The 72,089-nt window shown below is 41.4% G+C and overlaps 1 protein-coding gene across 1 annotated transcript; it reads right to left on the bottom strand.

The window, feature by feature from the left end:
- Positions 1-20,090: 20,090 nt before the first annotated feature.
- On the bottom strand, positions 20,091-54,919 carry LOC147529000 (uncharacterized). Its single transcript, XM_086608944.1, is given in 5 exon segments — positions 20,091-20,244; positions 43,468-46,166; positions 46,305-46,753; positions 47,736-47,878; positions 54,690-54,919. Coding segments are annotated over 5 exon segments (3,675 nt in total).
- Between the last annotated feature and the right edge of the window lie 17,170 nt (positions 54,920-72,089).

Below are 72,089 nucleotides of genomic sequence, written 5' to 3'. Positions count from 1 at the left end.
CTGGTCGGGAAAAAAGAGGCACGAGCCTTATTCTATCACTCTTTTGGTTACGTTATACAAACATCTTAATAGCTGATGTGATAAGGCTGATGGTCAAAATAAGCTTGACTTTGGGCAAAAAGATATTAGGTGGAAACCAAGAAAACATGGAGTTTTACCACTGAAGCGGCCGGCAGCTGACTTGTCGCGATCCCGTTTACTAATGATAGAGCTAGGTGTAGTGACCCGCCTGAGGATATTTTTCCAATCCTTCCACCTTCCCCCGGCTCCTACTCCCTCTTTCTGTTGAAAAAGATATTTTCTCACTGGATGCTGGTGCAAAACCTTTCCAGCAATCCTCAGAACTTTCTGGGCATGTTTTTTGTTAAGTGCCAGGTGGTGAAATAAAAAAAGACAAGCGCACAGAGACTTTTTGTTACTGTGATTAATTTTCACGTTCTTACAACTCCTGATCCTGGCTGCATCCTGATGTGGAAGATTCAGCATTTAAATAGCATTCACGGGTTACTATTGATCAGGGGGGCTGGGGGGAAGTGCATTTATTCCTCCTGGATTACTCTTTCTCCTGCTCTGTAATTATTTGTTTCCACTTGTAGCGGGTTTTGTTATTTAGTGTTTAAAACTAGTTTAATTAATCTCTTCTGTTGTTGTTGTTTTGAAAATGTGACAGACACTCATGAGATAGATAATGGATTGATAAAGAACACTTGAGGGGACCCTGGAGTGCTCATCATTTGCTAGGTAGGGTATGTTAAACATAATACTGGTAAGATCAAGCCCTCCAGGACAAAAAATGAAAGAGGCATTTAATTGGAACACTTAGCAATCACAAAACCAAGACAGAGGTTAAATTGTTTTGAGCAAGAGAAATTAATACATTAAAGGTTACATTTCCAACTGCGAGGCTGCAGAGCCAGGCTCTTATGCAGTGTCAGAATTACATAAGGCAGAAGAAATGGCTCTGAAATGATTGTGGAATCATTAACAAAAGCCAAGGCAGAGTAAGACATTTCCCAGCAGGAGGGTGTGAAGAAGAATAAAGACATGGAGAGAGCTCATTAAGAATGAATTGCAGACCATAAACATTTGAAACCACTAAGTGTGGAGTTCTATCTGTTATCTAATGACTCAGAAATTATAAAACTAGCAATGACTTTCAGAAAAGGAGTTGACTTTGCGGGAGGTTGTTTGCCATTATGAAAAAAAGGTAATTTTTTTTTTCTAGTTGGGGGAAAAAAATAAAAATCCTTCATCTTTGTAAATCAGCACAATTTAAGCAACTTCAGCTATACCCCAGAGAGATTTCCTTCTGTATAATTACACATTGTCTCAGATTTAGTAACAAGGATGTTGAAATGGAGGAACTGCATAGAGGATGAAGGAAGAGACAAGAGGTTCATCGCTTACCGTCTGACTGCAAATGATTAACCTCTTCATCTTTGAAAAGATCTAGCAAGTGCTGAGATCTCCCTAATTAGTGGGAATTTCATTTTCTTCATTTTGAGTAAGGTCTAGACCAGTCTTTGCCTGATAAACAAATGATAGTCAAAGAAACAAGGGTGAATTAAATGCACTGACCAAACATGTCTGTTTAGTTTATACGATGCAGCCTCAGCAGATCTACACAGAGCACAGCAGACGGCAGATTATCTGGCACAAGAAGCTTATTTTTAATGATGATACGTACGACACAACCATCGCACCAAGCTTCCAGGACATTCCTCCAGTCTCCCAAAATGATGTAGGGTGTTTTCCTATGTATTGAATTTATACAGACGGGGTTTCCAAACTAAGCGTCCTACGAGATGAGTTGAGGGAGGAATACCACAAGAAGCAAACAAGCAGATTTAAAGAGGGCATGAAAGAAATCTCCAGGGGGAAAAGGAGTAAGAGGTTTGGAGAGCAGAACTGTAAAGAAAATGGCCGTTACAAGTTGCTAACAGGTTACGGAAAACTTACAAAAGCAGATCGGTTTGGTCTACCCTAAATTTATTCAGTTTTCAATTTTTCTGCTGGTATGAAAATCTTTCATCATGAAATAAGATGGCCTGAGCTAAATAAAACATTTCATTATCATTATCTTTAACTTTTAATTGTTCTCTGTTTAAGATTTGGTTCATTCTGAAAGAAACGGTACCTTTGAGCGAAGCTTGTCATTCCTTAGCTGTTGAGATTCAAAAACGTCAAAGTAAAATTTTAACAAAGGACCCTTTTTTTTAAAAAAAAGAAAAATTGGTAAGAAGCACACATTCATCCACACATTCGTCATAAATTCATGAGTGTTGTGGTTTACCTAAATTTGCATCTTGAGGCAAATAAAACTGGCAACCCAAAATGCCATCCTGCTCTGGTGTGAAAATGGAGAGCAATAAGCTTTGGGATAAGGCAGGCGGGGAAGGTGGATTGACTGTAGAAAGGTCAACAGTAGAATTAGCTTCCATACCGTTGCCACAAGAATTTCTCATCTGTGGTGGATGCAGAGATAGCTAAGTGCATGCAAGGTCCATTTAATGGATCCAGTTTATAAAATTGTCTGCTACTTTCTGACCAGCATTTACTTTGAAGGTTGAATGACTTATGGTTCCAATTAAAAGCAGCTAGATGTCTAACTTGGAGACTATGGCTGTAGAAAATAGCTCGACTATGCACGGTTATCATTTGGTTTCGTATTTAAAAATGACATGTGTCTGAACTGGAGTAGGAGCTGTGAGTAATTGAGGTGAGTCGAATCTACCCACTTGTGGACTGGACAAGCTGGGCTTTGCTCTCTCCTCCGAGAGGGGATCTGACCCACCGCTGCCGGCACCCCCAACTGCTAACTGTCTCAAAGCTGGAGGTGACATTGGGGAGTCAACCACAGCCTGGCTGCATATTGCCTCGGACAGGAAATACCTTGTCTGCAGCAAGGACCTGGCACAGGGATTTTGCTGCTGGAAAGAGCCCTCCATGCCATCCCAAAGCCACTCATGTGGTGAGATGTCAGTAAACATTTTTCTGCTCCTAGTAATTTGCTCCCCTCGGCGAGTACCACATCTACCTGTGTCATTAGAGTGACAGGAGGAAAAGAAAGAAAAAGTCAGGGAGGGATCATATTAGTTTAAAATAGAGGGAAATGTTGTGGGATGAATTCAGTCCCCTCTGAAAGGAGTGCTCTCCTGTTGTTTCCAGGAGACGCAGCAAATTAAAATCAACGGTCCTGGAAATGACTGGGACATACTGGGGGAAGGTGTGCAAGTAAAAGGCAACAAAAGCATATGTCCTTTCTGGCATTGTCCGTCAGCATGAAATAATCCTGTGGAAGTATTAAAAAAAGCCATGTGTTGTAAGGATCTGTGTTAAGATCGCGAAGTTCAACTTGTCATTCAGACTTCAGAGGGGAGCTTGTTTGTGAACAGAGGAGGAAAAGGTCTGGAATTCATAAGAATGGGAGAGGAAAAAAAAAACAAAAACAACGCAACACGACCCTGAAATTTCTTTAATATATAGCCAGGATTGAAGTGACAGTCAAATGCAACGTATCACTCAGGACACCATCAGGCATTTCCCTCCTGCTGCTGTTTGAGGCTCTCTGGATGCTGCAGGAAGAGGTTTATTGTGGTGCGGATTTGCTGCAGAGTGTGCAGCGTGCTGCAATAACAGAGATATTTCCAACGGTCTTCGCTGCAATACCATGTACTGTATGTACTTAGCTGAAATCAATGGGACATGTAAATGAGAATAGGCAGAATCCCTTCTACGGCGAGGAACAAAGCATCTGTGCTATCCTAAGCAAATAAAAGGATCAGCTCATGCAGGATACATAAAGAGCTGTGACCGCACTGTACCATGAGGGGTCTGTTGTGAAGTTGAATATGTGTAATTTCCTAGTGGTTTGGGCAGGGCGAGGGTAACTTAATACAAAGCAAGCGAGATCTTTGCACGCTTCTAGCTGTGAACATTAGGGAAAAGGCATCAAACAGAGGTTCGATGAAAACCTCTGTGATAGGAAAGCAAAATTTTTAATGGAAAGGAAGAAAAAAAAAAGGTTGCATATATGCAACTACTGAATAAACAAATTATATGTCGAGTCTAAATGATTAATTGCCCTGAAGAAATATATGGAATAGGCCAAACAGGAGCGAAAAGAAAAAGCATATTTCAAGGACAAGACAAAACCAGACCCTAAAAGAACCACGTTTTTCAGAAATCCCTCCCTTAAAATAAATGTCCTCCTAAACACCCACATGCCCCTGACTAAACAAAATTAGAATAATAAAATAAAACAAAACCAGTGACTTAAGGGGGAGAAGAGGGTATGGAAGAGGGAGGGAGGGAAGAAATACACCAGATAAAGAGAAAATATACAGTGTAATATTTCATCTGCTGATATACCACAGTGAAACATAAACTAATCCTCATTCATATGGGAATATTCACTCAGAATTTACTTGTGGCTTTGGTACTTTTTCTTGACTGGTTTGATTCCAGGTCGTCTGGAAGACCTGGAAAATTTGAAAACACAAATGTAGATAAGAATTAAGTGTATCAATTCACTGCTGAGTTGCCAGTTTCTCCCTCTCCCATAAAAAAAATCCCACACCTTGCACACTGCATTCCTTTGTGCATGTATATAATAAAATAAATACGTTTAATGTGGTCTTACAGCTAGGGGTCATATGGATATACTTACATATATTCACACACAATACCCATTGCTCAGTTAAGTACAAGGGGAAAAAAAAAAAAAAGAAAAAAGATTTTCTTTGAAGACCAAAAGTCAGACCCAAGGTAACAAAAGTAAAGCGTAATTTACCCTGTAGTTAAAAACCAAAGGAGTCTTTTTACTAGGGGGCTGCTGGTTCTATTCATGCCATTCCAGAAGAATATAAAAGAGACGCTTTGGGATTTTGAAGTAAAAATTCACAACAGTATGTCTTTACTTTTTTTTCCCCTTCAACCAAGACATCTTTTGCTGGAGTCCTTTATCTAGAGCTTTGTATACATATTTTTAATCCTATACAAAAATGATAGGATGTCAAGAAGGATCTATAATAACACCATTTTTTTTATTTCACTTCAAAGACTTGGCAATTTCTGATCCATGTGACATTCACACTCCTTCAGGGTCAAACAACATCTTGCAGCCTTCATAAAATGATTAAATATTTTAAACAGCTCCTGCTTATACCTCCATCGCCCCTCGAGACTGATACTGTTATCGTTTTTGTCAAAGCCAGTTTCCATCCGCATTTGTCATTCCTGCTTGCATTTATGAGTTATCAATCGCCACGTCAAAATGCAAAATAACTGATGTTCTCTGGGCGGGATTGGATGGTCTATCTGGGGCTTTTAATCAATGCTGATTTTTATTTTCCATACCCATACATAAATCTTTACCATTCTGGGCCACATATAATGCGTTTGTACAAAACGCAGTGACAGAAGCAGTAGTTATATTATCAAACATCATACCTCGGGGCTAACTGAGTATCAAGGGCTTTCAAAAGGGAACATTGGGAATTACTGTGCAGGAGAGATGACTGCAGGAGAGAATATAAGGGATTGGTTGTTGCCGTTTATAAATCAACATCATGCAAGCTAATCCTTCTCACTTAAATGCAGCCCAAATACTTTTCCCGATACTCTGAAACTCAGCCCTATCTATTTTTTTTAAAGCTTGCATAATGCACACGAACAATGGTTATATGCATTTTCTTATTTCTTGAACTTTTCCCCAGGGATGTATATAGAAACTGTGCTGCCGTGTTGTTTTTTTCTCCCCAAGGCCCACAAGCCAGTAAATATCCTCTTTTTAATCATACCTGAATTATTAGAACTCTCTCCGCCCCCATTTTTTTGCCTGAGCCGCTATAATAAAAGGGAATGTGTTTCATTCATTAAAAGGGTATCTGCCTCGTTTATTCAATGAAGATTGCAGCCAGCTATAGAAATAGCTCATCGCCCATGCCAAGCAGGCTCCAAGGGACAGGTCAGGCATAGTTTGGAGTCAGGATTGCAGAGGAGCTGAGTTCTGGGCTCCTTGGGAACCGGTGCAACCGAGCACCATTGCAAGAAAGCAAAGGTGAGGGGAAACCTCCCACGTCCCTTGTAGGGCTGTCTGTGTGTGCTGCACGATGCAGGTCCAGTCACCGCTCTCCTTGCCACTTGGAACTTCCTTCTAGATGGAAAACTCTCCATATTGCTAATAACGGCAATAATTATTTTGCGTTGAACGCAACAGCTCGGGACTCCCCTGAGCAAGACAGGCTTTCAGGCTCAAGGGTGGAAAGTTGCAGGGTATAACTGTGCCTGTGAAGTTCTTCCTCCCTGCTTTCCGTGCTGGGAGAGCTGAACTGAAGTCTTGATAAGATCTGCAAGATAAGGGGCTGTAAGTGGTGAGCAGCTTCTTTTCCTCTTCTTTTGTAACTAAGCTTTCTGCCACGGGACTGAAACCTTTTTATCAAGTTTTGAGCAAAACATTTTTCTGAATAATCCACTTCTATTATGTGATTTCCCCTATTGTGTACACAGGCTTAGAAAAACCATGTTTATAAGCCTTTTTTACTGAACTGCTAAAGGACATTCACTCTGGGTGTCTCCTGAAGGAAGGTTACCAAAATTCTCTCCATTACAGGCTAATATGTTTTATTCCTCATTAACTAGGACAAACAGGACAGTCTTTGAATTGAAGCCCTACTATCTCAGGGTCACCTTATTTTACGTTTGTGACAAACTACAGTGTTTGCACTATGGCGAAGTAACCTTGATCACTCATTCCTGCTCTCCGCCAGGGTCAAAGTGGCAAGCGTAATGTAAAAATTAGGTTAAGGTGACTAGAAGAGAGGTCTCTGACGATCCTTTGGGAGCCCAGCATTACCAACCAGCCTTTTCCAAAGTCTGTGAAACTCTTCCAGAAAACAAAAAAAAAAGACAATACTGTACCATATTGAAGTGTAAGAAGAGGCACCAAAGTAAGAACATGGTTCAAAGTTTATTCTGTTTATGTTTCTGAATATTTATGCTAAACCCAAGCAGTATCCAGCTGCAATTTCCCTGATTCTGCTCTTCAAGTATAAGGGAAATATTATTGACCTTTACCACCCGCTGCAGATGCACATCTTGCATGGCCACCTCCTGAGGTTGGAGCAGAAGACCCCAAGTCAGGTGAGGAGAGCACTCTCGTCGTCTCCTGAGAGTCACGCTGGAAATGCTAAACTGGAAAGGTAGCAGCAGCCGAAAACCTTGGATTTGCAAAGTGGTCTGTAGTCACAAACATGTCTCCAAGTGTTTGGAGAGATGAAAGCTTAAAGGAAGATTAAAACATGGTTTGAGGACTAGCAGTTTATGCAGCTATGTGTTGAATAAAAATGAATTACGCGTGGATATTTTAATTAAGAGAAGAGAGGTTATCTTTTCTGTAAGCTTCAAGACAAATCCTTACTGGTAACATCTTTCAGTCTCAATGAATCAAACTACCTCTGATGATGATACAGCAACATTCACTACCTCAGTCAAGTTTTAGACCCCCATATAGCAAAGTGTTAAGATGTTGGCTTACGTATCTTTGAGAATGAACAAATAGCTGTCCTACAGCATCAATGGACGTTACGCCTCGTATCAGCCAGTCTGAAGGTGACTTCAGACATGGGAGTGCTCTTATTGGCTTAATTGAGGTGGGTGTTCATAAATACATGTTTGACTTCTTTTCCAAGGCAGGACTCACAGAGCTGCACACTGGCTAATAGGGTGAAAAGGCTAGTGTAAAACCAAATGGGGTTCAGCATGGGGGAAACAGCCTTGCTGATCTGGTGGTGTGTGTAGCACAAGAGTTATGACAGCCTCTTATCTTTGTATCTACTCTATATATTAGCATGCAGGTAGCTCCCAGTATGAGACCTAGGAGAATTTGTATGCAGCCCCAGCAAGCTTTCTGATGGTGGCTGTTCTTGGCAAAACCCCTGCCTGGTGAAGCTGGAGCACTTACAGGGTTTCCTGCAGCTGTACTGGTTGGAGGTGCCTGTCCAAAGCTCTTGGCCAGCCGAGAGGGAGGAGACCCCATATGCCAGGTCTTGGCTATTTCCTTCATCATTCCTATTTATGACTTTGCACGGCGGCAACACAGCTCTGCTAGATCATCAGGAGTGCCACATTAGCAGAAATCTCTTCTTTTTCAGATGATGAGGGAGAAGGCATCTTGCTCAGTGTGTGTCCAGTGGTTCATCTCAAACAGCTGTTCAGGGGAGGGGAAGCCCAGGAGATACCTCTTGCCACAAGAAGCGGTGAGGAGAGCTTTGTTTTGGGCCGGTCTTGAGCTCTTGGCTCAACGTCCACCCGTACCCATTATGTGGCCCTGTTTATGTCATCTGTCCTCTCTGCAGCTCTGTGTTCAGATGAAGAGCTTGAAAGGAAATTACACACTTAGGACACAAATCCAGTGCCTCAATTTATTCTGAATAGGACTTCATGACTCATGTAGCCTTGCTGAATTCAATGGGATAATTCGTATAATACAAACTGCTTGGTGTGAGTAAGAATACTGTAATTCAGCCTCTACTATTTTCCTTGGATTCCTGGTGACAATTTAGTATGCTTGTTTGACCTGAGTAGCCAGCCCTCATTTTTAATTCAGGTTTGGACTCTCTGCAGTTGTAGTTAAATTTTCTTGGTTCTCCTGTTCCTGCTGATGGTTGGGATCATCAATGTTTTGGATCTCGTTCGATTTGTAATGCATTTTATCTGGCAGCTGTGTCTCCTGCACGCTTCTCTGGCTTGCCCAGATGAGTGGGTGGTTCTCTGACTCCTGGCATGCAGCATGATTTTTTTTTTTTAACTTCTCCTTTTGGCTTCCCATCCTCTACAGCGGAAGTCACATTAAAGTCACTTTAAATAGCTTCTCTCAGTTTTGGCCTTCAAAAAAGATGGATTGTTTTGAATAGTTTTAGTAATAAAATGTATAGTCTTCCCCCTAGGATTCTAAGTAGCAAATTTCCATCTGTGTCAGAGACCAGTGATGCTGCTAGGCTTCTGGGACCCTTTGGAAAATACAGGTGATACCACTAATCACCTTGATATCTGTCTGTGGGACTTGCTTTTAAGTCAGTAATCAGCAGATGTTAACGAATGCTCAGATTTTGCTGGTTTAATAGTTAAAATTAGTGTCAAATGGAAAATAATATAGAGCTTCTCCACTATCCCTCTTTCTACCAGGTTCATCTACGAGAAAATTAGTAGGAACTAGACCTTAGAGTTTTGCATAAAGAGTCAACTTTATTTTTTCATGTACGTGGTTCATGAGTGCTGAAGACATGAATGGTTAAATGAAGACAGTTGTGTTTCGTTGTCACTGCTCAAATTAAATATGAACCTAAAAATTCCAGGTTTTGCCAGTTCAACCAGCTTGACAATATCTTGGCATCAAATTTGCATACAGGCTTCTACCAGGACAAAAATAAATTGACCTTCAAAAATGTTTTGAGCTGTGTCAAACCAGACTTTTCTTCCTCACCTTGCCCTCTCCTAAAAGGGTGAGGGTCAAAACTTTTAGGAAATATTTTCAGAAGGAACAGAGATTTCATAAAATTATGCTTTGTTCATGCTTCTGACTTAAATAGTAATAAGGATTCTCTATCTTAGGTCCTTAAGGCAGAGGAAATTTGTAAGCAGAATGAGAGAGGTTTACTGGTTTAAACCGAAGTCAGAAATCTCATTGCTAGATTACCAGCAATTTGCGATTTTGCTAAAATGCATAAAATGACAAGGTTTCTCTTTATCAAAGAAAATGCTCCATCTTGGGTCATTTAGCAGTAGCTATAAATATAGGCACGCTATCAATATCTAATCCAAATAGCTATTCTTGTCAGAGGACAAACTACTTAAAGTGCTTAGTTTTCAGATCCCACTCCCTCCTTCAGTTTAACACCTGTGGTGTGCAAATCTCACTGATTTTAGGGTCCGCTCTTTAAAGGCAAACCCTATCCCTCCACCCTGGGCGTGCCATCCTGCACTCCCAGTAATACACGCTTGTGGATTAGCGTGAGGGACGTTCATTGTGTTTTGCTGTTGCTTCTCTGGGAGAGAAATGAGACTTACACCAGGATCTCGTTCCTTCGTGCCGTAGCTGCCCGGACTGTGTGGTGTCCCCTCCACTTCCACACAAGCAGGGCTCTGCTAGTTGCAGGGTGTTTGACATTGTCAGGTTTGTGAAGAAAATTAGTAAACCTCACATGTCCTACCCATTTGAGAAGAAATAACAGGGTCTCCAGAGACTACACTGTGGCCAGAATTATGATTCTGTAGTCAGTCTTTTGGGATTTTCAGCTCCATAATGAGATAGAGGACAGTTAAATAGCCTCTGCAGTCCGAGGAAGGGCCTCTTGATTCCCTCTGCTATGTGATTGAAAGAAGTGGCATGAATAAGCTCTACACTACATGAGTCTTAGTGGGATAGGGAAACAGAAGACTGGTACTAACTTGGTTTTCTGAAGAGGTCTTGGCTCAGTTGCTTTATTCATTTGCACTTAAAATATCATACACTTTCAAAGTAAGCCCAGTAACACAGCCAGAAATATCTGCTGTACACCAGAATACAAAAGATATTTTCTGGATTGAGGGATACAGCTCTTAATTGAGGGGTAGATTTAGTTTTGGCTTTCCTTTTAATAATTATATAGTTCCCCCTACACCCCAAATCACTTCTTTAATCTAAAATTAGCTTTATTTGCTATCAAAATAACAGACTTGTAAGTAGAATGATTCAAATAAATTAAAAAACTGTAATTTTACTGAGTTTAATACATATAAGTAAGAATAGAGTTAAAGTGAAATTCAGGTCTGTGGCAAAATTCCTCTTCATTTCAGTGGGGTCAGGACTGCAGGTTTAGATTCATATCCTGCGATGAGATGAAATGTCATAGCACCATTAATTTTTGTTGATCTAAAAAATATCATCATCCGATGTTCTGATCCTAAGCGTCTGAAGGCAAACGCGCATAAGACTGGTCTGAGTGCAGGAGAGTCATAACATAGGTGATCATTTTGAACACACCTCTTTTGCAGGAGAAAGGGTTGCCAACATCACATTGCCAGGCAGAATTTACTGTGGAAATATTGGCTACATGTAATATGTGACAATTACAGTTAATTTTACTTGAAGGTGTCAAAATCGGCACGCAGAAAGGCACAAGGACCTTACCAAGATGTACCAATGTTTAAGTGAAGAAATACGTTACTGTTAAAAACCAAGGTCCAAACATCTTAAAACTTTAAATATGAAAAATGGAGAGTGTAAAAAAGTAATATGGGAGAACTGCAGAGAGGAGGAAGGGACTGTGGAAGACAGAAGGTCTAAGGTAAGGTAAAATAAGTCTGATAAATGTGGAAATATCAATAGGAAGTAAACAGAAGACAGCCTTGTATGTCTATATATATGTATGTGTTGGGGGATATTAAAAAACCCAAATGAATGCAGAAGTGTGGTGAATCCAATAACTTTTGGTCATATACTTTGAAACTCTGAATCTGAACTATACGCATATACTGTTATAGACCACTGAAAGCCTGGCAGCCAGGAAATACTGATGGCTCTGTCTCAGGCTCCTAAGGGTATCTCTTAATGGCGTGTGGTCAACAAGTGAAAACCAACAGAATCTGAACCGTTTGTGCTCCTAGAGCTTTCTAACCAAACGTATGCCTTTTTCTTCACCTATAGAAAGGACACCACCAAGTCCAACCCAAGGTTCCTCCACAACACGGCAGATAGAAACCTTTTTTCTTCTGAAATGAATGAAGAGGTAGTTAAGATTTTTAACACTATTATAATTAGAGGAGTTTGGTGTCTCCGTCAAGTCATGTCACCTTCCACCTTTAGGTAGGGGGAGAGAAAAACCAGCCAACTGCACTTGGGCACCAGAGCGATAGGAACAAAGAGGCATTTTAAATAAAATAAAAAAACCTTGTTATGACAAGCGACTAAAACCCATAAATGAATGCAGAAGTCTGCTATTTAATGTAGTGTATGCTGATATTTAAGCAGGTCTATATCTGTCAAACAAGCCTCTTTTCTAAAACTGGCACAGACTGTTCTGCGTTTGGTTTCCAGAATCAGCAAATTACATTGGCAGAACAAAGCTGTCATATTTGGTGGTATTTTGTTACATCCATTATCTCACTTAAGTTTAGACATCTCTTAGCAAAATCAGATCCCACTTAAAGACTGCGTTATTTTGCAACATTAAACAAAATGACAGGCTGCTTAAAAAAAAAAAAGTTCATTAGCAAGCAATGAGTTGGTGGAAAAACTGCACGGCTGCTTCAGATATGAAGAATGAAAGCATGAAATGCTGTAACCTTTTCACAGCGGGCCAAGAGCATACATCAGGACTGTATTTGACTAAACCAGGGTATTAAATGGTTTCAATAAACAGAATTAAATAGAATGAAAAAAATCAAAGATATTTCGGATTTGATTAAGGAGTTGTTACCTCAAGACCTGCTTGGAAGGGATGGTACCGTGCACCGCTTATGCCTCAATAGTGACATATATGGGGCAGTAATAAATATTGGAAAGTCTTTGCCAGCCAGAAGACAGTAGGTACACAGCAAGACTGTACGCAGGGCAACTTGCCTTTGAAAAGGAAAGTTATTGGCACGGTGTCTAGGTGTTTCTTTTTGATTTTATTTTTTCTGAGGACTATTGAGGGTTAATTTATCTTAAAAAGTGAAATTTAGTTTTAACTGTCTCTTCAGAAAGATAAAAAGACAGCTGCTGTCCTGAGGGTAGGGGTTGAGGGTAATGGTGGTAAGTTGCCACAATCTGTTTTTTGTATGGATCAGAGTGATAGAGCAGTTCTGTTTTTAAACAACTTCACATTTCCTTGTCATCCTCTTGGTTTTTTTTCCTTGGAAGGATGTACATGTCCTGGTGTGGTGATGAGGGATAATGCACCCATCACAGAGGTGAAGTGGTATCGCAGACCGTGCAGTCATGACCCAAGAATACCTTCTGAGCTGGAGACAGAGTATCACTGATGCCTTTCTTCTCAGTTGCACTGCAAACGACCAAGGTGTGACAAGCCTGTATTCTGTAGAGCATGGCCATATACGGGTAAGCTACAGAGCAGCTGAGGAAATGTGGGATTTACCATGGCAGTAAAAGACATGGTACACACCCAGGGGAATGTACTACCAAATTACGGTGGCCCTGCAAGGCAATCAGTACCCCAAGCACCACCAAGGGCCTTTGCTGGGGCATATTACATGCAGAAATTGGCTTCCACATTCACCTAATACCTACAGAAGCAGAAGTCTTAGTATAAATAGGTTATTTTGGTCACTTATTCATCAGTTTTTAACCTCTCAAGGGAAGAAGCATTCATTGAAAAATTACCGGATGCTCAAAATAGGTTAATTTCAACATTCTTTTATTCTCTGCACTTTAAATAGTACAAAGAGTTACAGCGATATTATGGACCCCTAATTACAGGGCTTGGGGGACAACTTGTCTTTTCTGGTGTTTTGAATTCACTTCTGCTGCAAGAACATAGAAGAGAAAAGAACTTGCTGGCCAACCCTATCATTTTAACAAAATTTACACTTCAGGGTGTACTCTGAAGAAATAAGACTCACGATTGCTTACAAGCATCCTATGACCCTCACTCTTGTTACATGCACATGCATGTGCACGTGCAGATGTACATGCACTTTAGAGGCTACTGAGTTTATAAACATGCAGACAGTATATGTCTACTGAGGACAGCAGATGATCTAGAGGTTACTAAAATGGTTAATAAAGATCATTCCAAGTTTTGGACTGAATGCATTTACAAAAGACAGTTAAAAACTCTGCTTGAGTGTGTACATGTTTATGCACACACATGTGTATTAAGGGAGAGCAGGAGAGAGAAGTTTTTCAGAAAGTGAATAATGTCATCGTTGATTTAATTAGCAAATTCTAGATGTGCTGACAAAGGAAATTTTCTTGGGAGATGCACTGTGTTGTGTCAGTGGTCTAAATGAATAGACTGAGCTGAATTCCTGGTAATAACAGATGAACAACACAACTCGCCAAACCTCAAACAGTGCATAAATCAATTTGCTGGGAATTAACCACTCGCTTTAAAATTAGGGGTTACTTGACAGGGTTTCAGTGATTAGGTTGTCAGGGACCTGTATTTCTAGCTGGGATTTATCTTTCATTGATATAAGTACATCCCCTTACAGGCAACCGAGTGAGTAGGGGTAGCAATCCAAAGAACCAGGCTAGTTAGACAGCACGATTTTATTCTTTGTAAGTACTAGGCAGCATTTGGAGGTGGACAAAGGAGGGCAGAACAGGGACACTTATCAAAAAGAAAATGTGCTGGCTTTGTGAACTACTAATAATGCCCAGGATATTAGTAGGAGAACTGTGAATGAGGGGAAGCATTTCAGAATCCCTGCACATCACATGGCCCTTCTGTGCAATAAGGAGCTTAACAGTTTGTTAAATGAGATGCCGAAAAATGTTCAATTATACAGTGAAATTAATGAAAAGCAGTAAGCCACTTGGAGGTCACTTCATCTTGTGAAAGTTGAACATTCGTGTAGTATACACAGCCAGGGCCACCATTTTTATGATTAAACTTATATTCCCATATACTTCAAACAATGGCAGATGGTAGACAGAGCAGAGAGATTAGGTACATATGGTAAATATGGGGGCAGGGGGGAGGTATGGGACAGACAAAGCAAAGGATCATAGGCTCTGTCGGTCAAATCAGAATGTAAAAGATCAATAAAACATTCATAGAAATTGGCCCAGGAAATACCAGGGGTCATCTGTCAGGTCTATTTATTGCAGCATTCCTGCTTTATTTTACTTAGCCAGTGGGGAATGTTCATCCCCCTCACTTTCCTTTTACTGGTGATCTCTTTCACTGCTCTGGTACACTTATTTTCAGATGGATTTTCTGACGGCTTCCCAGAGAGCTTTGTAGGACGATTATCCAGGCAGTTCCAGTGGTGTATTCCAGTTAGTACTGCTTGGGAGTACTTGCTCCTAAGTCACTATTTCCTTTCCTTTGGATCTCATCTCAGGAGGCCTGCCAAAGGAAATCACATATGTACATCCCGCATTCAGTTTCTGATGGAATCAGGAGTCTAAGCTCAGGAATAAAATCTTAGTGGCTGCAAAAGAAAAGCTGGCCAGCCTAAAGGCAGTTAATGCAAGGTCTTTCAAGGCAATAGGTCGCCGCTTGCTTACCATTACCGAAAATGTGACTGGCTCTTTAGGGCTTCCCTGTCCATCCCAACACAGAGAAGAGTCTTTCTCTTTAGTTTTCTCTTTCTTCTCTTGTCCTTCCTTTTGGTTCTTTGCTTTGCACAAACCAATCTGAACTTTTCTAAGCGTTTGGCTGTGTCTTAGCGTTCTCTTCTCTCTTCTGCTGTAGCTTTCTCTAGTCTTGACCATCCCTCCTCCGCGATTTTCCCTGTCCATAGCTTTGATTTCATTGTGATGCCTATTTCATTCCCATTCTCTCCCCATGTGCTGTAAGAATCTTTACTTTACTTAGCATTTCCTGCTGCTTCTCTTTGATCACCTTCAAGAACGCAATAATTACTTCTGGGTTTTCTGGGCCCTGGATGTTGTACATGTCTTGATCTCTAACTTCTGCCCTTTCATTTGCAGTAACTCATTCTCAGCTGAGTTGCAGGCGCTTGTTCGCAGTCACTAGTCTACCTTCCTTTGAACTCGGGGTCCCAGAGCTCCCAGACCAAGCTGGCTACACAAGCACCTTAGGGAAACCTAAAATCAGCCAGGCACTCAAATCTGTGTCTCTGCTGTGTATTTAACCCTCAAAAATGCATGACTGTACTCAATGATAGCCTTCATTGTGGTGACTCCTATCTGGGTCCTGTGAAAAGCACATAAAGTCCCAGCTGGAGTTCAAAATGTGTGTTCCTGAGGTCTGAGCCCTGTGGATAGCAAAGCCTATCCTGAAATTTTTCAGTTTTGTTCGTTGGTAATTCTTCTGATAGTCTCTCTATAAATATATTTTCCCTTGCTGAGTAGGGAGAAATCTACCAGCAGGGTGAATGAAGCAGTGGTTGCTACAATGAAAGTGGTAAAATCTCCTCCTGGTGAAGTCAGTTGGCACAATCAGGGTCACAAAATCACCACCTTTAAAATCACCCCGAGAATGGATACATTCTGTACTGCTTTCTGTCCTCGTTATGATCTCTGTCACAAGAACAAGTTATCCCTGAATCTCAGTGTCTGAGATGCTGTCTTCTCATTTTCATCAAATAATCCCTGTTCTTGTGACAAAAGATTGTAAGTAACAGGAACAAAAATGGCCCCAAATGAAGCCATTCTCATGACAAAGACTGTAATGAGAACAGAAAATGGCACAAAATCAATTCATTCTCATGACAACCTTAAGATTGTAATGAGGACAAGAAAAACAGTCTGAAATTTATCAATTCTTGTGACAACCCTGAGACAGTAATGAAAGCAGCAAATGGTATGAAATTGGTCCACTCTCGTGATAGACACTGAAACAAAACCAGAAAATAGCAACACGTTTATCCATCCTTTTGACAACCCTGCGAGTGGAACAAGAACAGAAAAGGTTAGGAAAATTAACCCATTCCTGTCACAAACAATCTGATAAGTGTAATAACCAATTGTCCTTTCCAAATGGCATAATCCAGCTATTTGAGCACTGGCTTCATACTAAACTGGAGGAATAATTAATTTTCAGAATATCTTTGCACATAGCTCACATTTCGTTTAGGTGTAAAGTAGCAGGAACTTATAGTATATGAAGAAGGCATGCAAAGTGGGTCCACATCCACTGGTTAGAGAAGCTCTGCCTCTCCAGGGTCCTCATTGCCAGTGCAATTTTCCCAGCATCATTTTATTAATTTAATTTCTTTGTGTGTATTCCTGGCATCCCACAGACCTCGATTAGTGATGAGGTCCTTTTCGAGTCCCTGTTTCCGAAAGCCTGTGAAGCGATCTCCATCCATTACCATCCCTCTGCAATCACCCATGAACTGATGACATGCAGGTGACATATGGATGATGTCACACTTACATATTTGCTTCTATAACACATCAGCAGAGACAAGTGTGCAGGGAGCCAGCTTTCTCCTCCATTTCTTTGAAGGTAGGCCTGGTTGTACATAAGAAAATGGGAGAGGACAGAGGAAGATAAAGCCAAGGATGCGGGTGATGACATAAGGAATATGGATGTTAGTGGGTAAGAGGTGATCTGGCTGAAGTAACTGGGTATCAGAAAATTATCAACAGTCAGAAAAAAAGAAGAAAGAAGCAAGGCAGAATTAACAAAAAAATTAAAAAGCAAAAGGTTAGGGACCGATGGGAATAGACAAATGCCACTACTGGGATGAACTCAAATATAAAAGCAGGTATGTGTGTGAAATGAAGGAGGAGAAAGCAGTGAGTAAGGAAAGAGAAGTGAGTAGCCTGTGGATTGCAAACAGAATGAAAAAGGCTGAACAGGAGACTGATGCGCTCAACTGCAAATGGCCACCACAGGGAAAGAAGCGAGAAGCAGCTCTGTATTTTCTGGACTGCAAGCTAAAAAGCAATTCCTCACTGAGTGCGATAAATCTGATTTTGAGGAGGGGGGAAGAGGGGAAAAAAGATCTCTCTCTCTCTTTCTCTTTTTCCAGCCACTCCAGGTTTCTTTTCTATCTGCAGTTAACTGAGTGCAAATGATATCATTAAGTTATCTAGCTATCTGACTGCACCCACAAGTCAGTGCTTGGAAGGCTAAATCCTATCATTTGCACCTAGGGTTAATGCAGTGGAGCGAATTGTGGGTGCCAAGCAGATTCCTGCAGAATTGGAGGCTGAGCTGAGGCCAATATAAAAATATATCCTGAGCATTTAGCTGGCACTCTCCCGCCACTTGGATGACATCTGACCTTTGCTTCTGTGCACGCGTGTTTTTGAGCTGCCCAAGCAGAGAGGAAATCATTTTGAAGTCTCCTGCTACGAAAGTCAGTATCTCCCTGAGTGGACTGACTGTCCTCTGGAAGAGTGTAAATGCTTAACCTCAGACAAGTAGGCTCAAAGGGCAACACACTGCACTGCTGGAGGAGTAACAGGGAGGGAGAAAGTGTCAGCACGTACATATGGGAGCTATTCCCTGGCTCCCCGCTGGGTTTTTCCTACCTATTGTATTCACTCTTCAGATTTACAGTCTATTGGCACCTGCCCACGCTACGTGAAGGGCTCCCCCCTGACAAGACAAGGCATGGGTTTCATTACGCTTCATTTTAAAATAAAAAACAGGTCTCCACAGAAAAAGAGGTCTATCTCTTTAAAAAAAATCCTAAAAAGAAATCGGTTGTGAGAGTCACTGCTGCCCCAGTGCCAGCTTTATGCCTTCGACTAATGCGCTTCTCCAGGAACAGTCTTTAAATGAGAAGTTACGGCTGCTTTTCTGATTGAAACAAACTAGTGTTGATTGCTGATCAGCCATCTGTAAAGGAGGGCATCTCAGGAAGGATATGAGCTAATGAAAAAATGGACCTGATTTGAAAGTGTGATGTGCTTCATGCCACAGGCCAGTCTGAGTGGCATGAGATTATATCAGTGCAAGTGAGAGGTAGATTGAGAATAAGTAACTTCTGTCTTAAAGATTAAATGGCAAATTTGCTATTAAATGTGAAAGACATAAAATGGAATTAACGCTTTGAGGGTGTTAGCTGTGGTTATATACACTCTGCAAATGGCACTTCCATCCTGTCACTTGCATTGTCAAACTGCACACTCTTCTCATTGCAGCTCAATTAATACTCATTCAGAAGTATCAATTAAAGAAATGAGAAATGAAGTGTTGACCCTTAACAGCCACCCACACATCACCCACTTCACAAGCACGTTTTGTGTGGCATTACTTCTCCAAATGACCTTTGTAACTGGTAAAATATTATTGATGAAATCATTAGGTTTCTTGGTAACCAATTGATAATTTTCATTCGGGTTGCTCGGTGCTGATAGCATTACCCTTGCTGTAACTAAGAGACAAATGCTGTCATGGAAGTGCATGGCGCTTGCTGGGCATTCCTGCATTTTATGCCCTGAATTTCCAAAAATCTTCAGTGCACAGTAGAATTAGCAGGCCTACAAAATGGAAAAAAAAAAAAAAGCGTTTCATTTGCTGCGGTGTTATGGTGTGAGGTGCGTTACACAGTACTTCATTACATTTTGTCTCATTATTACATTGCATTCAGCTGTGTGCGCTTGCTTTGTGACATGATACGAGGTGACATAAGTAAAGACTGAGTTGAAAGGCTGGATTTGAATCCAAACTGGGACGTTAAACTGAACAGCCAAAGTTTGGAAAAGATTGGCTTTACGTTTTTTTTTTCTTGGGACAGAAGCCAAATACAAACTTGGCTGTAATATCTCATTAATTTTGAAGAACCCTAAAACCTAAAGATATCAAAATTTGAAGTTTTGGGGTCAAATGCACCTCCAAATATGAGCACTGAAATACAGATGAACTAAAAATGTTGAGTGAAGTATTTGATTGTATTTTTGAGTTCTCTTTCTACCCCTAATTTCTTTTCTTTCTTTTTGCCAATTGATTCAACCTTTTCCTGAAATTCCAGCTCATTCAAATCCCTGGGATAGCTGCGAATGGAAATTACTTTTGCTATACAACTCCCTTGCATAGCCAGATCTTTAGTCATTTGATTTTTTTTTTTAATTTCCTTGAATGCGTTTGATTGTGTGGGTGTTGCTGTACACGCCAGTATGCTTTGTGTCAGTTCTTTTCACTGCTTTGCCATTTATGCTTCATACCAATTCCTTTCATTGTAGTGCAACATTAAATATTTTCCTGTAGATCTTAAACTCATCAAGCACATTGTTGGGGTGGTATTTTTTGGTTTGTGTTTGTTTTTTTAAATTTAGTACACACCAGATGAAAAGACTGTAATCCTAGCTTAGTCCTGCCTCAACAGTAGGAAGGCCTCCTTCTCTGACCTTTGCACTGTTGTGCTCACAGGCAATCAATTTTGCTGGAATATAGGTTTGCTAAGTCTCCAGTCAAGCCTAAGTTAAAAGGCCAATGCATATATGCTGCATTTTATCATTAGTATGCATACCACCACCAAGGCAGACTGTCATAGTTTTCAAACAATAGTGCTTGCAAGTCAAGATTGTCAAAGCTGCTTAAGGGATTCAGATACCCCATTGCCATGAAGCTAAGTGGGGTTGTTTTGAGATTCTCGGTGATATTGTTTACCCTAGGGAGTGCAAGAGAAAAACCTTATGCATGTAGTAAATGCTTTCCAATGCAGATGTCTTGGTGGAGGGGCCCTGCATAGAGGCAGGCAGATGAAATGGAAAGTCTTAACAGTATCCTGTCAAAAGAAATCATACATGGTGATGGGCTGGATTTTCAAACTCTGCTTGTTTCAGTAATGCTGTTTTTCAGGCCAACTCAGCTGAAAAGGAAAACTATAGATCACAACGATACCGATGGCTGAAGTTAAGATTGCTAAACATGGTCTACGGAAAGACTCTCCTGTCAGTTGTTTAGACCTCATCAAGTAAGCCTAAGCTGTTTATGTGGTGATTTCCATGCTAAGAACTGACTTTGTTCAATGACGGTATAAGAGAGGGACAGAAAAGTAAGAGAAATTAATAAAGGTAAACCAAATAGGTTGGAAGTTACCCCCCCCCTGGAGTACTGTGTTCAGCTCTGGGGTCCCCAACACAAGAAGGACGTGGAGCTGTTGAAGTGGGTCCAGAGGAGGGCCACAAAAATGATCTGAGGGCTGGAGCACCTCTCCTATGAAGACAGGCTGAGAGAGTTGGGGTTGTTCAGTCTGGAGAAGAGAAGGCTCCAGGGAGACCTTCTAGTAGCCTTCCAGTACCTAAAGGGGGCCTACAAAAAAAACGGAAAGGGAATTTTTACAAGGGTGTGCAGTGATAGGACAAGGGGCAATGGCTTTAAACTGCAAGAAAGTCGATTTTGATTAGATCTAAGGAAGAAATTATTCACTCTGAGGGTGGTGAGGCACTGGAACAGGTTGCCCAGAGGAACTGTGGCTGCCCCATCCCTGTAAATGTTCAAGGCCAGGTCAGATGAGGCTTTGAGCAACCTGGTCTAGTGGAAGGTGTCCCTGCCTGTGGCAGGGTGGTTGGGACTAGATGATCTTTAAAGTCCCTTCCAACCCAAACCATTCTATGATTCTATGATTCTATGATTCTATGAATTGAGCAAAACACACAAGTCCAAGAAGAACGACTTATGTGTTACACTGTGGGTGAGAGCTCAAAAGAAGAATGTCAGAAAATGCCAGGCACTGTGTCCTCAAACTTAATCATCACTCTAGTTCCTATTCTGCATAACAGTGTCTCTGTGATGTAATTACTTTTCATTTTAAGACACATGTCTGGTTCATAGCAAAGGACATCCTGTGCTGTGGTGATGTATCTGAACAATGTGGTGACTGTAGGCGGACATCCTCCTTGCTTATGTGTTGTGGTAATGAAAAAATGTCTCGTGCCTGGGACAGGGAAAGTGGGGAGGAAAAGGGCTGTCTGTAGAGCTCTGTCAAAGGCGGGCATCATGCAGAGTAACTCAATTCTACTCTGGCTTCATTTCCATAGTTTTGGAACTGATGACAGGCAAGTTGCTTCAAAAAAGGTGTTGCACGGGGAGAGTGATTTTCTGGGATTAGAGCTCTGGTCATTAGAGCTGCTGACTTCCTACAGACATGCATGAGGTCAATATGACCTCTGCTCTGAACAAAGAAAGTATCGTGAACCTGCAAAATACTCTAAAAATCAGACTGTAAGTTTTCGAGTTGGGAATCCCAAATTAAATGACACATTTGAAATTTTTATATTAATCTCTGTCTCAGTTTTTATGCATGTCAGCCAGAAACAGTGATTTCACATTTCTTCACAGTAGTATCATGAAGGTAAACTCTTAATGATGGCACCACCACAAGTAGAAGGTGAGAGGAAAACAATAATTTTGTATCCAGTACAGAGCTGGACAGTGCATGAATGGGGACACTGGATGATGAGGATAAAATGTAATACTGAAGAGTCGCCCAGTTTCATAAGCCCTATTCTTCTTAAGAGGAAGGTATTGAAGAAAAATAGGACATGATCGTTTAATTAAGGACTGTGCCACAGCAAATAGGTAGAAAGAAGCCAAATAAAGATTTGTTACTGACCCTAATTCTGATTTCTTATCTTTGCTCATTTTCTGGTCAATATTTTCTGCATTTTTTGATGTGTTCTTTGATTAAAATTGATTACAGATTACAGATACTTGATTACAGATACTTACAGATATACTTAGATACTAACACCTAATATACAATTAGATTTGTATTTACATATGCCTGGCGTTGTAGATGTTGAAGGGAAACTTTTGCATCTGGTGGGTAGAATGGCCTGTTGGGTTTAGCATCTTACATACTTACGCTGTGTGTATAATGACTCAAGGGCAAAATTTAGAGGTACTCATCAGTAGAAAATGGCATCTGTAGAGGGTGGAAAATGAAAAAATATTCTTTAGTCATTTAAAAAAAGTCTTTCAAACCCACATTTTTTTTTTGTTCCTGGAGGTACTATTGTAGGGGTCTGCATAACCACTGGTATTAGCTATTACTGGGATGAAGTAGGCAAAAGTAGGCTGATAGATGGATGTAGCTGCATTACAGACATTTTCCATAGTCACTCCTCTGAGGATGAAAGCATAAAAGAATGTGAAGATGAAACTTAAAATGTGTATGGATGTTCCTTTTATCCAGCAAAGGACAACTAACGAAGCAGTTGGAGCACAGTATTTTCTTTGCAGGCGCTCCATCAGGCTTATAATGACACATCTTGGAATAGGAGAGTCACAGTGGACTCCCTTGCTTAACTGTCGTCATCACTTACCATTTGCAAAATGGAAGGCTTTCTGATCCTGTGTTGGTGTGTGTGACTCACCCTCAGTGACTCACAGAGAACAGGCACTCTCTAAAGCAGTTTTGGCTGGTACTGGAGCCCCTGTGCACCAAGCAGTGTACAAAGTCGAAACGAAGCAGCAAGCTGTGTGCTCCCCTCTGCCCTGTGCCTCACCCCTCACCCTGGGGTTTATGGCCAGAGCCACGCTACAAGTGGCTGTTCTGGCAGACCAGGAATTTAGGAATTATTCAATAACCTTAATTGATGGGCAGATTGCTCCAAGTCCATCTCTCTTTGCTTTTGGGTTGCTTCCAAACATGAACTGCAAAGGGAATGTTTCCAGCATAAATATTGGGTTTCTTTGCTTCACGACAGGGGATAGCACTCCTGTGAGACCTCAGAAGTTTGAGGACTGTATTGGTGTCTGAGGAGATGCTGAAAAAATTGGTTATTCAGGCTGCCTGATTTACAAATCAAACTGAGTTTTACTGTAGCAAGGCTTACACAGTCTGTGGAGGAGACACCTGCCGCTGATATCTTCCATGCTTCATAAACGTGCTAGATTATAACTATTTCCAGAACAAAGGGTCATGACTGAATGGCTTGGTTTAGGGAATACACAAGCCAAATTGTCTCACTGGTAGAGTATTTGAAATTTGGACTGATTGCCACAGACAGCATGAAAAGCAAGATCTCCAGGTAGATGCACGGAGAAGACATGCAAAATTAGCAAAGGAGGATTTAGTCAATCTACATTAGGGCTGAGTTCTTTAAGTTTACCTTATTAAGAAAGGATTGTCCTCACATCTTACCCACATTGTATTAATAGGTTTGGTGGATAATAGCATGGGTATTCTGGTGGATAATAGGGCAGATACCCAACTATCTGGGATTGCTTCCTAATTATCACGTCAAATGCTTTATGAGACATATGCTGTTGAATGCTTGAAACTGCTGGACTAACAAGGGGACTTATTCCTAACTCTTTTGGAGCACCCAGCCCTGGCCTGAAATACCAGTAATTTGTATGTCACTGACTGTTGAAGAAAGCTCTTCCCTTCTGATTTATACTAACGTACAAAATGTTTGCACCTAGATAAATCCGCTGACACTCCTCCAGTTATAAAGGCCTTTTAGCCAAAGAGGGTGCAAGAATGGGCTAGGAACTAAAAAAAGAGAAAAAAGAAAATCAGCAAAATAAATGCCGGGATAAAACTTTGAAATCTTTTTGCTGAGTTTGCACTCCTATTCACTCCCCATGAACATCATAATGAATGAATTGACTCATAGGAGTGCTTATGGAAACAACATTTTTATATGGAGAACGGGCATATTTGCAGAAAGCACATATAAAACTCGTAAATGGGAGTACTCTACTCAGCATAGCACTTCTCAGCCAACCTGGAAGCAGAAACGATGCCACGTGATTTGTTTGTTCAGACAAAACTAGCCCAGGCAGCGACAAAGTGGTGGTGAAGAAGCTGCAGAACAAGAAATATTAGTATAAATTATTCATTGTGGATCATTTCAAATAATGAGCAAATCTGAGAAAATAATGACCCATTCACACACAGTTCGCATGGAGGAAAAAGCAGCTAAAATTGATAAAATTCTTTGTTACAAATTATTTGCTCTGCACTGGGTGTTGGCATAACAGACTCTGAAGCCTGACAGTGCTGGAATAATTAAACTATTAAAATGGCTCCATTTTAATCTTTGATCACATATCTAGATCGCGTTGCAGAAATGTCATGTTTACTCATGACTCATAATGAAGAAATGTAGAAATGTCATTATTAGAAACCCTGTTTTTACTGTATCACGTACCAAAATTCACAGGCAAATCATTACATTTCCTTTTTCATTTTGCAAGCATTTGTCCCCCGGAGGAGCTGAGGCCCACATTTTCAAAACCAGAGGACCTCCTTATACAGGAAATCTGAGCCACCAGATGGCTTTCGCTTTCCTGCCACCCACCACCCAATATTTGGGATGGCTCCAAACTCGCTGCCAGATTCCTCCTTCTCCCCTCTTGCTCTAGAAGCCTGGCTCCCAATTTTATTGCACCCAGAGACTATTTATGATCAGTTTTGTAGCATGTATTGAGAAAGAAATTATGAAAAACTTACCGCATCGAACTAGTCTTCTGTTGGTAAAGAGAAAAATGTTTTTCCTCAGCCCAGTTTGACTGCCTTGAGGAACAAGATCAAGTGCAATCAGTTCAACACAAGTGGAACCAAGGACCTGTTGCAATTAGTGGCAATCTTTGCACTGATAGTGGTGGCATCACTTTCCATTGGGAGTGGTATGGCTGAGATAGGCATAGTGGTGAGGTAAGGATGAAGCAGGCCACGACCATTTGCCTCAAGCCCCAAAAGAGCAGCCCCTAAGGAAGAGAAATTATCCACTCTGCTGAAAGTCCTACTAGTCCACAGGGTTTCTTTTGATATTCCACTGGTCCAGTGCAGTTGAAACAGCAAAAGCACTACCCAGGATCAGAAAGACCTAAATGAAACCTCGGTAACAGGAACAAAGAGGAGGAAAAAAAAAAGTAAGTAACTAAAATTAGGCATGCTCAGGAGAAAGGAAGCAGCAGGTGTTTGCATACCAGCACATCTGTTCAGAAAATGCTCCTTTAAATCCAGATTAAATACACAATTTTGAAGCCTGACCTTTCTGAGTAATTAAAGATTTCTATTGCATGTCTTTCAGAGATAAGCTTAAATAGACAAAAGAAGAAAATCTTTAGTTTCAGATGAAGAGTAATATCCAATTCTTCTTTATGTTTTCCATTTCATAACCGGATTTTTACAAAGTGCCTCACAGTCTGGGACTGTTCGCAGTTGTAAACTAAAAAGCTGGAACGTGGAAGAGCAAAACCCTGCTCCTGCAATGGTATAGTGGAGGAGATCTCATGAAAATACCTGAAAATAGAGGACTTTATTCCTTCCAGAGAGAATAGGGAAGCACAAGCTCAGTCACACTACTCTCATAGTTTTTTTGATTTTGAATTTTTTTAAATGAAGTTTCCCAAGGAATTGCCCAACAAAGAAGCACCTCATGATGAACTGTCACATTTTTCATTACAGAACTTCATTATGAAGCCATGAAACTGGTCTTTGAAAGTTTCTAACTAGCCAGGGATACCAATAATTGTAAGCTTTAAAAAGAAAAGAAACTGCCTAATCAGTTTGCTACTGTTTAATCCCAAATTGGCTGAATTTTGCCTTATTTTCTATCTTGGCAGGAACTAGCCCTATGTATCTATCCGCCCCAGTGTTTCATAGAATCATAGAATCATAGAATGGCATAGACTGGAAGAGACCTTAGAGATCATCTAATCCAACCTCCCTGTCATGGGCAGGGACGCCTCTCAACTAGATCAGGCTACTCAAGGCTCTGTCCAACCTGGCCTTGAACACCTCCTGGGAGGGGACATCCACAACTTCTCTGGGCAATTTATTCCAAAGTCTTACCACCCTCATACTGAAGAATTTCTTCCTAAGATCTAATTTAAATCTGTTCTCCTTCAAGCTTCTTCTCTTTCTGACTTCCCAAAAGCAAGTAAAGCATCCTTTTGCTCTGTAGTTACAAGCTGAAGCAATCACAACAGCAACAAAACAGTAATTTTAAATCTGCGATGTTTTTCCAGCAAATTTTAGTTTCCCATGTTTGTGAGGAGTTTGTGTGGTAAGGATTCTTGATAATGTGAAATCAGTCATTGGTATTAATGACTAATGTTCTTTAATTACCGAGGAAAGTGAAATTATATTAACTGGAAAGTGACTGTTGAGCTTCGAGTATTGTCATTGTATTTCCACTGTGTTCTTGAGGTAGACTTTGTTATTGTTATTATTTACAGGAACCCTGACTAGCACACCATATGACAGTGAAAAGTTCCCATTTCTATTACAGTTGGCAAAAGGCAGTTCTTTCTTATGATAATAATTCACATAAGTGCCCTGGCTGAAAAGTGAAATTTTTTGGCCTTTTATAAAGCTGGCAAAACATCAAGTTTTGCTACTTTTGCTTTCTGCAAGAAATTGTCCTCACAGCTCCACTCAATGATAATTTGTGGCTTCTTACCAGAAAGCTAGATCTGTGTCACTTGTACAAAGGTCACTGAATTTCAGCTTTAAAACATCTCCAGGAATAAAAGTCTGGCAGGGGAGAGGTATTATGCCAGATCCCATTCTATTACAGTTCATTACTATAGTTTATTCAAGGACTGATGCAATGCAAACAGTAAAACTAGTTTAACTTCTCATAGGCTCACTTATCTTTATTGTTCTTTTCCTTGATTTAAGGCAATCAGTGATCCATTAATTGTAGGACGTATGCAACATGCCAACACACCTGACACTTTGTTGGTATATTTGATGCAGTATATAATATTGTGTAGAGAAAAGTTTAGTAATAATCTTCACCTGTTTACTACGTAAGAGGAAAGCTGTCCATGTGTCCGCTCTTCAAGAGATGCAGAAAGAAGGGGGGAATGCTGAATATGTTTTTCAGATGAAATGCTGTAAAATGCTTTTAACTGCCCTTGATTCTGATTAAGTGACATATTTACTATTAGGCTTTCATTACTATTAGAGGAGCTTTTTGAAGTGACTCTAACTGGTTTCATGAACACATTGATTCTCTGCTACTACTGACCCTGTCTGGTAACACTTTAGTTTAAACGTCCATTATTATTTACATTAACTAATGGTTAATTACAATGGGATTCCTGGGGAAGTGCATAAGACAAGTCATACGAACGCCAAATGAGTGCATTAATGATTAGTGTTATCACAGTGAATAGCAAATGATTTCATAATGACTGGGGAAGTAATATATAATGGAAAGAATTGCTCCCTATTTGATATACTCACCACAGAAGTAGGACTCATTCTTGGACATCATTCAGAAACTGCAATGCGGCCTAAAGGCCTTTCTTTCAGTCCTGCAAGGAGCTTGAACTGAAACTCAGTCCACACCCTTGCAGAGCAAGACGTGTTGGAATTTATTTTTTATTGCTCATTGTTATGAATTGCTGCTATGGCCCAAAGCATTATAGCTCATACTCAATGCTGTAGAGAATCTACGCTTCATAGCTTCTCTTGGGCCACTGCATTTGAGTCAACGCTCAACTGAGAGTACAAGAACAAATACTTTTACTAGAAGGGGTTGAAAAATGTGTTTTTGAGCCCAGGTCTCTATTAATGCTAGTTACCAGAGCTTTTCTACTCTACTCTGGGGTGTTTTTTGTAGGACATCCATCACCATAGCATGTGAGGACCAGGGTGATAAGCTCATGTGTGACATCTGTCACGTGTTTCTTTTCTTCTTTGGTGGGCTTTGCCCTCACCAACTCACCACAGAATGAGCTCCAGCACTGGGAAGCAGGACAGATATTCAGGGAGTTATGTACTTGTTTTAATAAGGAATGGGAGTACTTAAGATTTGTTGACAATTGATGCCCATGTAGAACATGTTCATGCAGAACTAAAGCTGATATTTTTGTTTTAAATTATGTGGAAGGTTTGTTTAGTCTTCGGAAAAAAGGAGTTTTCCATTTGACCTGATAAAAATAGAAATCTGGAATAGTTCTGGTTAACTATCCAAGTAAAATATCAGCTCCTATTCCATTATATTTGGAAGAATAAATAGAGCAGGTGAGAGACCCAATCCACAGACCACTGCAGTCATTCAGAGTCTGTTCTTTGGATGAAGCTCTATGTGGAGGACGAAGTGCTGCACAGCGTACCCAGGAATTCATTGTTTTAGGAGAAAGGCCAAGCACTAGTAGGCACTGATAAGTGAAGTGGCCTGTAGCACAGTGGTGAGTGTCTCTGGCACCGAACGTCTTGGTGGTGAAGACTATACATTTGCCAATTTTGCATTCAAAGAGCCGATTGACAAAATAATCTGATGGATCTTTTCCCTCTTTAATTTCTGTGATTTAAGAGGAGGAGTCTGTGTTTAGTAACCAGTGGGTTCCAGCTCCACAGGAATAAAGACATTAAATGCAATGTTTCTGATAACTACAAATTACCCCATGACTACTGTAGCGCCTGGGACTTTCTGGCGACCCACCGCGAGAGCTAATGAAGATGCCCTTTTATAAAGCGCAGGATTCCTGGCAGTTATTTTTAATGGGTCATGCTGTGTTAGAAAATCATGCCTGGAAGATTCCCTGGAGTTGGGATGATATTACTTTCAATGAATCACAGCAGCCACCGTAAGGGCAGGGCAGTATATACGGCAGCAGCACTGAGCAATGGTGTAGCATCAAATGAGCGGCTCAGCTGGTGACATCTGGCCCCTCTGATCATAACAAATCTGTAGTGCGCAGTACTCCAAAGAGTCCATCCTCCAAAAAATGAGGTGTCTGTTTGTGTTCATCTTGGGTGACTGTCCAGCCAGGCACGAGATATCATATTAAAAAATGCAGGAAGTAATGGATGAAAGTTGAGCTCCTAGGTTCAGGTCTTCTTGGTAAACACTTTCTTTGCACCTTATCATTGCTGGATTTGCTTATGAGACAAAGACATTATCTTTGGGAGATGCTCAGAGCAGGAAAAAAGATGCTGCTGTGGGCGTGAAGGCCCTGAGAATTGTAGGTAGACACCAAACAGAGTTTTCATTGACTTCAGCTTTCTCTCTCGAGACTGAGATTTTGCAAAGAGAAGCTATTTAATGTTGGGCATTGCTTTCAAAACATGAAATATCATTATGAATTTCCTGCCTCACTGGTCATCTCATTGTATCAGGGAACATAACTTTTTTTCATATGTCTGCACGGTGCCTTCTGTGAGAGGGAATTTCCTTGGTGATACTTGGGCATTGCAAAGGCAAGAGGTAGAACAGTTTGTGACAAATAATGAGAGTGAAATGCCAGTCTTTGAAAGGGCTTTGCTTTCCCTACGCTGAGTGCTTTAAAAAGCCATCTGCTTACCTGAAATGGCTGCAACACATGGTGCTCTTCTCCAATCCAATATGTGCTGCAAATCCCAGACACATGGATCCAGTCAAGGACACAGTGTCTGTCTTAACTTTGGATCTCCTTGCTGTTGTCAGTAGGAGTCTCATCCTTAAACTTAGCTCTTGTGTGTGTTAATTATTTCCTTTTCATGTCCAGCTGGCAGAGTGCTTCAGCACCTTAAGTTGCTCAATTTGATCTTTGTGCTCAGGAACAAGGTAATTAAGCAAGCTACAATTTAAGGAAACCTATTTGCCTTGACTTGTTGCAAGTCTTCAGACAGTGCTCCATCCTAAATCATTTGATAATGTAAGATGCTCGGTGCAGTTCCCCACTTGACTGAGGGTTAGTTCAACAGGTCACAGAATCAGTAATTGATTCTCAGCGTGTCTCTGTTGGTTTTATTACAATAATGAGGACCATCTTTTTTCATCTCTGCTAATACGTTACCAAAACCATCAGCTTCTCAGTTTGGTGTCACGATGACTTTGACAGGTTGTTAGCAACTGTATGATGTACAGAACATCACAGAGATGTCTCAAACTGTGTTGCTGTGTTCCTTAGGGAGCCTTAGGTGGTCATGAAATAAGTGAAAGCACTTCCAAGAAAAAGTTATACCAACAATTGAAAATATTTCTACAGTTTTGATGTTCTAATGAATAAGTTCTTTATGCCAGTTTGGATTCTTGATCATTGAAGAATGTTAAGTTTCACAGGAATGGGTGACATTGCAAGGCAGGTGCACTGGATTTACCATCGATTAAAATCTCCAGGAAAACAAGTTCCCTCATCTCCTAAGGTTTTCTTTTTCCTCTTTTCTTTTCTTTTTTTTTTTTTTTTTTCATAGGATGCACTTTATAGTTAAGATGTGTGTATCTTGAAAGTCTTGTGAGCTTTTTGGTTGAAAACAGCAAACAAATAACGAGATGAAAGTTAGGAAGGCAGCTCCACAGGATTGCCTCTACTCCTTAACTTTGCAATTTGTCTGCAACAGCCCCAAATTTTAGTTTAAAAAAAAATATATAAAAAAGCTACACGCCTATCAAGATAAAGTTACCTACCTGCTACGTTCAGTCTGGGTTTATGTGACCTGCAGCTTTTGGCTTTGGGTTCTTAAGTTATGTTGATGCTTTTGAGCTGTTTCAGGCCAAAGCTAGGATAATGTGGATAACACAATGAAGAGAAGTCTAAACAACTGGTGGAGTAACGTTGCTCAGAGGTCTGATTTGCAAAAATAAGAAAAAGTAAGCCACTGTCATTTGAAAACAATGAAGAACAATACTTACGTCTTTATACACTAAACCAGTTTTTATGTACCTGCTACTAATGAAACGGATTCAACAATGTAGTACTTTTATGGTCCATTTTATGACTAAGTAATTCTATATTTTAGCTAGTCCAAATTAATTGCCATTTTACTGTTCTTTGGTTTAAAGGAAAAAAGGTATTTACTAGTATGCTTGGGAAGATTCTGAACAAAACTGCAAACCTTTTATCAGCAAGGGGAATGATGTAGAATAAAACTTTTCCTTCCTGCAGGAAGATTCTAACTACTTTCTAGGGATATTTCTCTCTCAAAGCCACTCTAGGCTTTCTTGCCACACATCATGCTTTGGAGAACAAGTGATTAGCTCTGCTGTGCTTCCCGCACTCATCTCAGAGGCAAAGGATGTTGATGATGCTGTTAGGGTCTCATGGAGGCAGCAGTAGACACAGCTGGACATTAACAGACTGACAATGAGCCTCAGGTGTAGATGTAGGTCCCAAATTCAGCAACACACATGTTGACTAGTAGAGTCAATGAGAATTGCATACCATATAATTAAGTATATACGCATGCGTTGAACTGACAAGCTGGATCAAGTTCCAAAGCCATGAAAGGTGAAAATATTTTACTGAAAAGTATTACTGAATGTTTAGCCTCTACATGAAACTCTACCACATGTGACCTGAGGGGACTGAAGCACCGGTATTTTATCTACCCATCAGTGGCAGGAGCCTGACAGTCTTTTTTTCCCAGGAGGTTGGTTAGGTAAAAGCATACGCAAACAATTTTACACTCTAATATTATAACAAATAAACTAGATGAGAGGAAAAAGAATAAGCAGCAAATTATATCCTGTCAGCGGAGATTCAAATGAAAAGAAAGAGAGAATCACATTGGGTATTTCGGGATCAAGGATACCTAAATAGGAAAAACATTATTGTGTCTTCTGGGCTGTTTTTCTGCCTCTGATGGATTGTTGCCCCCAAATGACTCTTTTACCTTGTTTTTCTACCTACATGTACCGTGTAGATGGCTTTTACTGCTTTTCTTGAGAGATTAAGTTGCAAAATAGTTCTTTTTTTTTTTTCACCCAAGTGTAGACATCATTATTTTTCTAAACATTATGGAAGTAACGAAAGCTAGTGAGAAGCTATGAAGACTACAAAGGAGAAAGAAAGCCCACCTGCGGTGTCAGGAAGGAGCCACATGCTCTCCACACTCACGCTGGCCGGAGCTACTTGGCTGCTGACGATGCAGCACCACATTGTGTCGTTGCTCTTGTTAGTATGACCCTATTTTAAGACGCTTTACTCTCCGCAATACTATCTTACATGAAAAGACTCAGCAAGAGCAACACAGCTTTCAAAATATCTCCCAATTTACTTCAAATATCTGATATGATTTTAAAGTTTTTCTCCTGGACCATTTCTCTTAAATCTGAAGGTAGGCTTTGGTAGGGAACTCAACAATTACCTTATCTTTCTTATCTACCTCCCTGCTGCTTTGTTGATCATAGTAGCATTCAATTTCTATACACTTTTTCCTTATTAAAGAGAAAGAACAATGCTATGACTGCCTTCAACATTATGCATACAGGACTGGAAGTACAATATTTAAATGATCATGATACTTCTGATTTGCAGCTGCATGCACAAGGAAAAAGAAGAGACTATTTTAAGCTACTGAAGCAGTCACTCTTGGTGTTTCAGCTCACCATTATTCTCTCTCCCTCAGCAAAGCCTAGTCAGCCACCATCCCAAGAAAGGCAGTGCCAGTTTCAGGAAAAGCTATTCTCTGTTAAGTCGTCAGATCTGAAAGGGCGATGGAAAACTTCACATTCTCCCAGCAGGAGAGCAGGGACTCAGTGTAGGTGCAAATCTCTGGCAGCTGATTGTTGGAGCCCACAAGCTGTACCTTGTAAATAATTCACTTAGGCACAGAAAAATCTGCATATGAGGATGAAATGTCGTTTATAACTCATAGGATATTGGCTTGGCTGAGAACAAGTTTCCAGCCCCTTCCACTCGTTAAGTACCACTGAGGAAGAAGGAATATAGAAGATGTAAAATAAACTCTGCTCGTGGCTTGTAACTAACAGAGAATAGTTAATGATAACGAACATGAAAATTAAATTCTCTGGGAGAGAAGGAAGGGGGCATGGTGTTTCTCAAATCAGTCAGCTCAATATAAATTGTACAGCTTCTTTGTTATTAACTCTGTCAGAACCTCATCCTTCACATTATTTGTGGGGCTGGACTTATAAGGAGGCATTTAGCTGGAGGTGGGGTGCTGAAAGCGTTTCCTTTCTTGCATTTTTGTGACTTGGAATGGTTTACTGAGAGAAAAGATAATGTACTCAAACAGAGCACCCCTCACTGAAATTCTGTGCGATCAAAGACAAGATATTTTCGTAACTGATCTAATATCTAGCTTTATTACATTATTATAATCCTAGAAACCTTTCTGTCATAGTGTTTTTCATGAGCTTATAGTTTTGCCAGACTTGAGTCATCTTCCCAAAACATTTCACACCATCCTATACTGAATGTTGTTGAAAAACTGTTCACCAAAATTCTCGGGTGAATTAGTGGGTTTATGGAACAGAAATAGAGAAAAGGTATTGTGCTGTCTGTGTTAAAAAGTCAGGGGCAACTGAAGGGGAAGATGAACGGATGGTTGGGAAAGATGCAGGAAAGGAAATTGAGACTGAGAATAGAAGTAGGGTGCAGACCTGGTATTACTTGTAACCTGATATCTAAATTAAGAATGCTTGTTATCAGAGTGTTTGTTCCAAGTGGAATAGTGCCTTCAAATTCCAAGGTATTCATCTCCCTTACTTGTGCACGCTACACCATCTGAGCTCTACTTGTACAATGAATGCGATGGGTTTTAATCCCTGCTTTTCCACTAGTTACCCTTTCCTCTCATGCCATCCTCATTGAAAATGAAGGCAAAGGTATTCATTTAGTTTTGGCCATTTGTAGGTCATCTTTAATCTCTGCTACGTTCTCCCTCTATAGCAGATCCATTTTTTCATTCAATGTTCTCTTTTTATTTAGACAGCTGTTGAAATGGCTGCTATTTGTTTTAATCTCCTTTGCAAGGTTTAACTCAGCTTAATTTTCCAGAAAACTTTCCTTTTGGGAGGATTCTCACTTTCTCCCTGTATTTCCTGCCTGAGGAAATAGCTTTCTTTACTGTTCAGACCCTTTTCTTGTTCTTTGAATTCCAGCTTCATTCTGAATAACATAGTTTGAGGTGTTTGCTCATTCAGTTAAGTCTCCAGCCTTTCCTTGCAATCTCTTTCTTTCGCTTTGCAGTCTGCGTGCTCTGCTGTTCAGGTGACTTCCTTAAGTAGCTTCATTAATCTCTGAGTACTCGCATTTTCCTACTGAAGATATCTGACAGATAACTCACTTCGAGTGTCTTTCCTAATGAAACATCCTTGATCTGACAATGCTCTTGGTACTGAAGATAGGCAGTAGATTCTTCACTTGCCTTTCCAGCCCCCAACCTACCCTACACTCCCTGGCATGCAATTTACTCTTCTAGTTTCTATATCACCTCTGGAGAGAACCTTCTTGATTATCCTTCCCAGTCAGGCAGACTTACTTTTTCGTGTGAACCTCAACTCTCTCCCTTCTTCCTGAGTGCCATTCTTTCTTAACTTCTTCTCGCGGTTTACTGCACGTCATTCTTGCTCATTTTTCTACTCTGGCTTCTCTGTTCTCTTCTCTTATTTTAAGACACAAATTTTTCTGCTTTCTTCCTCGGTGCCTCTTCTTTTTTTGCTGGTTTGGAACTTTTGTGAATTCTCTCAGGAAAAACTTCTTGTGTCAATAGCTCCTTGTGGTGCACACAGAGTCAATGTACACACACAGTGTGGTGTTGCTGCACTCAGCTGTTTTCACTGTCCCCCTGCCTTGTCTGAGTCATTGTTAGAGTTGAGCTTCTCCTCTTAGAGAAGGAAGAGGTAACCCAACCTGCTTTGACTGCTGTCTCCCATGAAAAATCCCTTCTTTTGTGCTCCCTCGTTCCCCAGCTCCCCAGCTAAAAGGCTGCCTCATTAAAAACCTTGGGTCTCAGGGAGTCTGGATTGATTGTTGCTTCTATGTCGTGGGGAGAGAGGTGTCTGTTAATAGGCAAAACATTAACTCCAAAAGCTTGCTCCAGTTATAAGTTGTTAGAGTAGCTGTCCATAGGCATAAACAAGATGAGATGTCCAGCTCTTTTTGATGCCATCAGTGAAAAGAAAATGAATATGGAAGAAAGCAAGGTCAGGATCATATCTACACAAAGAGCTACAGCTGTTTGCTCTTTCCAGTCCTTTTATGATCAAAGGTCCCAAGCAGGGAGGAAGTGCACTGTATCGTACTGAAAGATTAGAGAGTTTGGTCTCCGATTTAGAGGGTAGGAAATATATGACAGGTGAGTAAGCAAACAAATAGGCCAAGGTGGGGAGGAAGGAATCTGTATTTTCATCAGATGACAACCCCAGTAGCACCAGGCATCACAGGTAGGTGCTGTCTAATAGCAGAGACAGACAGTAGCAATTTGTACGTGTGGTAACAAGAGAGAATTTTAAAAAAACACAAAAAACTCTGAGCTCCACAGGTCTTTACTGGCAACAGAGAAAAAAATAAGTAAGTAAGTAAGTAAATAAATAAATAAAGACCACCTTCCCCCAGTCCCATATTAAAAAACAGTACTAAGAAGAAAAACTGTCAGATTAAGGCTTACTAAGAGAGCAAGAAGAGGAACGTGTTAGCAATAACCAAGGGAGTTCAAGAGAAGAAAAGCATATAAAATATATTAAGATAACAAAAAATACTGGAAAGAAAGTACACTCATTAATAAATGAGGAGGAATATTGAATCAATGATGGTTCTAAATGGATAAATGTGCTGCTTTTGGCTGGTGTAGAGTTAATTTTCTTTACAGTAGCTAGTATGGGGCTGTGTCTGGGATTTGTGCTGGAAACAGTGCTGATAACAGAGAGATGTTTTCGTTATTGCTGAGCAGTGCTCACACAGAGTCAAGGCCTTTTCTGCTCCTTACACCATCCCACCAGTGAGTAGGCTGGGGTACACAAGAAGTTGGGAGAAGACACAGCCGGGACAGCTGACCCCAATTAACCAAAGAGATATCCCACACCATATGACATCCTGCTCAACATATAAAGTTGGGAGAATAAGAAGGAAGAGGAGGACATTCAGATTGATGGCATTTGTCTTCCCAAGTAACAGTTACACGTGATGGAGCCCTGCTTTCCTGGAGATGGCTGAACACCTGCCTGCCCATGGGAAGTGGTGAATGAATTCCTTCTTTTGCTTTGCTTGCACGCACAGCTTATGTTTTCCCTGTTAAACTGTTTTTATCTCAACCCACGAATTTTCTCACTTTTACCCTTCTGATTCTCTCCCCCATCCCATTGTGGGGGAGTAAGTGAGTGGCTGGGTGGGACTTAGTTTTTGGATGAGATTAAACTATGACCGCAAACTACTGAAATGCTTTATAAAAATCTGTTAAACAAGAAAAATAAGGCGAGGAGAAATGGATAATTAAGAAGCAATGACGAGTTTGTCAAAGCTATTGATGAAAAGCAGGTAAGAGAATACTTGAAATATCTGAATATATATACAGATTAGCAGGTGTGCATGCATTTCGGAGTGTTAAGGGAATTAGCTAATGAACTTACAGAAACACTGGTAATTACTTACAGAAAGTTACAGAGTGTGATGGGAAAGTACCAGAGGGCTGGGGGAAAAAAAGCAAATGAAATACTGAACTTCTAAAAGGTAGGAAGTAAAAAAATTAAAAAATAAAATAATTCAGACACTATTCATTGGCTCAATTTATATCCCTGATAAAGTAATGGCATGTATATTAAGATAGAAATTGAACCATAAGCACAATTAACAGCAAGGGTTTCTACAGAATAAATCACGACAGACAAACCTTATTGCTTTTTAGGATCAAGTTACAAAAGTAGGCAAAAGAAGTAAAGGGAAGGTAATGCAGCTGGACTCTCCTGAAGCATGTAGTACAGGATCTTCTCAAATCTTACTTGATCTATGAACTAACATTGATGTGGATGTTCAGCACTGTCATGTAAACCAAGTGCGAACTGAAGGACCATAAAATAAGGAAAATGAGAAACTGAGGTGTTGAGTTATCGGGAATTTCCTCCAGGGATGCTGCACATACATTTGAGGTAAGCCTAGTTTTATTTAACATTTTTGGTAATGATGTGGGAAAGGGTGGAGGAGGATGAGGTGGAGAGTAGGAGATTTGCTTTCTACATAGTCTGCACTAAAGCAAAGTTGATAAGTGATAACAGTAAATAATAAAGGAATGATAAACCTTGTAAATGACGGGCTGGGTGATCGTGCATAGGTGAGTGAAAATAAAACAGCAAAACTCAGTGCAACTGTTCAGATCAGGGATTACTGCATTCCAGCCTGGATGCAGAACACATGTCATATCATCACAGAATCATAGAACAGTTTGGGTTGGAAGGGACCTTAAAGATCATCTAGTTCCAACCCCCCTGCCATAGGCAGGGACACCTTCCACTAGACTGGATTGCTCAAAGCCTCATCCGACCTGGCCCTGAACACTTCCAGAGATGACACATTCACAGCTCCTCTGGGCAACCTGTTCCAGTGCCTCATCACCCTCGGAGTGAATAATTTCTTCCTTAGATCTAATCAAAATCAACTTTCTTGCAGTTCAAAGCCATTGCCCCTTGTCCTATCACTGCACACCCTTGTAAAAATTCCCTTTCCGGTTTTCTTGTAGGCCCCCTTTAGGTACTGGAAGGCTGCTAGAAGGTCTCCCGGAGCCTTCTCTTCTCCAGGCTGAACAGACCCAGCTCTCTCAGCCTGTCTTCATAGGAGAGGTGCTCCAGCCCAAATAATATGAAGTACTATTCAAAAAAGCAAAACGGGAAGTTATTTCAAAAGTAAAAATGCAAATGCTTCACTCATAAGATGTCAAATCATGATGCTTTCTTACAGAAAAAAAAAAAAAGATTAAACCAATGCCATTTGGTTTCCTCAAGAGGCCCTCCGACAAGCTCCAGTGACGGTTTCTTTGTATATAGCACTGTTGAGGCTGCATCAAAAATACTGTGTACAGTTTGGGACATGTCAATCTCAGAACTCTGTCAAGAAATTGGAGGCTGTCCAGAGAAGAGTAATACAAATGATTAAGAGTCTCAGGGGATTCATTTATAAAGAAGATTAAGTGAATTATATTTTGATTAGGAGTACATTTTAATGGTGTATAAGTAACAGAAAGACATAAACACCAAGTAAGGGAATAGGATGATTTAGGATAGCCACAGAGGTTTTGATGGGATGAAGATCCAAAGAGAATTTAGACAGGATGTCAGGAAACATTGCTTAGCTGTGAGGGATTTTTGGTTGTGCTTTCCCCCCTTTTTGACTACAGAATGGGCTTCAGAAGAAACAGAGAACGTTCTTGCTTCTGGAGTTGTCATATGCGACAGAGTAAAGGACTTCTCTATCTGGATGAGAGGTATCCTGTGGTGTGATCTAGCGAGTCTCTGCACCTTTAATTTCTCCTATCTCAGCACAGAGGTGAGAGGCCACCATTCCGGGTGAGTTGGCCCCATGTGATTTCTGCTCCCTGAAGCACTCGTCTGGCAACGTTAGCTTAACCCTGACTAATGAGTAGATCAGCCAGTAAAGAAACTCCGTGGGGACTGAAGGGGTGAGGAGCTACATTAGCTGATCACTCCTGTTGTTTATTTCTGTATAAAAATATAAAGACAGTCTGCTGGTATTGTGTACGTCTGCTGTCAGTGTTTGGCCATGATGGTAAAGACAAAATCAAAAGACAGCGAGGTACAAAATGACAAATGCAAGAAGCTGGAGCCATACTTAATGAAAACACTGTAATAAGCCACCTTTCTCAAACTTGTGGCTGAGAAAATGCTTAATTTATTTTTTTTTTCCCAAGATGTACCAGCAGTTTCAACAGACTTATAAATTGAGAACTGAAAATATACAAGATCTGAAGAAATTTCATTTTTAAGGAAAATGTTCAGTTCATATTGGCAGAAATAAACACATTCTCATTGATTTGAGGTCAAAGCTTCAATCATTTCTGCCATTATGTGTCCTACTGTATCTGCTTCTGACATGCTTAAAGTATTTCTGTAATATACATTAACAACTAACAATTCACTTAGATAAAAAAGCTGATATCTCTCCTGTTTGTTTAAACTGAGATTAATCTCAGAAAATGGGACTGTGAACAAAAGTGTAATGTTAGATGTCTAGTCAGAACTGTGTGCTCGGAGTTAACATCTATTTTTATCACCTGTATTTGTAGCTGTGCAGCTAGATCTCCTTGTTAGAGTTAAGGATGTTACCGAAAATCCGGAATAAGAAACTTATCAACACCAATGGGATGTAGATAAGCAGACACTTCTTTATTGCGGCGCCGGGTGCACGGGGGATATCTCCTCCTAGCGTGCGCACCTTGCACCAAAATTAAACTTCTTATATAGAGCTTACACATGCATAAACAAATTATTTCCCGAAAATCATTAGCATATTCTTCTCCTATTTCCGATTCTGCGCAATAAAATTTAGAATCATCTGGAAATGAGTCTGGGGTATAATATGGGTAGGTGGTCTATGAGTCGGTGGTCGCGATCTCCCCCTGCCGGAATTACATTTTGCTTAAGTTCACAGTTTCTGGTAATTACCTCATGGTTTCTTGGCAAGTACCCATAACTCGTTAAGGCTGGCCTTCTTCATTCTCATTAACCCAAACCTTGATAGCTACATGCATTCTTCTAGTTCTATGTAAGTATCATAAATCAATTGGTAGGTCAACTTGTACTCGTTATCTACTTTCTACATGATTCTAACTTATCCCTTTGGTCTTGGTACAGGATTATACAAAGGCTTTCATAGCAGCATCTGGTTACTGTACGAGCATACTTTTCATTGAAATATTTCTTATAGCTTTATATTATTAAAATCAATTGCAACCTATATTAATCACAAACTATTGATTAAATTCTAATTACTAAAATTCTAGGTATCAGTAACATTTCCCCCCTTTGAAAGTGTTGAAAACTATTTCAATACTTTCACCACTTTTATCTTTACTGCTTAGCACTTATTCATTATCATTTTCAAAGCTAAGATTCGTTTCAGCATAATTTGGTGGTGAACTTTAGTCTGGTGGAATAGTAGGTAACTCTCTCATGATTCTGCGACTGATTGCAATTCTGTTAGCAAACTGTTTCTTCAAACAAGTATATAACAGCATGATCATCAGGAAGACAATTAGCAACAGAAACAGAGTTTTAATCAAAGATTGGATCCAAGAGCTTAGATTCCAGCCCAGCCCTTTGAAAATTTTTCCTATCCAGTCTTCCGACATGTCTTCTCGGATTGATTCTGTTTCTTTTTCAATTTTTCCTAGCAAATCCAAGTCATGCTCTACATCCTGAGTAACGTTTGGAATGTGTATACAGCAGTGGTCTAATTTATCCTTGAGATATCCACATACTCCATGTTCTTTGAGTAGAAGCATGTCTAAAGCCATTCTATTTTGAAGTGTCATTCTAGATGTTGCCTGCAATTGAATGTTCAATTCTTTGAACCCTTTCTTTGTAACATTTGCTAACTTTTCTACTTGACTTGTCAAATGATACAGCCATTCTCTGTTTCTATATGAGGCTATGGGATTTAGAAGAGACTCAAGGGCCCAGCTGATTTTTAGTCCTGTTGATGGTTCGTTCCAAGTGTCATCTGTTTCAGACCTTTTAGTTCGTTTTAGATTTAGCTTTTCTAGGGGTCCTTTAAATGGTGATTTTTTCCAAATTGGACACAATGTTGGCATGCCTAAGGTAATTTGTTTAACTTTACCATCTAATGGTAAGTGAGTTGTCCAGGTCCCATCATTTAATGCCCAAACCAAGTGTCCAGGACTTTGGATCGTACTATTTTTACAACTTAGGAATGTTCCCTTTTTAATCTGATAATCTGCAGTCAATTGAAGATCGTTTTTGAGTCCTCGACAGAAACATCCATACCTCACTGCAGCTGCTAAAGGGGGAATTTCTTGTATTGCTTTACTTACGGTACTACAATTGTAAACTTTTTCACATTTCCACCAAGATACTGAACTCCCTTTTTCTCGTGACGTAGTTCCTCTATCTGTCACTGTTGGCCAAACTGAATAAACTGACCCTACCCATGTAAAACACCAAGGGGTTTTTGCCATGTATTGAAATTGGGAGAATATAGCCATGGACCAAATTGATTCCCAAGTAAGTTGTTCCTTTTGTGAAGTTTGAGTATTTTCTTCACATTCCCATTTCAGTATTATGCGGCTTGTATTTTTCCTTATCGGTTCATCATAAAAACACCATCCGTAACCATATCCTGAATCTAGTCCTGTCCAACCACCACTAGTGTCTACAAAGTTTGAATTCAATAATTTTCTACACTCAGCCCTACTTCCTGGGAACTTCCATTGTTTTCTAATATATCTCACTTGTTCATACCATTGAGTCACTGGCTTTTGTTCACAGTGAGTGGTCTCATTTTTATGTTCTGGATCAGTCAAATTCATGGTTAAGATTCCCCATGGAATAGATTCACCTGCTGCCCTTGGTATTGGCAAGCAAGCAGTAATCTGTGTAACATTCTGTAAATTGGCAAATCCTTTAATTAATCCTAATATCAAATTTTCCTCAGGTGATTGTTTGGGAATTTCAATCACTTGTTCTGTTTCTAATTGTCTTTTGTTCCTACTCACCAAGTCAGCCCACGGTTTCACCAGTACTACCTTCCAGCATAAGATCCAAAGAACAATTGAAAACGGATATGAGAATTTAGACATGTTTCAAAGTCAGTTTCAAAGTCTCTGGGTCATGATTCACCATTTTCCAGGGTGTTGGTGCTTTCTTCACTCGAGTGTAATGTATCCAAGCTGTAGATTCTGCAATCTTGACTGCTGTGAAGGTTGTCAACAATATTTGGAAAGGTCCTTTCCAGCGCTCCTGCAGAGGTTCAGAAGTCCACGTTTTTACGTAGACATAATCTCCTGGTTGGAAATCATGCACTGGAGTGTCTAAAGATAAAGGTCGATTCCAAATCACAGCACTCCGAATTGCAGCCAAGGTTTTCCCTAGAGAAAGCAAATAGTTATATACATCTTGTTTTCCTTTTACATGTATATCTGGATTTGGTTCCGGGGATTCATAAGGTTTTCCGTACAACAATTCATAAGGACTGATAGAGGTTCCACTCTTTGGCTGTACTCTGACTCGAAGTAATGCCAAAGGTAATGCTTGAGGCCATTTTAAATTTGTTTCTTGACAAATTTTACTTATTTGTCTCTTTATAGTCTGATTCATTCTTTCTACCTTTCCACTGGATTGTGGCCTCCAGGATGCATGTAAGTCCCAGGCAATGCCCAGTACTTTGCTAACGCTTTGGACTACTTCAGCAACAAAGTGTGGACCTCTGTCAGATGAAATTCCAATTGGAACTCCAAATCTTGGAATTATTTCTTGTAGTAACCATTTTACTACTTCTTTTCCTTGTGTGGTACGACAGGGAAGGGCTTCAGGCCATCCTGTAAAAGTATCAACCCCCACCAGGACGTACCGGTACCCATTCTGTCTAGGTAATTCTGAGAAATCTACTTGCCAATAATCTCCAGGTTCTGTATCAGATTTTAACTTACCCATTTGGGCTCTTTTCTTGATTACTGGATTATTTTTCAAACATATTTCACATTTTGCAGTTATCAATTTAGCTAATCCTAGCATTTTAACTGATACTACCTGTTTCTGTAAAGAAGTTACCAAAGCTTCTACTCCCCAGTGACATTCTTGATGCTTTGTTTGAATTATTTCTCTCATCAAAATAGGTGGAATTACTACTTGTCGACTAGGGGTTACCCACCATCCAGCTAAGTTTTTCTTAGCGTTTAATAATTGGCCTAACTTATCATCTTCCTCTGAATATTTTGGCTTTTCCCTAGGAAGGGCTACTGTTTTGGAGGGAATTAATGCCATTTGAAATGCTTGTTTCTTTGCTACTTTCTTTGCTGTTCTGTCAGCTAAATTATTTCCAACAATTTCTTTTTGTATTTCCAATTTGGTGTGCTTTACAGTGCATGATTGCTACTTGTTCTGGTTTCTGAACTGCTTGCAGTAATTGTAAAATTTCATTCTGATGCTTAATGTTTGATCCTTGAGAGGACAATAATCCTCTTTCTTTCCACAGAACTCCATGGACATGCACTACTCCAAAGGCATACTTGGAGTCAGTCCAAATGTTCACTTTCTTCCTTTCACTTAATTCTAGGGCTCGAATCAGAGCAATAAGTTCTGCTTTTTGGGCGGATGTGGTGCTGGTCAATGCTCTGGCTTCTATAACTGTGGTGTCTGTTGTTACCGCATATCCAGCGTATCGGACTCCTTGTTCCATAAAGCTGCTGCCATCTGTATACAATTCCCAGTCTGGTCGCTCCAGTGGTACATCCTTCAAATCTTCACGACTGGAATAAACATACTCGATAGTAGCCAAACAATCATGTTCCAGTTGTCCTTCTTCCTGTGTGGAGTTTAAAAACACTGCAGGATTTACCAGGTTAGTTGTTCTTAGAATCACATCATCCTGTTCGGTTAGTACCACTTGGTATTTTATCATCCGGCTTGGGGATAACCAATGACCCCCCTTTTGTTCTAAAACAGTTATCACCATGTGTGGGACATAGACCGTTATTGTCCTTCCCAAAGTCAATTTGCGAGCTTCCTGTATCAGCAGCACTGTTGCTGCCACCGCTCGCAGGCAACTTGGCCATCCTTTACTCACTGTGTCCAGTTGTTTGGAGAAGTATCCAACAGGTCGTTTCCAACTGCCCATCTTCTGGGTCAACACTCCCAATGCAAGGTGTTGCCTTTCATGGACAAACAACTGAAAGTCCTTAGTCAAGTCTGGAAGTCCTAAAGCAGGTGCTGACATCAAAGCACGTTTTAATTCGATAAAAGCTTTTTGTTGATCTGGTCCCCACACAAAAGGAGAAATCTTTTGGGCTTCGTACAGAGGTTTAGCAATCAGCCCGTAATTCATGATCCAAAGGCGACACCACCCAGCCATTCCCAAGAATGCTCTGAGTTCATGAATATTTTCTGGTTCAGGTATATTGCAAATAGCTTCTTTTCGACTTTTTCCCAATTGTCGCTGTCCTTTAGAAATTTCAAAGCCCAGATATATTACAGTCTGGCAAGCTATTTGGGCCTTTTTCCTGGATACCTTGTACCCATTTAGTCCCAGAAAGTTCAAAAGATCTATTGTTACCTGGATACAAGTTGACTTCTCCTCTGTAGCAATCAGTATATCATCCACATATTGTAGCAGTAGATGTCCAGGCCTTGGTTTCTCTTGTTTCCATATCTCAAGTTCTCTGGCCAGCTGATTCCCAAAGATTGTCGGACTGTTTTTAAATCCTTGGGGTAGCCTTGTCCATGTTAACTGCATCTTTCGTCCAGTCTGTGGATTCTCCCACTCAAAAGCAAACAGTTTTCTATTTTCTTTTTCCAAGGGTATACAAAAGAAAGCATCTTTTAGATCAAGCACTGTAAACCACTGATAGGTCTCTTTTAACGAGGTTAGTAATGTATATGGGTTTGCTACTACTGGGTAAATATCTTTGACTATTTGATTCACTGCTCTTAAATCCTGTACCAGCCGGTATTCTCCGGACGGTTTTCTGACTGGTAAGATAGGAGTATTGTATTCAGATTCACATTCCTCTAAAATCTTACACTTCAAGAACTTGTCAATTAATTTCTTCAATTCTTGTCTGATTTCTGGTTTAATTGGATATTGTTTCAATTTAACTGGTTTTGCCCCTTCTTTTAATTCTACTTTAACAGGCTCTGCCAGTTTTGATTTGCCAGGGATATCTGTTTCCCATACTGTGGGAATCACAGCAAAATCTACATCCGAAGGAATTTCTTGTACTTCGGTTGTTTCCTGAATCATCAGAATTTCACCTGTTTTTGATTCCGGTATTTTTAAGAGAATCTCTCCTTCTTCAAAACTAATCTGAGCATTTAATTTAGACAATAAATCTCTTCCTAATAAGGGTACTGGACATTCAGGTACATACAAAAATTCATGGGTAATTATCTTTTTCCCAAATTTTAAATCCAGGGGTTTCAGGAATGGTCTGCTTTCCTCTTTCCCTGTGGCCCCTATAATATTTGCTGTTTTTGTTCCAATTTTTCCTTTACAGGTGTTTAATACTGAAAATGTTGCTCCAGTATCCACTAAAAATTTAACTTCTTTTTCTCCCAGCTTAATTACAACCAGAGGCTCAGCTGGGTTCCCCTCCGGTCCCCTTCAGTCATCTAGCATCATGATTTTAGCCATTTCTTGCTGAGCATTTCCCTTTCTAGGGCAGTCTCTTTTCCAATGTCCCTCTTCCTTGCACAAAGCACACTGATTCATTCCTAGGGGAGTGTTAAAATTCCTGCCACCACCGTTCACAAATCCTCCTCTTCCACCGAATCCTGAACCTCTTCCTCTGCCTTGTCCTCTATTCACTGTTCCTGTCATGACTGCTAGCAGCCTGTTTTCCCGAGACTTTCTTTCCTCCTGTTCTCTATTGTTATACACCTTCCAGGCTGCTTCCATCATCTTATTCAAACTCCTAGAGTCTTCTCCCTCTAATTTCTGAAGTTTCTTTCTTATGTCTGGTGCTGATTGTCCCATAAAAATCAAAGCCAATTGTATTTGTGCTGCCTCAGTTTCCACCTTTAAATCAGTATATTTCCTGGCAGCTTCCTTCAATCTCTCCAGAAACACTGAGGGAGATTCATTTTTATCCTGCCTTACTTCATATAATTTAGACCAATTCAAAGATTTAGGCATAGCATGTTTAATTCCGTATAAAATCCATTTCTGATACCGACTCAGTCTCTGTCTCTGCTCCGCATTATTTGGATCCCACTGCGGATCCCCAGATGGAAAATTCTGTTCTAAAGTTCCAGTCATATTTTCATTCAGAACTGCCGCTTCAGCCTGTGCTCTACCTGCTTTCAACACCATTTGCTTTTCTGTATCATCCAATAAATTATCTAAAACCACCTGCAAATCACTCCAGTCTGGGTCCTGCGTTCTAATTATAGTATCCACCACTCTTCCTAGCCTTTCCGGATCCTCTCTATAAAGTCCGGCTGCCTGTTTCCAAGCCATCAAATCGGTAACTGAAAAAGGCACCTTTACATACACCGGCCCATTGCTACCAACTCCCTGCCGCAGGGGAGCTATTGTGTGTGTCTGCTGCCGAGTTCTCCGAGAAACAGGAGTATGAATTACAACCTCAGAGGGACCCTCCTCAGCACCCTCAATACCACTGCTTTCTGGTTCTTGCATCTGTTCCCGATATTCTCGACCCCGATTTCTTTCTCTCCTAGGAGGAGATATATCTAATTCTGGTAATTCTGGTCCCTTATCAGCTTCAGGAATAATCCTCTTTTTCAAACAATCCTTTCCAATATCACATGTTGTACAACACTTTTTCCCCTTTTTATTCCCTGTAGCAACAGCCAATATCAGACCATTTCCATCAATCAGTCTGCACTCCTTCTGCCAATCTTTTCTTTGCCTTAAATAGAAAAACAAATCTACATAAGGTATTTCATCCCATTTCTCTTCCCTTCTACAAAACAGCATTAACTGAAAAATAGTGTTATAATTCAAAGTACCATTCACAGGCCATACTTCTTGATCTTCTAACGTGTACAACGGCCACCAATGATTACAATATTGAATCATTTTGTTCTTTCGCAAATCATCTCCTGTATCTCCCCAATGTGCTAACAAACATCCTAACGGAGAAGTTTTCGGGATTTTGTCATTTGTAGCCAAATTACTCGCACTTTTACTTTTAAACAAACGAGTTAACTTAGATGCCATGATATAATTGTTTTACAGTACAATATACAATCACTCAAATCTGTCGCTTTGTTCTTCTCCGACTGCACCCCTCGCGGAATAGCAGGACCACGGATCCGAACTCTGCACTCGCTTCGTGTTCAGTTGCACGTCTCTTTCTCACAGTCACACTCACACAGTTCTGCAATTATTACTTTGAATACAAGTATGTAACACAATAAACACAAAACTCAGCGCCTCAGTACCCCGTCAAGACAAACAATTCCACAATATAGCACACAAGAAAACTTCTAACTTACGTTAGAGGCACAACTTATAGAACACTATAGCTAGCATATAGGTTCCAAGTCTCCGCTATGTCCAACCCTGCAATAGCTTTCGCTTATGGCTTACGGGCAGACGCCTAGGCTTCCACTCCACGAGGATCCTCTGCCCAACCCTGCGCAGCTTTCACCGCGACTGACAGGCAGGCTACAGCGAGGGGACTCGAACCCACTCGCAGTGGGACTCGAACCCACTTTCCAGAGGCGGGACTCGAACCCCCTCTATGTGGTGGGACTCGAACCCACTCACAACGGTGGGACTCGAACCCACTCGTTTAAAACAAAAGAAGTGTCTTACCCAAAATCCAGAGGACGTCGCGAAGAACCTTATGGATCGGGGATCGATGGGTGTCCCCGAGAAATCCTCGGTGCCGGCTGGAACCGATCAGGTCCCCGACTCCTCCGGTCTCCTTCAGCGAGGTCCCATCTGGGTCGCCAAAACTGTTACCGAAAATCCGGAATAAGAAACTTATCAACACCAATGGGATGTAGATAAGCAGACACTTCTTTATTGCGGCGCCGGGTGCACGGGGGATATCTCCTCCTAGCGTGCGCACCTTGCACCAAAATTAAACTTCTTATATAGAGCTTACACATGCATAAACAAATTATTTCCCGAAAATCATTAGCATATTCTTCTCCTATTTCCGATTCTGCGCAATAAAATTTAGAATCATCTGGAAATGAGTCTGGGGTATAATATGGGTAGGTGGTCTATGAGTCGGTGGTCGCGATCTCCCCCTGCCGGAATTACATTTTGCTTAAGTTCACAGTTTCTGGTAATTACCTCATGGTTTCTTGGCAAGTACCCATAACTCGTTAAGGCTGGCCTTCTTCATTCTCATTAACCCAAACCTTGATAGCTACATGCATTCTTCTAGTTCTATGTAAGTATCATAAATCAATTGGTAGGTCAACTTGTACTCGTTATCTACTTTCTACATGATTCTAACTTATCCCTTTGGTCTTGGTACAGGATTATACAAAGGCTTTCATAGCAGCATCTGGTTACTGTACGAGCATACTTTTCATTGAAATATTTCTTATAGCTTTATATTATTAAAATCAATTGCAACCTATATTAATCACAAACTATTGATTAAATTCTAATTACTAAAATTCTAGGTATCAGTAACAAGGATATACATTACAATCAAGTATGGGAATATTTCTTTTTAGTGCAAGTCTTGAACATCTCCTTTGGTTTAATATTAGCCTAATTCCTATATATTTATCAGGTATGTATTGAAATGCTGTCTTAGTATTAGTGTGCCTTAATGACTGCTCCATGGAGGAGGGAAGGGCTGTAGGATGGCTCTTCCTGGTGCATCTCCAGAAATGCATAGCCCAGTTCAGCCCAGATGCTCCCTACACGCTGGGCAAGTTTAATCCTGCCACTCGTGAGGTCCCGTGCCACTGCTGGCAGCTGGGCTGGAGCATGGGAAGGTACATTGCTTTGGATACATAGCAGTGATGGACATGACTGCTGACTGAGAGAGCAGGTGACTGCTTTCTAAATCGGGTGTTAGGAATGGTCTAATAGTCTTTTTTGTTTCTTTTCCCTCTGTGTCTCGTAGTTCCTAAAAAGGTCTCCTCTTCCTTAGCCCTTCTTTGATAATGTATGTAGACCACAGTTTCACTTGAATTGATATTTTTCATTAAACTCTGAAGCCTGCTTTGCTAATATTAACTATTGTTCATTAGCAAGCTTTGAGTATTGTGGACATCATAATGTACGCATGGCAGTCCGTGTCATATATCCAATTTGGAGGTATCGGGTGCCAGACAGCACAAGATGGAAGAAAACAATGTACGTGCAGACATTTTCAGTCCTTACGCCCTGAAATGGGAAAGGGTTGGCCAAAAGTTTAGGCTATGTTTGGACTCTGGGCAGCGTCCCGTACATGGGTATTATGGCAGGTCGTCTTCTTGCTACAGTATGTCAACCTCATGCTTGCGTGTGGTTCCTGCTGCTGCTCTTTGAAAACGCATACAGCCCCAAAGAAACTCTCCTCTGAAAAGATGTCTGGATATAGTACTATAAAAAGGATGTATATTCCAATTTAAAATATGCACAGATCATTCACCGAGGTAGCAACCATTCTTTTTCCCTTCCCCCAAGATAAGAGTGTAAATCATATCTTCTCAACAAGGCAGGTAGTGAGGATGACAAAATTCTTACATTCCTAAAGTGTTATTGGAGAAAAAATGTCACCTCCATGCATAATTGCATAACTTTACTACCTGTCATTTTCTATCAATCAAAAAAGTGTTATAACTTGAATTTGAGGACAAACATGTCTAATAAGATTTTAGATTGACAGCTGAACGGCTGTACTCAACCTTATTTTAACTTTATTTTTTGTTGTTGTTCACTAGATCAACATGGAGAGTATTATACCAAGGTTAAGCGAAACAAATACTCAGATATATTAATCCCTTGTGCACATTTTATGCCAAAAAATAGAATTTCTTTCCCCATAGGTTTTGTTAGTCAGCTCCCTTCAGCTTGCCAGTGCTGAAGCGGGAGTCTAATGTTTCTTCCTTTGTATTTCTAGTGCAATGTTGCCAGATTTTGTTTCAATTATCAGAAAAATGCTTTTGATGACTTGTAAGCAGCACCAGTGCTCTTGGTGCAGCAGTGACTCCTCCAGCGGCACCCAGCTTGCCCTCGATCCCCCTCCTCCTGGTGCAGGGCTCTGGCTTGATCGTCCTTTGAGTAGAACATCTTGTTCCCCACACAACAGCTCACATCCCTCACCTCAGCATTTGGCCTCCTACTCCCCATGCCCTGTTGTTCAGGGTATGCAACAGTCTTCAATTCTGCACATCAGGGATTTATTCTCCTTCTTTAGTGATGAGTAGAGGATCTCACTCCTTCTCCTTTCAGGTTGCTCTGTGTTAAACAGCAGCCTCTTTCCTGTCTCCACATATGGCTTTCTGTCTCTGTCCACCTCTACATCCTTTTTGACCACCTCCTGGAAATCCCAGGGAACATCTTCCCACCACTGGTCTTCCTCCTTGAATCTGCTTGTGCTCTACCTTGGTGCCCTCTCCATGTTTTTTTTTGACTTCTTCCAGACTTCTCATCCCTGTGTAGGTTACCATGAACCCATTTCTCAGTTTGAGGCCTTTTTCTTTGTGTTCATTTTCAGTCAGCTATAGTACTCATCAGATCTGGGATTCATCTGTGTTTGGACCTAACTCAACCTCCAATGCATTAGTTGTGGTCTAGCTCTGTTGAACTCTTTCTAAACTGTCATAAGTGCTCCAGAACAGGCTTTAAAATGACAAAGAGGGTGCCAGGACCTCTTCAGTACAGATGCACAGAGAGATAGAGATAGACATCTAATGCTGGCCATCTTCTGCAGTTTGAGTTCTGCGTGTGATCACCATTCTATCCTTCTGAACAAGTTACAGCCGGATGAAGAGCAAAGTTAAAGAGAGGGTGGGGAAGACTGGTTGCTTTCAGAGGAAAAAAGTCTTGCTACAACTTCTCACAAAGAACATGATTATTTCCCATCAGAGGATCTCAAAACACTCACAGGTTAAAACTTACATTCCTCCAGCTCTGCAGGGAGGCCACGGTACTCATATTGAGAAAGCAGCTATTGCAGGGATGTCATTTGTTTCCACGAATAGCTGACTGAACAATGATTAGGATCAGGTGAGAAGCTGGACTCTACCCTGCTTCCAGTTGCCCAGTGTGCTGTCATGGAGCAGACACCCCAGGGACAGGTACTGCAAATTTTACATGGTTGATCCACTTTTTCTTTTGCAGAAAGAAGCTGAGACTAGACAGGGATTTTGTGCCTGTGGTTGCAATGAGTGTTGTGCAAGCAGTAGGGATAGAGATTCGTCAAGTTAATCTTCATTTAGCTGATTGACGCTTCAGAAACATTGACGTCGAGGCAGCCTGGTCTTGAGTGTGAGCGACACAAGCCTTCCTGGAAGGAGAGGCACAAGGTCTTACTCTGTGCCCTGCTGTGAGCTCACTGTAGCTTGACATAAACTGGGTATGCCTCTACACATGGAAATCACATCCTTGAGTGTAGTGTAAGTCCCAGCAATTCCTGGTCTGCTGCTGAAGCAACACAGTCTAAGCTATACGTTGCTCACCGCTTGTGGCAAAGCCACAAATGAGTCTCCAGAGATTTCTCTTGATGAAGTGTCAATACCGGAGCGATGTTTATCTTCCAAACTCTTTAATACATCCTTTTTGAGTTCCTGAAATTGTTTGGCCTAACTTAATGACAAATGAGCAAGTATTTAAAAGAACCTTCATATCTGCAAGAATAACTAAGGAGCCAGATGTCAAAGTGCTATCAGCCAAAGTCACAATTAAGTGCAACCCACAGTTTCTATAGCAGACACAATTAATTGCAGGCACAAAACTATGACTGCAAATGGGCGGTCATTAAAAAAAAAGATTGAGGCGAGACATTCTGAGCATTCATTCTATTATTTATATTAACAATAAATAGTTATCTGTTTTGCTTTGCAGGATCTTTCACATTCAATCTTTAAAATCCCTTACAAACCGCAGTGGCTCTATGTCATAATATTCAGTGAAAGGAAAAATGCTAAGACTCATGGGAAAGTATAAAATCAAATTAAACTTGTTTAGCCCTGATATCACACGTACTACTCAGGCCAGACCTCTTCTTACTGAGGAGAGCAGTCTTCTGACAAAATTGGAAGACGATATTTATTTTACTGTTTCTTCTCTACTAAGGATATTCATATTGCCAAATGTTTACGATTCGGATTCAAGGTACTGCCATAAAAGTGATCCATGGCAGGTAGGTTTTCTAGGGTCCCTTTGTTAATGCAATGGGTTTACAATGGTGCTGAGGAAGACCTGCAGGACCACGTAGCCCTGGAGGAGCTGTGTCCTGGCTAAGCCCTCCAGTATGCCTTTCCAAAAGCAATTTTCTGTGTCCTCTGCAAACCGTGACCAGAAATCATCTTTCTCAAAGGTGAAATGTTGTTAAGATCTGTGCACGCGAGAAACAGACGATCTTTGTGCAGCCAGTGGCAGAGGGATGGAAGAGGCTTTGCTTTCTTTCAATGACTTATGAAAACGTTCCACCAGCCATAGCTCCACCTCTCCATGGAAAATATTAGACGAAGGGGTTGCGTCGGCCAGATTTCTCTGCCTGTCAGGCTTCAGGATCAGAAGCACAGTGGCAGGAGCCCAAGAAACGCTCACAGTGGAGCGTACCTGCCTTCTTCTGGTCTCTCCCTGGGCCGTCCTCTCACCTCATGAATATCCTGCCAGAGGCTGGGGAAATGGTAGATGGAGAGGGTGTCAGAGAGAGCTTGAGGACGGAGCAGAAGACGGTGGGGATGAAACGAAGTACGGGAGGAGGCGGGGAGCCCTTGCCCACTACATGACAGACAGATGCAGGCAGGTGAGCCACTTTTTCCACTGACAGCAACCTGGCTGCATCCTCTGCCTGCGACCGGCACCTTTCCCCTGCAGAGCGGTGGAGAGTTACTGCTGTGCGTTTTATCCCCATCCACGGTTTCGGCAGGCTGAGGCGCACCAGCTCCCGGCCAGCCAGAGCTGGAGGTGACACATACGTGGGACTAGAGCTGAGCTGTGGGGAAAGGTACCCTGGGCGAAAGGCTGCTGCATGCAGGTGAACCCCTGAGGCAGTCTCCCAGCATTGCCCCTGCTGCTGCTCGGCTTTGTGTCTGCATTTTGGCCACTTTTTATTTCCCTCTTCAGTTTGTTTCATTGCAATGCTTGGGTAGGAAAAGCTTCTCAGGGTCCCGCTGCTCTGCAGTTAAAATGGGACGTCTGCCCAAGATCGGACGGTTTTCAAAAAACCTTAATAAAAGGGTAATCAAACCCATGCAATGTTTCTTATTTTGCCCATTACATCATCAGCTCCATCTGTTTTCAGTGTTTTATGGGGTTGTGCTGGAATTGATATTGTGGGGCAGAAACAGGTGATCCCCCCACTTTGCTAGTGAATTAGCAGAAGGAAGGAGTGAGCTGAAAGAGCCTTTTCTTTGCTTAGGACTGCTGTAAATTTTAGACATGAGTGTTTGTGCTGAGCTTCTTCAGCTCCTGTTGACATTGGTGTTGGTGAAGGATACATACGACTGAAATCTTATGACTCTTAATATCAAAAAGCTTTAGATATTGCTCTTAGGACCATACCTGGAACAATGTCTTGCTACAGCCCGCATGCCATTACAATGCATTCCTTTCATATTGAGACGCCAAAATTACATTGCTAAGTTATAAGTAGTTTACATAATCCCAGAATGCAACATGGGAAAGCTTTCAAAATAAAAATGAATAATAAGATCAGCATTTATTGGTTTTTTCCTCCTACGTTGCCACTGAAAATTCTCATTGGTGTGGCTTTCTATGAATAGTTTTCCAGAAGTAAATTATGAGCAAAATTCAAAGCCACCATAAATTAAATGTGCTTTTTTCCTGCTTTGGTGTACAAGACTTTCCATTAAGCTAGCCCCATATAATATACCTTGGATGTGTTCAAGAAAGCCCTGTAAATTATAGTAAGTATTTAAAATGGTAAGTAGACATTGAAAAAGGCCACATTAGGATTAATGAATGAAAGGGTTGATACTGAAAATGCACTTGTAAATAAATAACAAGAAAAGTAAAGATGACACACTGTTAGGTTAGAGTTACAAGTGGGAGTATGATGATAAATCACACGGCTGTTTGTCAGAGCTTCACATGTGAGTGCACGTTCTCCTTAGTCCCTTTCTTCCCTTTCCCCCGAGCGAAAGTTCTCCCTCCCCTTGCCCCACCGGTTCTGCCTCCAGGAGGCCGATGGAACACCTCGTTGCTTTCAGCATGGATGAGGGATGCCAGAGGTGCGCTGGGTTATGGAGTTCACTACCTGTTAGGAGCAAAGCGTGCCTTTCTGTGCTTTGGGTGGGCGAAGGCAGTGCTTCTATCCACTCTGGTAATAAACTGCAGGTTGCTGACAGTGGGTGTCTGCCAGGGGTGCGGCTGAGCCCGGATTCACTGCTGCTGTTCACAGGGGCATTGGGCACTCGGGTGCTTTGCCCCCTTAACAGCTCTCCTTGGCAGTGAGCTCTCTTGGGATGGGAGCTGGGTAGCAAGAGGTGAGCAGGAGAAAGCTGAGGATGATGTGAAATGTGGTGCAGGGGATGCAGGGCTTGCAGCCCTGTGCAGGGGGTGGAGGAGAAAGCTTCTTCCCCCCACTCCCACCCCTCCACAAGTCCTGGGCTTATCACATGCCTGGTCATGACACAGCGCAGCCGGGTTGGTAGCAGTGGTGCCACGAGCATGGTTTGAGGTCTGGTCACGGTGGAAGCTTTAACTGAAGCTCTCTGCCTTGGGTTGAACAAGTTCTCAGAAAATGCAGCAAAACGCAGAGGGAAAAACTTTCCTCTGAGGCAAGATTTTTCCATGTTTTCATTGCGCCAGCCGTAAAGGCCATGTATACCAATTGCAGATACTGGCGTCATCGCGTCTTGTATCTCATATCATACCATCATCTGTCGGAGCACTTCTGTGCAGCCTGTTCTGGCTCACCGCTGAAATAGCTCACAGACTGCCATCCAAAAGTGCGGAGCAAAAATGAAATGGGAGAGCTGTGAGATCAGAAAACATATGTACTTGGGGATCACCTGATCCGAGGAAAGCACCTGCCTGATTACATTAGGATTTGCATGTCTTAAAGAGCACAATAAAGTAAGTAGGCCTTGTGTAGCTGTGATCAGGAAGTCCGCATTGAGGTTACCTCTGCTTAGAAATGATATGATGTGGCTGCATGCAATCAAATTCTGGCTCCTAGTGACATGGAGCAAGTTCGAAATGTGATGTCCTTAATAGAGCTACTCTGGATGCAGAGCGGTGCAAGACAGGATCAGGTTGTGGCATGTACACTACATGAAGTGATGGGTGGGTACATTTTTATAACCTGATTTTACTTCCCTCCGTAGTATTCAATTTTATCCACATAGGTCCATTGAGAAAACAAGGTTCTGCTCTCAGTGAAGTGTTTATGGGCCCGTACAGCCAAAGGAATACCTTTTATGTGCCTGTGGCACTTTGAATATCTTTGAATGGGAAGGAATCTTTGTGGGCAAGAATAAATCCACATAGTTTTCGGTCTGCCATGCGAGGAAGGGCAGAGCGGCAGTCAGTGCCACCTAAATCTTTGCCAGACCCCAGGGAAGGATTTAAGTTCAGGTTCCCTATTTGAGTAAGCACTAGGAACAAATGGTAACATAAAGGTTAGTAGAAGATTATAAATAGGATAATAAATGGAGAAGGAAGGATTATACTACCACATTAGAAATCATTTGAAGGGAAGGTAGAAACTCTCATGCTTTGCAATAATTTTTGAGTACTCAGATTGATGGTAATCTATCTGTGTTATTTATTATAGAGATATATGTTTTGAAATAATTTTTTTAAAGAGATTTTTTAAATTATTAGAGCTACAAATAGAGTAGAGCACCAAAACTCTAATAGGCTCAAGTAGAATGTTAATGGTGTAGATATAAATATTTGCTGTGGAGATGTGTCTGAGTACACCCAATCAGCTGAAAGAGCAGAAGAACATGTTTCTCATGTGGCCAGTATTAGCTAAGTAATTTGGCTTATATTTTTGAATACTCCTGATTAACTGTTTTATGAAAAACGCTCTGTCAGATAAACTCAGATAATTGGTAAAGGGGAAGAAACCGCAGTCCATCCATAGACTGTGAGCAGAAAGAAGTAAATTAGTCCATCTGCTTTGAACTCTTAATTCAGCTCAGTGCAGTTCATAAAACTGAAAAGTCAAATAGTATGTAGTAAAAGAAGGGCTTGAGAGTTGAGATGGTGGAAAGGGAGTAACGATCTCTGCTCTTTACTCCAGAGTCTGTGAGCGCCTCGCAGCCTCCTGTTCTGCACCATGTGGCACAAGTCCAGTGGCATTTAATGAGCATAGGCAAGAGCAAAATTACTGACATCTGCCCAAGCTGAGTAGCTGTGGTGGGTTGACCCTGACTGGATGCCAGGTGCCCACCGAAGCCACTCTATCACTCCCCTGCCTCAACTGGACAGGGAAGAGAAAATAATAACGAAAGGCTCATGGGTCGAGATAAGGACAGCGAGAGATCATTCACGTCACGGGCAAAACAGACTTGACTTGGGGAAATTAGCTTAATTTATTACCAGTCAGATCAGAGAAGGGTAATGACAAATAAAACCAAATCTTAAAACAACTTTCCACCATCCTTCCCTTTTTTGTGGGCTTAACTTCACTCCCGATTTTCTCTGCCTCCTCCCTCGCAGTGGTGCAGGGGGGATGGGGAATGGGAGTTGCGGTAAGTTTGTCACACATCGTTTCTGCCACTCCTTCCTCCTCAGGGGGAGGACTCCTTACACTCTTCTCCTGCTCCATGGAGGTCCCTCCAATGGGAGACAGTCCTCCACAAACTTCTCCAGCAGGAATCCCTCCCACAGGCTGCAGTTCTTCATGAACTGCTCCAGTGTGGCTCCCTCCCACGGGGTGCAGTCCTTCAGTGTCCTGGGTTCAGCTGGGACAGAGTTAGCTTTTCTTTTTAGCAGCTAGAAGAGCTCTGTGTTTTGGATTTAGTCTGGGATTTGTTATGAGAAGAATGTTGATAGTGCACTGATGTTTATAGTTGGTGCTGAGACCTCAAGGACTTTTCAGCTTCCCGTGTTTTGCCCATATGCAGGAGCACAACAGGCTGGGGTGGAGCATGGCCAGGACAAAGGGCCCACAACTCCTCTTATGATTTGAACTTAGACCCAGGATTGAGGGCTAAATTGTCCAATGGAGCACTCTCAGAGTGCTCTCTCTCTCTCCCTCTCTCTCTTTTCTGGCCTCTCACTCGTCGGGGATTGCAGTGTAGGGACTTCTCTGTTTTGAGATCATTTGCTGGGAAAAGACAGGTGTTTGTCCAAGGGTAGTGAGCAATTACACTGTGCGTCACTTGTTTGTATTATTTATTATTATTATTATTATTATTATTATTATTATTATTATTATTATTTGATATATTATTGTTACTATTAAATTGTTCTTATCTCAACCCATGAGTATCCTTCCCTTTTCCCCTTTAATTCTCTTCCCCATCCCCAGGGGGTGGGGAAAGGTGAGTGAGTGGCTGCATGGTGTTTAGTTGCAAGCCGGGCTAAACCATGACATTCAGGAACAGGCTGCTTGAGCATGGGCTTCCCATGGGATCACAATCACCTTCAGGCACATCCACCTGCTCCGCTGTGGGGTTTTCCATGGGCTGCAAGTGGATCTCTGTTCCACAGCGGACTTCCATGGGCTGCAGGGTGACAGCCTGCCTCACCGTGGTCTTCACCATGGGCTGTAGGGGAATGCCTGCTCTGGCACCTGAAGCATCTCCTCCCCCTCCTTCTTCACTGACGTTGGAGTCTATAGAGTTGTTTCTCTCACATATTTTCACTCCTCTCTCTGGCTGCAGTTGCTGTGGCGCAGCGACTTTTTCCTTTTCTTAACTGTGTTATTCCAGAGGCGCTACCACCATTGCTGATGGGCTCAACCTTGGCCAGGGGCAGGTCCATCTTGGAGCCATCTGGCATTGGCTCTGTTGGATACAGGGAAAGCTCCTGCAGCCCCCCCGCTACCAAAACCTTGCCATGCAAACCCAATACAGTAGTGTCACTTAGGGTTGACCTGATTGGAGCCACTTCCCATGTGAAAAAAATTTCCAATTTTCGTTAGAGTAGGATTTTTTGCAGCCATGCCATGTTAACTCACCTGTCCAGAGCTAGCTTAGTTGCGTGTGCACACCATTGCAGTTGAGTTCTGAGGTGTCCTGCCATATGCCCAGCCTCACAACATTTTATAAATAAGAATCTGAGGAGCTACGTGACTTTCACATGTTTGCAGTCAAACCTGTGATGGAGCAGGGAACATCTCCGCTGACCCTGGCTTGCTATCCTTCCCTTTTGGATACACCTGGTCAGAGACTTGAGGATGCAAGCTCTCTGTGAGTTAGTACACGTGTGTTATTGACTTCTAGCTAAGACATACACATCTAAAATCAAGGAAAGTGTAGCAGAAAACGGTCCAATGTGTTTTTCACAGAAAAACTAATGGGAGCTTTGCACTGCAGCTTCACAACCACTGTCACTCATGTTCAGCCACCCAAGGGTAACTTGGGTGAGCATAGCTGTTCTGTGATGACCTCCCTTCCTTCTGTTGTGCAGGTAAATGTTCTGCTACGTGATGATCTTTCAAATGATGTGTCAATGAGTGCTGTGGCATTGGCAAAGTTGGCATTGGGTGAGGAATCGACATTAGCAGTGTCTGACAAAGCAAGGGAGAGCAACTACAATTGGGATAATGAGCAAAACGGTCATGGGATGGTCCAGGAAGGAGGGCACTAACCACAATCACAAACAGAACAGGAAAGGGAAGAAGAAGTAGTGACGCTGATGCCACTGAAAGTAGAGGAAGATGTGGACAGCAGAAGCCCATGTTTTCATTAATAAACATGTCATTATGTCACTGTCGGGGAAGGGATTGGAGCAGGAGCCAAATCAGAAGGCAAGAAAGGGCAGCAAAGAGGAGAACTACAACTACAGTAGAGAGGGCACTGAGCATTTCCAAATGGTGCTCTCCATTAGTTGGACTTCCACGCTCCTTTTTACCTCAGACTGGTTGAGAAATCCTGCAAGGAAGATCTTATTACAACCTGTCATATGTTTGGGCTGGACAGCCAGACCACGCACTATTTTCAAAACACACCTGAAATGCTGTGAAGGCCCAGAGAGCTGCCTGGTTGTTTGAGGAGCAGACTTGGCTTTCAAGTCTCAGGGCACAGGTGGCTCGTGCTGGTGAGGGTGGCCTTCTGCTGCTGCCTTGTTCCTCGTAGTGCTTTTAACAGGTGAAACTTCTAACCTTGTTTGAGCTGGTAAAAATCCCACAGTTTTGTACGCTACTGAGCAATCTCTGTGAACTTGAGCTCAGCTTGATATCTGTGCTTTTAAAAGGTTTCATTTTATTTTAAGGGCATGTTTGTTTCTTTTTGTGAATCTGAGAGCTTTTTACTGTTTCTTCCACTCTCAGGCTTTCAGACTATGAGATTAGTTCAGCAATCAGGAAATTACTAGCATCATCCTAATTTTAGTATTGTTCACGCATTGCAAAGCAACTTGCTACACAAGGAAAAAAAACACGTTTGAGCAATATTGGTGCAATATGTCAGACATGTAGCAATATTCTCTGTGATTATCACCCCATACAATTTTCAAAGCAGTGATGAATTGTGACAGATCCTCCTCTGAAATAACCCAGCATAGTTTATGAAATCAGTGGAAGTATATCAGCTTACATCAGCTGAGGATCTGGGCTACATTCCTAGCTTTCTACTAATACATTTTTATGATGGAAGTGAGTACCTGAGATGAACTGAGAGTTAATCTCTCTAGGTGCATTTTATATTCTTCTTGTAAGAAACACTAGGTATGTTTTGAACTCATTTAAACAAAGAGATGCAGCCATTGAGTATTGAAAACGAGTGAAAACTCTGGCAAAGCCTGGCATAAATATGGTAGAAATTTCCCCTATTTGTAGCAAGGATTAGGGAGCCCAGGGACAGTTACTGAGTTTACAAAGCGGTAAATGAAGAAACTTTTACAAATGATAGCAACAGAAAGCAGACTGTACTTACACTTTTTTATTTTTTACATAAGCAATTTGCTTTTACCTAGACGTACATCTCCAGTATGCTCACAAACGTTTGTAATAGATATTTACAATCACAGTGAAATTGTAGTAACATGGGATCTATTACAATTCCATCAGTGCTGTTTAAGCTTTACAGCAAAAGACCACCATTTTCTGTGTGTGAATAGCGGAGCATGGGATTAGCAAGGTGCGAATTAGCCCCGTTCTGCTGACTGGCTAAAAAGATACATATCCTTTTTTCTTGTCATTTAGAGGTGAAGAGGAGTTAATTCAGAAAAGACCAAGTTACTGACACTTTTAATAATAAAGTAACACTTCAGAATGGTGGTGTGAGATGAACGATTTGCAATGACCAGCATAACAATGTGAGAGAGACATGTCATGAGATTCTTCCTCTGTTAACATGTCTGACTTTCAGCAGTTACCATTCTTTAAGAGCTTTTCTAGTAATTTCTTTTTATTTATGTATGTGTCTTCTTCCAAATCTGCCAAAAACACTATTTAAAAAGACCACACAGAGAACTGATCTACCTTACACAAATGTCTGGTGGGAAATAGTCATGTGAATTTTGATTTACTGAATGCACAAAAGAAGGAGGCCAGCGCCTAAGAAATGGATGACAGCGTCTGAAAGTGGTTCCAGCATTTTAAAAGCAATTATGGGGGGTAGATTTATGCACAAAACCTGCTCTGTACATTAACTAAATTTGTGGGTTTAATCACTGGAAGGAGAAAACCAGAAATGAAATACCCAAAGTAACAGGTCATTGTAGATATTCCCCTGAGGACATAATTTGTGTCAGTGTGTGTAGACAGGACTGTGCGTATGTGTTGCAAAAGTGACAAAGGAAGAAGTCGGTGAACATCCTCAAAAAGCAAATACAGGAGAACGCTGGAATATATGGCTTCCTGAATAAAGAAAATAAAGCTGTGACTATGTGAAGATTTCTTAGCATGGGAATGGCAAAGGGGTAACGCATTCTTCACTCCAATGGAAATTAATGGAGCATGCATTCCTCATTCTCAGTCTATTTGAGGCTGCAACAGGGGATATCACATCTGGCAAAACTACTTTGAGTCATGTTATACCACTTATAACATCATCTGGACCTTAGGAAACAGCTTTCTGAAAATAAGGAATGCTGTACAGTACCTGACATTAGCCCTGTTGAAAGGTACTGATAAGTTGCAGAGGCCTAAGAAATTAAAGGCCACATTTACATGGAATTTCCCTGCACTTTATTACAGTCAGTTCCCTGGTTTTGCAATTTTAACTGCCCTTTTCCCTTAAGTGCCTTCCCCAGGGTGAGCAGGGGGTGCTTGTTTGTGAAAGGGAACCAAATCAGTCAGAAAGGAGAGCATCTGGGACAGCAACACAAGAGCGCTGTGTACCCAGAAACATTACAAAATCTGGTATAAATTGAGAGTATTCATTATTAACAGAAATACTATTTTCAAACTACGTTACGCTTTCATCTCTGAGGATTTCACATGCTGTAGTCCTGATCTTGTGTTTGTAGTCCTAACTCCCACAGTCAGCTTCATTAGATTTGATGGAATTAGTGGTGTGAGGAGAATGCACACTCTGTAACGCTTTGCAGAACTTGGCCGTAGACAGTTTCATAAAAACTTAGCTACTGCTGGGATGGAGGGCACTGTCCTTTAGATTTTTTGCTATATTCTGCAATACAGAATTTCTTTGCAGGAGGGGGCTGTTTTGGCAGAGGATGGTGATTTTTTTCAAAAGCGCTTTAGGACTGCTGCAGAGATCACAGAGCAGAGAAGAGCCCTGCTCTGTTAGTACCAGCAGCACTGCGTTGCACATGCAGGGTTCTCATTTTCCCCCTCATTCCTCCTCTAGAACAGATGTGAAATGGAAACATTGTGATGTCCAGGAATATCTGAAATAAACAGAACCCCATAGTCAAGAAGGCAGTCAGAGCTAGCCGATGTTCATTAACTAAGCTGGTGGGAGATTTGGAAATGCTAAAGGGATAAGGAAAGTCTAAATGTCTTAAAATCTCCTACTGGACCACATTGGAGTAAGGGCTATGGATAGATTTAGTGTTTGCCTTCAAACCAGAGTATGATTCTGAGTGAAAAACACCAGCTCTGTGCACCTCTATGGCTGGGAGACTTTTAAAACCGACACCTCCATCCAAGTATGTTCACTTGGCATCGTCTTTGTCACCTGTCACTTAACCATCCCAGGATGGTGATCATAAACTAATGCAGAAAATCCTGTATTTGTGTATACGTGAGAGAGTTTGTCTAGGGGTACATGGGTTGTCAAGTGTTTTGTTCAGGGGTCAATATATTAGTGGCTGAGATATAGAAAATTATATAGAGTGACATGAGGTTTACCACCCAAAGTAAGCTTCTGCCCTTATTAAAAATGTACAGAAAAGATAATTTCTGATATAGAATTATAATGTGTGGATTATTTTTTTTCAATGTTTTGTTGTTTCCAACATTGGTTATAAAAAGTCCCCAGTGTCCCGTCCTGCACTCGTGTTTATAAAAATATTTAAAGTCACAGAATGGATATACGGCTAGGCAGACACATATTTTGATTTATGTTATACTATGGTTTAGGCACACATTTGAAGGCAAGGTTTTTGGCTGACAACAGCATCACAATAGCAGTCTTCCAGCCATATATTATAGTGATGACCCCTGAAAATTATCAGGGTTTAATACAAAGCTATAATATAGGGTTTCTGAAAACTCTACATAAGCAATAGACAACATAAAAAGTCATATTACTATTTATGGGCCATCAAATCACATTAGGAAGGATTTGACCACATAAATAGTAAAATGACTTTTTGGGAATATGGAAATTAAAGAGAAATGTTTCAAATGGAAACCATAATTTACAGAAAAATCACAAATATGCAACCATATTAGGAAAGTAGGAAAGTAAGAGAGGCAGAAAGAGAAAGGAAGACTTCTTGGAATCTTTTCCAGGTAGTTTTGTGTAAGATTTTATTTTTTTTAATGCACCCGATCAAAGATACATCCTGTCATGTCATATCATTATTACCTATATTTATTGTATTATATTGTGAGATACGTGGGAGTTGACTGATATCTATGTTGTCAGCTGTTTGCCAGCTGTTTGCTCCTGGGATGAGCAGGGTGAATTTTAGCTTCTCAGAATCATCAAAATAAACAGTATTATTTCTCTTTGTTCTTTCTCTGCTGCAGAAAAATGTTCTGAGGATAGAAAAACTTCCCAGTCCCAGAATCTCACCCCCAAGATTTTCTTGAGTTGGTTATGAATACGTATCAGTATTTATTTGGTTCTTATTGTTTGGTGATGCCAAAAAAACCTGTAGAGTAAGCAAGAATAATAATTGTGGCAATTATGGAATATCCGGAGCGTAATGAGTGCTGTAAAGACAAATGTGAAAGTAAGGGGCCACCCCAAAGAGAAGTTTATTACCCAAAGAATGTAGTTGAAGTTGACAGGATTTTTGCCGTTGACCTCAGTGTGAACCAGGTTGACCTTTGGCCATGGCAAAATGCTGGCAGATGAGCTGTCGCTTTGCCGCAGGTCCCTTCTGCAAGACACCACGGAGCCGTACCGCTGCAGGCGCAGCCTGCGGTGCGCATCATCCACCTAACCCTTCACCCCTCCTTTGTGGGAAGAGCGCAGAGTGGACTAAAGTTTGCCCCCAATGACTGTAATGCACAAATCCAACACATTCAGAAGCAGAATAAAATAGTTGCAAACGTCAGCAATTATTCCCCTAGGTTTTTTTTGGAGGTGAGAGTGAAGAAGAAGTTGTCATACTTCCTGTGTTCTGACTGATATCTTTGATGAAGGAACCTCTCTTCTATGGTCCTGATTCCGTAAGTGCTTAACACATGCCTAGCGTTAAACATGTAAGCAGTGCTACCGACTTAAAAATGGGATATGAAAAAGACTATTCATTTGCCTAAAGTTTATCACGTGCCTAAGTGCTTTGCTGGAGGGATGGTCAATATTCTGAGATTATTTTTAAGAAAAAAAAAAGGCTTTTATTTTGAGATAGTAATAAATACTAAATTCTTGGAAGATTAAAGGATTGGAGCGACTTTACATGTCACTGTTGTGCATGTACAGCTCTCTTTGAAGTCAATGGAACTTGTGTGTGCAAAAGGGCAGAGATTCAGGGCAGCAGAAGTTCATAATATTGTGGCTTAGGAGCAAAAAAGATCCGGGGATATCTAGAATGAGTATATGAACTTTTAAAGGCTTGAGTGCTTTGAAGTGCTTGCTCTTTCTTCTTTGTTCCTTTTTTTTTTTTTTTTTTCCAAGGAAAACAACCTGGAACTTTCTTTTTTTTTACCTAGAATGTAACAGTTAAAATCTACTTGCAGGAAAATTCGTCTTTTGGGGAGCTTTCCCCAGAGTAAACCAGAACAGCAGCAGCTGTTTAGAAAAGCTGAGGAGAACCTTGGGCATATATAAAAGGGATGAGACGCAATCTAGAGGCAGGAGGGGATGTTGCTGGATACAGGAAGGTGAGCTTTTGAGCATAAAAGAGATACACCCAGGAAGCAGAATGATTGTACACAGAGTGAAGGTGGACAAACCGTCCAGGATAACAGCACATCAGAATCTACCTCTGGGAAATCTGTTGAATCAGGAAGGCTGTGATTATTTGCACCTTGGATTATTTGTGTGTGCTCAAGCAAGAAAACTATATAGCTATTTACTTGCTTGCCTAAAGAAAACAATTAGCTAGTGTTCTTAGCGATGCTTTTAAAAGAGAACATTATTTCTGTTTTACAAAACATTGCTCTTATTCATTGACTTTATTTTGGAAACCTGCAAATGTCACATTTCTCCTTAGATTAAGGGAAGGCTTAGAGCTCTGTATGATTCTTTCTCTCCATGTGAGCTATATCTAGGAAAGTGCTGAGCAAAGAACGAGGGGTGCTTAGCGCTCTCCTGGGCTGCCTCACATTGCTATAAAATTGCACCTTTCAAGAACTGGGATAAAGACTGTGAAGCTGAACTGTTTTGTTTCTGGTAACAATAGCATAATATTAATCACTTATTAACAGTGTCAGTCATTTGGCTTATTTCCTCATTTTCTACCGACCTTTTAAAAATGCTGTTTTGCTCTTGCTGGTCTCTCTCTTATGAATGGCATCAGCAGCTGTATCTTAGTTTGGAAGGATATGTGTGTGGAAAAGGAAAGGAAGAAGGATGACAGGCTCTAGCCAACATACTTTTGCAAAACGACTACTAGTTCACCACATTGCACTCTTTTTTTCTTTTTCTGCTAATTACAGGAAAAGTGATGTATTAATATTTGTGCAATGGTTAACTTCTCAGCTCACCCACAGCTTTTTCTAATACAGCCAATTATTTTCAGTATTACTTTTAAGCTCTGACTTTAATTAATGGGGTGCAGAAGTTTAAAGCATATGGGGTTGCTTTTCTAAAGTCTGGGAAAAAGCAGAGTTTAAAAACCCTGCAGATACACTTCTCAATACTGCACTTAAACTCTGTTTCTGAAAATACTACATATAAGTTGTCACATTTTCTTCAGCTTGACATAAAATTCTGTGACGTGTCACATCAAATAGCAACAATCATGAAATTTTTAGGGATGTGTCAGTTTTGAGATACATACTTTCTTGCTTTGATCCACCATGGTTCAACTGGAAGATAAAATAATCACTTCCATTTCTCACTATTTTTTTATAAAAACATATAATAAAATATATATATTTAAATATTTTCAAAATATTTGTTCAGAAGCCTCTTTAAAGAGGAAACTGTTGTTGCTACTAAAATCTACTGCAAAACCAGAGTTGCGGTGATGTTTTTTGCCTGCTCCACAGTACAGCTTGAAAGATGTCATCATTTATGTGATACTCATGGTCATATCTGGGCAGTCTGGTCTTCCCACTTCCGGAGCATCATCCCGGCCCCATGAAGTCAGGGACAGTGGCAGATACTCAGCGCTTTGTGGACCAGTTCTGCCTGAATAAAACTTCAGGTGCCTTTGTAAGTGACCGAAGAGATAACCTCCCAGAAAACCCTCGCTCGCTGGCCATGCTCCCTTCAGCAACTGGTGGAGCGAGTGAGGAGTGTGCGAACTTTGCTGGGGTTCGGCAAGGAAGCCACGCAGCTACAGCACCACCTTTCCCTCCTGGGTGAGCTCGGGTGAACAAAGTGGCGAGTGATCCCCGTCGCCCTGGGGTCCGCCCGTGCTGTCCCCGTCCCCCCCATCCCTCTAGGGGGATCATTCGTCTCGGCAGCCGCGGCGGGTGGCGGAGCACATCTGCCATGGGGCTGGAGCACGGCTGCGCGAGAGGAGGGTGTGCAGACTGGCAGCCCCGTCAGCGAGGCGATTCGTCAGCGGGACGGCTACTGCTGGGAGGAATTCTTCCCCGGCGGGATGAACCTCCAGTGACTCTTCTCAGGGGCCGAGGGCATCCCCCTCCTGCGCAGGCAGGGCCATCACTCAACCCGGGGCTGAACTCTCCCTCACCCTCTGACCCCCTCTTCAACTCCCGTGCACGCACCAAGTGTGAACCCGCCTCCACTTCATTCCCAGCCCCACATGAGCGGTGCCCCACCGGGATGGGGAGATGGCTGCCCTCAGCCCCACAGCATCATCTCTACCCGAGATATCCAGCCGAGGAGGCGCACTTGCTGAACCTCGACATGAATGTTGTGGCACACTGGAGGGTGCAAATGCCTTGTAACCATTTATCTTTTAATCTTCTTCTGGCCTGGGCCCTCCTAACCCTTCCCTGGGTCTCTCCTAAGCAGACCCCAACGCTGCTCTCTGCCCAACCCTGGTAGCACAAACCAAAGAAAAACTGTGGAGTCACTCCAGGGCCTCGTCTGGTGTTGGATGGGGATGTCCCCTGTATTTTGGAGAAGTGAGCGATGGCCTTCACTTGATGGCTCTGGAAGCTATCTCTGGGGCAGAGGATCGTGCTGACATCCCAGGGACATGTGACAAAGAGCTCGGAAAGTGCCGTCTGGTCTGACTATGTTGTGCTGGGGGAAGCACTAAGTAAACAGAAGCCCAAGGACAGCAGCTGAACCTTTGTGGGGTTTTTTTTGTTTTTTTTTTTTTCCTTTCCCAAGGAAGCTTTCAATGTGCTTGCCTGCTGAGTCCTCAGGGAATAACACGCTCAGGCAATTTATTACGCTGTCTCTAGGCAGAGCCTACTGCTGCTATATCAGGGAATTACCTAAGGAGTTACTCAGGTCCAGGTGGCTGTTTGAGAACTTATATCAAGAACTTACATCAACTGCTTTCTCTTGTAGTTAAATTTAGGTCCCTTCCTTTGGCTCATTTCTCCTTTTATCAGAGCATAATTTAACCACTGGTCACTGGAGACAAAGAGAAGCCTAAATAAGCTTCAGAGTACACCTGAGAAGCTCTGCTGGGAAGAGCTAGACAGCAACGTCTTCTTCTGAAAACCAGTGTCCTTTCACAGTGATTTTCATAGCTTCTGCTCTCTAGGGTTAGATGAAGGACCTGCTAGACAGGAGAAACAAAGGAAAAGGTAGCATGGCAAGAGATATCAAGAAGATCAAGGGATAGGCAAAGAAAAGCTGTTTGCTCACAGAGAAGAAGAGACAAAACTTATGTTTCTTTACATTTTAGCTCCTTGGGTATGTTCACCACTGCATTCACAAACTGGGACAGGAGTTATATTGAGGGCGGCATGAGCATGCGGCCTCAGCATCCTGTGTCCCGAACCAGCAAGATGAGCACCCTGGTGCTCAGACACTGTCCTTGCAGGTCAGGAGAGCTAGTTAGGGTCAGGAAAGGAGAATGTTCGGAGACACGGTTCTTGATAATACAAGAGACTGCCCAATTCCAGCGGCCGATGACAAAAGCTCTATGGAAAAGTAGCTTGTGCGTGTTTTAAGTTTGTATTGCAATGAAATGCATGTTTCAGTGCTTTAGCTGTTTCTTTAAAATCACAGTGAGAAATATAGAGTACATTTAAGTACTGGGACTCTGACTGTTGGGGACTGCCTGTATGGGGACAGGTGTTGGAGGCACCTCTTTCTGTCCTGTGTCATCCTCCATTGAAATCAGCTAGCATTTACTGTGAAGCATTTTAAGGAAAACCAAAATCAGTGATGGTTGCCGTGAAAAGTCTTCCCTGTAAACTGCAGTGGTTTGGGAGCTGATTGACAAGCAGCTTAGACATCTGGACACCGGGAGCAGGGTAGACAGCTGAAGCTGCCAACCTTTTCAGCTTGTCCCAGGGTAAAGCTGTCCCAGCTCATCAGTCAGCACCCTTGCCTTTCCAAGACCTTCAGATTTTAAAGAGGCCATGCTGACCCATAAACTCTAGTAATATGAATCAGTGTGGTTTATGACTTTTTCGGCTGAATAGTAGCTAGGATGTTTGAAATGTTTGAAGACTTTCCTTTGCTCACATCTTCCAATGTATAGAATGGGGTATTTCATAACATTTTTGCTTTTTCCTTTCATTGTGGTGGAATTAAAAGCAACGAATGCCACCAGCGCTTGTAATTCATGAATTTCTGCTGTTGTTTTTTTTCAAAGAACCTGTAAGCATTGTACAAACTTGACAGCTAAGGCTGTATGACGCTGTAAGCCAGTAACCTTTCAACCCAGAAAACCTAAGTTCAGTTTTGGAGGTGTGATGTTCACAACAGTGTACTAGATTTGCTCCTCTCCTAGAGAATCTTTGCATACATTACAAAATGAATTGCACAATTTAGCACAAAGTGTAGTCTCTTCTCAGCAGAAGTGGGGAGGCATTAGCAAGTATGTCTAGGATAGACTGAGATGCAATGAAAGATGTTCAAAGAATTCAATGGGTCGAAGAGTTTTGGGGGCCTTCGTAACCTATCTTTGAAATTTATCCAAGCCAGCAGCATGAGCAATGTGAGATACTCAGAAACTCAAAGTAAGACCCTGCTGTAACAGTCTCTGCACGGTGCACAGGAGAGGCCACCAGGACTCGTTGCACTCCTTCCGTGCCTGGGGAAGGGAGCTCTGCCATGAAGCAGAATTCTCCCTCCTGAGCAGAAATAAGCCTTTTAAGTGCTCACCTACTTCATTACATAGGGCTAAGAAAGAGGGGTTATGAGCAGAGAAGGAGCTTTTAGATTTAACTGCAGGTTTGACTTTAGAACTGGGGGTTAAGCTACATGTTTCTTCTCAGGCATAAGGTGAAATTGGTGGCTACGTACCACCACCATCATCTGGGCCCTAATCTCTCTCTGCTCACTTCTTTCTGCTTAGTTGCCTGTGTGCAATAATCTTTCCTTCTGTGACTCATGAGCCAGATGGATACGAGCATAACCTAGAACGTCTCTAGTCCCTCTTACAGGTGTAGACATACACGTGATGATCTGACTCCACATGTGCCATAGCCAGTTCTCCACAACCTGTTTTGAAAGCTGTCTTCCAATTTTATCTATTTAGTAATTAGAATCAATAAATAGTTCTTTGTGGTCCTGACCCACATCAGCAGAATCAGTCACATTTTTACGCTGGGCATTTGCACAGACACCTTCATGTATCATGACCACCGCACTTCATCAGTGTGATACTGTGATGTGAGATGCCTGCTGTAAAGTGGTCGTTGATTCTAAGAATGTCTTGACTGACGTGGTCATCATCTGGAGTGACTGATTGTCATCTTGGTGCGAATAGGTAATGTTTCAGAAACATATGCATAATATGTTGTAAGTGTTGGCTATTTGTCAATCTAGTGTCCTGGAGATGATTCCTAAACCATCTTAAAATAATCCTCTGGAGACAGATCTAAAAAAAAAATAATTTATAATTGTATTGGCTGGCATGACTTGAGTCCATTTCCATTTCTGGATCCTAGAAGTTAGGTTAAAACAGGGGAAATATTTTGCATAAAAATGATTTTCATGGAGTAATGAATGAAAGGATAATGTGCAAGCTATGGTGCATCAATTGCGCCGATGAAATAACATCTGATGGATTTCATAAAGCTGAACTTCCCCCTTCCTCTTTTTCCTGGAAATATATATCTTTTTCCATGTATAAACTCTGCAGCTTCATTAAGATCTCCTATCACCAGTGCCTCCTTATTATGAGGTAAAGAGGAAGCCGAGCGATACTGCCGTTTTCCTTCTTCAGCTACTATCAAAACAGTGCAACAACCCCAGTCACAAACTCAAGAGTCTTTTGACAGCAGCAATTAAGCAACTTAATTAATGAGTGAATAAAAATGATAATATTTACTGAATGGGAGCATCCTGTTTTGCATTTTTATTCAAACTGTGCACCTGAAGAATACCACTGAGTATACTATCTATCTCCTCCCCTTCTGCTTGCAAGCTTTCTTCTTTTTTTTTTTCCCCACGCTATTTTGACTTTGGAAGCACCCAAAAGCTATTGCATGAGTAGACACAGGCACGAAGCTGAGACATCAGAAGTCCCTTCCAGCCGGCTGAGGGGAATACGCTGCTCTCTTTGCTATGGTTATAGCTGACCCTTAAAACTTGGCTCATATTTAGGGGACAATCTCCATGGTGCATTTGTAAACCTGAACTTTACATCAAAGTAGGTGATTAATTACTGATAAAGGGCTAATAAAGCATTAATGCATTTCGTAGTTAACAAACCTTGGGATGACAGTTCTCGCTGCCCCCTTTCTCAACATGGTTCACAGTTCTGTTTCCCCATATTCTTTATTTACTTGTTAATCTGTGCAACCTCCAGATATCGCAAGCATACATGTAAGTGTATATTTTAGCCTACATGGATTTTCTCAATGAAATATATAACCCATCTCAAGTGCAAGTAAAGCCCTATACATAATTATTTTGGAATGACAGACAGTGAATTCCTTAGCTATTATTTTTGACGACCCTGTCATGGATGCCAGGCATACATTGTGGTAAGAGCCTGAGAAACTTGGGAAAACCCACCTGGGGAGCAAACTCCTTTTTTCTTTATGGAAAGGTTCCCCAAGTGACAGGCCTGCAATCCTGGGTGAGCTTAATTAAAGTCAATAGAGAAAACTAAAGCATTCAAAATTGCTGCCTTTGGGGCTCCCCTGCTCTTCTTTTTCTTCATTTGCTGACACTTTTAAGGGGAAGGTGCATTTTAAATTCCTTATTTGGGGCTTGGGGCTCAGTTCATCACACTCCCCTTCTGTTCTGTATCCCACATTAAATCTCTCTGACACTTCAAAGTGCTGTTTCCCATGATTTATGGCTAACTAATGCAGGTGCACTGGGCCTCCTGTGAGGTGCTGAATGCCCTCTTTGACATCAGTATTAATGAATGAAGTTTTGGCATACAAAGCTAGGTGAGGGGTATTACCTAAGGTTACAGACAGGTAAACTGAGGCACTCAGTAAGACAGCAATGAAGCCAAAAGATGAACTTAGCCTTACCTGGCTCTCAGAGCCTTGTAGTATTTATGAAGACTCCTGTAGGACGAGGTCTGCTGAGAGCATCTGTCTTCCTCCTTGTTTTTTTCCAAAATCTGCCTAACCAGACCTTGTGTCCCCATTCCTACCTCATTCTTCCTCCTCTCCTGCCACAGTCCTCTGTCACAGACCAGGAACACACAGAAGTAGTGGAGCTGGGAGCATACATGGATGAATCAAAAATGCCTTTGTGTAACAGGATCTTGACCATCTGCTGCACCTGCCATTTCAATCCCTTGTCTGTTTTGAATCATACGCTTTAAATGTCACAGTCACCACCATTCCTGGAGCTTGGATTAGTTCTTGAGCTTGTAAAGCTTTCTTTTGAAGTGAATGGTGAAATGCCTACTGACTTCAACACAAGAAGGTCTCATCAACTGATAGATACAGTCACCATCATTTAGAACCCACTTTTCCTGGCAGAACTCATTGGAAGGGATGTCAGTAACCGCAGTGGGACAGCGACTGGGGCATTTGGGACATACTACCTGAGGGGTTTTCTTTTGGAATAAAATCCTCATTTA

The sequence above is a fragment of the Tauraco erythrolophus genome, chromosome 3 (assembly GCF_009769465.1).
Source record: "Tauraco erythrolophus isolate bTauEry1 chromosome 3, bTauEry1.pri, whole genome shotgun sequence".
In the NCBI taxonomy this organism is placed as follows: domain Eukaryota; kingdom Metazoa; phylum Chordata; class Aves; order Musophagiformes; family Musophagidae; genus Tauraco; species Tauraco erythrolophus.
The sequence above is the reverse complement of the archived record's forward strand: the minus strand, read 5'-3'. Positions and strand labels throughout refer to the sequence as shown.